Source organism: Thalia democratica, chromosome 4 (genome assembly GCF_965202585.1).
Source record: "Thalia democratica chromosome 4, ktThaDemo2.hap1.1, whole genome shotgun sequence".
Taxonomy (NCBI): Eukaryota; Metazoa; Chordata; class Thaliacea; order Salpida; family Salpidae; genus Thalia; species Thalia democratica.
In genome coordinates, this window is record NC_139168.1 from 43,863,939 (window position 1) to 43,936,027 (window position 72,089).

General features: G+C 25.1%; 3 protein-coding genes across 8 annotated transcripts in view; 1 reads left to right on the forward strand and 2 right to left on the reverse strand.

Annotated features, from left to right (window-relative positions):
- Positions 1 to 4,857: 4,857 nt before the first annotated feature.
- On the reverse strand, positions 4,858 to 23,898 carry LOC145835091 (glutathione reductase, mitochondrial-like). 2 transcript variants are annotated; one of them, XM_082942635.1, is made up of 12 exons: positions 23,777 to 23,898; positions 22,727 to 22,862; positions 20,183 to 20,301; positions 19,803 to 19,872; positions 13,271 to 13,385; positions 11,973 to 12,060; positions 11,105 to 11,291; positions 10,557 to 10,718; positions 9,534 to 9,645; positions 9,198 to 9,329; positions 8,629 to 8,762; positions 4,858 to 5,148 (listed from the first exon to the last, which is right to left on the reverse strand). In XM_082942635.1, exons 1-12 carry the CDS (start codon positions 23,830 to 23,832, stop codon positions 4,999 to 5,001), a joined length of 1,461 nt encoding a protein of 486 aa, XP_082798761.1. In that variant the 5' UTR covers positions 23,833 to 23,898; the 3' UTR covers positions 4,858 to 4,998. The 2 variants fall into 2 exon arrangements, with proteins under 2 accessions (XP_082798761.1, XP_082798762.1); XM_082942636.1 differs by lacking the exon at positions 23,777 to 23,898 and adding an exon at positions 23,356 to 23,476.
- A 3,319-nt stretch (positions 23,899 to 27,217) lies between these two features.
- Positions 27,218 to 32,170, reverse strand: LOC145834898 (alpha-amylase-like). Its single transcript, XM_082942426.1, has 14 exons — positions 31,864 to 32,170; positions 31,466 to 31,575; positions 31,232 to 31,317; positions 30,734 to 30,870; positions 30,481 to 30,541; positions 30,058 to 30,228; positions 29,845 to 29,939; positions 29,499 to 29,628; positions 29,359 to 29,434; positions 29,171 to 29,301; positions 28,810 to 28,992; positions 28,462 to 28,641; positions 27,713 to 27,912; positions 27,218 to 27,578 (listed from the first exon to the last, which is right to left on the reverse strand). Exons 1-14 carry the CDS (start codon positions 32,038 to 32,040, stop codon positions 27,459 to 27,461), a joined length of 1,857 nt encoding a protein of 618 aa, XP_082798552.1. The 5' UTR covers positions 32,041 to 32,170; the 3' UTR covers positions 27,218 to 27,458.
- A 17,146-nt stretch (positions 32,171 to 49,316) lies between these two features.
- LOC145833859 (uncharacterized) overlaps positions 49,317 to 72,089 on the forward strand; it is a 30,461-nt gene continuing 7,688 nt past the window's right edge. For 3 of the 5 annotated variants that reach the window (XM_082941085.1, XM_082941088.1, XM_082941087.1), the window contains exons 1-16: positions 53,678 to 54,829; positions 55,598 to 55,715; positions 57,796 to 57,846; positions 59,836 to 60,070; positions 61,718 to 61,872; positions 64,631 to 64,719; positions 65,431 to 65,481; positions 65,603 to 65,767; positions 66,246 to 66,329; positions 66,531 to 66,725; positions 66,939 to 67,144; positions 67,273 to 67,409; positions 68,147 to 68,409; positions 70,458 to 70,515; positions 71,318 to 71,505; positions 71,691 to 71,751. In XM_082941085.1, the coding sequence (XP_082797211.1) occupies positions 53,699 to 54,829; positions 55,598 to 55,715; positions 57,796 to 57,846; positions 59,836 to 60,070; positions 61,718 to 61,872; positions 64,631 to 64,719; positions 65,431 to 65,481; positions 65,603 to 65,767; positions 66,246 to 66,329; positions 66,531 to 66,725; positions 66,939 to 67,144; positions 67,273 to 67,409; positions 68,147 to 68,409; positions 70,458 to 70,515; positions 71,318 to 71,505; positions 71,691 to 71,751 (3,187 nt within the window). In that variant the 5' untranslated portion in view covers positions 53,678 to 53,698. Of the gene's footprint in view, positions 49,454 to 52,185; positions 52,226 to 53,677; positions 54,830 to 55,597; positions 55,716 to 57,795; positions 57,847 to 59,835; positions 60,071 to 61,717; positions 61,873 to 64,630; positions 64,720 to 65,430; positions 65,482 to 65,602; positions 65,768 to 66,245; positions 66,330 to 66,530; positions 66,726 to 66,938; positions 67,145 to 67,272; positions 67,410 to 68,146; positions 68,410 to 70,457; positions 70,516 to 71,317; positions 71,506 to 71,690; positions 71,752 to 72,089 lie in introns of those variants that run through there. The other 2 variants (XM_082941089.1, XM_082941086.1) reach the window with 2 other exon arrangements.

Sequence of the window (72,089 nt, forward strand, 5' to 3'; positions counted from 1 at the left end):
CAGACAATAACCTAACGTTTATGACACATTTAAAAAATAAGTTCAAAATGTGATGTAGTAATAAAACTTTTAAATAATTATGCTACTGAGAGTAAAGTGATCTATCAAATCTGAGGATTTTTTTGCTAACATTCGATCCCATCAAGATCCTGATTTAAAAAATAAAAGACCTGGATCCAGTTCCTAAATATCCAAAACCATTTTTTTAAGTTTTTATTTTTGTATAAACAAAACACTATTTTTGAAAAAGAGTAATCAAACTAAATTTATCCACAGCATTAGTAACTTTTACGAGTGTTTACAAATACTTTCCCGTTGCAATAAGAATTACAAAAATGACTAATGAAGCCCCTGAAAGTTAATTATTAACTTGCATTTATTGGCGTGTTTCCTTTATTAGAGCATTATATAAAATTTAGTCACAAACCTGATCCTACCAATAGGCCGTACATTGTCTACCCTCTTTTATAAAAAATCTATTGAGTTGAAAATAGCAAACAATAAATTACTTATCCAGTTTCATTTACTTATTACTTAGAGTATATTTCTAATTAACGAATAAGAATTCAAAGTGTAATGTATAGTTTATTGAACAAAATCAAAAAGCGCTCAAAATATTTGGTCCTAGGACCTTGTGCACGAAGAACCTTTTGGTTATCGTATATAACATTAAAAGTTTTCAAATTCTTAAAATACCTAGATCCGGTCCTGGATTTTAATTTGAAAAAATAGGTCTGGATTAAGTAGATAACTACTTCAGAGTGATTTGTATTAATTGTAGCAATACTTTACAAGTATTGAATAAATAAATAACTTGAAGTTATATAAAATGTAATTTGTACTATTAGTGTTGTTTATTTTAAGCAAAATTTTTCTCTACGCTTTTCAATTGCTTGAATTTTAGCTTGTCTTTAAATTGAGTTATATGAACTATAACTATGAGTTACTGATTAAAACTAACTAAAATTCCAAACACCGTTTATATATTTGTTTTAGCAAACCATATCTAGCCAAAGTGTAATATTACTAATTATTTTATTCACAACAAATATAAGCGTCACTAAACTTGTTTTAACTTTTTTTTTGATAAAAATGCTTAAAGAAAATATGAAAAACTTATTGTAATTATTTTTAAACTTTTTAAATACAATAAATTTTGACAAACTTAGTTACTTTAATATTGCTCTAAAATCTTTGATAGTAAATCTAGCTAAACCATTAATAATAATAACAAATCCAACCGCTTATTTGCATTTCTAAATTATAAAAGGTTTCAGGAATAATAAACTACACAAAAATAAATGCAACAGTTACAGCTAAAGTATTGCTTATTTTGTAATACTTTGTTAAGCTTTATTCATGCATGTTATATCGTAAACTGTTATTATTAACATGAGTTGAATTAGTTTTTCCACTTATATTTTAATAGCAAGTTAAATCTGATATTTTAGGTCAAAAGCTGATACATTTAAAGTCATACCGTTGATCGAATCAAACTATTAAAAGGGCATTAGTCTTTCTCTTCTATTATATAGGTTTTTAATGATAAAAAATATTTTCTCGTTGCTAAAAAAGTTACAAAAATATTTAACAAAATTTTTTTTTTTCTAAACTTTATTGGCACATGTTTACCTTGATTCAATCAATTTTGATTGATTGATTCATAAAAAATCGCTCTTTCTTTCCATGGCACACCAATGTTTTTCATTCAAAGTAAATTAAAAAATACATTTATAATAAATTTTTCATATAATTCTTATAAAGTTGATATAATAAACGCCATCTTACTTTTACATCAACTTGGTTTCCAAAAGTTGTTCTTACTAATTTTTCAAACACATTTATTGTTTTTAAAATTCTTAACGTTACCTCTGAAGAGCTATGTTATATCGATTGAACAGTTTAAATATTTTGTCAGTGTTCCGAATAAAATACAGCTTTACTTTATAATAAAAAAGTTAGTTTTGAGATTTTTTACAGTCGCTATTGGCTTGTCATAGTTTAAACTTGTTCCAATTTGTTTCGTAATATATTTTCATAATGTATTTCATAATATTATAATGTAAGGTGTTGATGTAGTATCAAAATTGTTTTCAATGAAACAAAAAGAATAATGCATTACAAATATATGGTATTGAATAAAAGTTATAACTTAACTCAATTTTTTAATTGTTTCAATGTTTATGTTTATCGTAATGATTAAAAATTAAACACATTTCAAAACATATTGTTTAATATTTTTTATCAAATTTAAAAAATATTTGTTTTTCAATTTTTTACATTTGGTTATCATTTTAAATTCGTCTTTTTATTAGGAAATTTATTACAAAAAGCATGAATTACTCTTGAATGTTTTATAGACAAGTAACTGCATTAATAGCTAAATTTAATACAAATGTACAGTATAATAGTTTAGCAAGTTGAACCACAATGCATTACTGGTTGAAGATTGTCTTGAAAATTATTGGTGATAGTCGTGTGGTTTCGCACTTGTAGAACAATGGTGAAAGCATTTCATGTAGGACGCCGAGATATTACTGCTAGTTATAAGAAGAAAAAATATTTACATCTGTTAAGTCATTTAGAAATGGTTAAATTATTTTTACTATATTCTTCTAGAGAGCGGATCACTTTAAACTACATCATTTTAAACGTTTGTTTTTTTAACTTGATCAATTTAAATTAAACCATATGAAACTTGATCAATTTAAATTAAACCATATAAAACTTGATCATTTTAAACACCATCATTTTAAACTTTATAACTTTTTATCTTCGTATAAGAAGCTGTACATATATTGACTGATATGCTTGTGCTTTTTTCCTAAATTTTAAAAGTTTGAATATTTAAATAACAGAATGTGAACAAGTAGCTTTGATTGTTTTAGATATACAGTTTTTGAAAACTGTGCTTTTCTTGACTAGATCCCTGACTAATTACTCAACCACGACATTACTACATTGACACTTTCTTTTGATTTGTTACTAAATTACAAGTTTTTATTGCCTTTTTATTTATAATACTTTAGTTCTACCAGTGCTAAAATAACTTACTTTTACTATTCAGTTTAAAACCTGTAAAAACTTGTTGTAATTTAGCACTAATTAAAAAATATTTCCTTATATTAACTTTTGATACTAAAGTTTTATGGTAAAATTATTATTTGTATTTAATGACTTTTCAATTTTTATAAATTAAAACTTTTATAATAAATTATCACATTAAGAAATAAATTAAAATTCTAAGTTTAAAGAAACTTTTTAAAGGATACTACAATAATATCTAAAAATTGTTAGTGGCTAACATTTAATTTATAAACAATTGTCAAAGTTATAGTTATGGTCTATAAAATATATGGTAAGTATTTTACAGAGTAAGCTAGTTACCATAATGTCTGTATCAGTTGAGTAAGTTAAAACCATTTTCGTTTCAAACCTCCTTTATAAAAAAATTTAAAAAGATGAGACACTTCAAATGTTATAACATTAATGTTATAAAAATATACTTTTATTTAGATTATAATTTACAATTTCTATTACATACTCATAGTTACTAACTACATTTTCTAAAGAGTTTTATTTAAAGCTAACTTTAAAAAACAGCTTTGTTAATGAACAGAAAAATAGTGCCTATACTCGCCATTGCTTTGTTTTTTTTTTATGATTTTATAGTTTAATTCAAGACAACATTGTATTATCGTGATACGTGACCAATTATTTTTTTAACTTGTTTAAATAACTTCTAACTCGTTGTAGGAAACTTATAAAACATTTAATTAATAATAAGCAACAAGTCATATTTTGTATGCACTTTTGTTCTTTGTAAAAACACTAGAAAAAGCTAAAAGTTAATAAACTAAAATATATTTTTATTGTGGACAAATTAATTGATAAACCTTACTAGGTAAATAACTTATAGCCCTAAAGGTAATAATCTGAATTATTTTTTGTTTAGCTTTTTTTCCTTAAAATCTGTTTCTAAAAGCGTTTACAGTAATTTTTATGAATTGTTTTACTTCTATCATGATGATCAAAATAAAATTATAAAAATATTTTTTGTTTAAATTTTGTAGTTATTTACACGGACAATTTATGACGAGAAATAAAAATAGTTAAGCCATCAATAACTAACTAATACAAAATGTTGTGACTACTGTCATTTAATGACGAAAAACTATTATGCTTAAAAAGCCGAAGTGTAATATTTTTAGAATTTTGAGCTTTACTAATTAAGTTCTTATACGTAAAATAATAAAAATTAAATTATCGCGTTTAAAATGATCCAGTTTATTATGATAGAGCTCAATAAATTGTTACAAGATATCTTTGACTTCTAAACTTAAAAAGTATTTACTAAAGACAACTCTGCTTTGTAAACAAATTTAATTATTGCTACAAAGTTGTTGCTAAATGACATCATATATGGTGTATAAAACAATAAAAAGTTTGTATCTTATTCAAAAGTATCAGCAAGCGATTAAAAAATTAAAACTTAACCCAAAGTTGAAATCTGAGATCCTTCTATATAAAACTTATACTGACTTTATTTAACTAATACCAACGAATATTGATTAAAACACTATCAAATATAATTTGATATAGATATTATTTGTACCAGCAACGAATTAAAAACAAAATTTTCAGCATTTTAGAGTTTTTAAAATGCATAACTTATTAATGATATGTCAAGTTTTAATTTTTGTATATCAATTGAAATCATAGAAAGAGCTGTTTATACTAGAGCAATTATTTTAATTTTATGTTTGTTAAATATAGTATATTAAAAAACTAGTAATATTTTTAAGAACTAATCTGAAGCAATTATAGTGGTATAATACTAAAAAAATAATCATTGCACAGTTTTATGATCTTTAATGTCAAGTACTGCATTTTAAAGTTATTTTAGTAGTATAAGTTTAGTTTTAAAAAAAAATTTATAAACATTCTACAATTTTCTATTCCAATATGAAATAATTGTATTAAACAAATTGGAATTTTTCACCGCATTGTCACCAGTTCTTCGGAGCTAGTGGGATGTATTGCAACACAATTATCAAAATCCTGCTTTGTAGCTCCCATCTTGATAGCAACACCGAATCCTTGCAGCATTTCGTCACAACCCATACCTTGCATGTGAAGTCCGACGACCTAATAACAAAAATGGTGTTTAACTGTAACTATAGTATTATTTAGTAAAGTAAATCAAAAATATAAAAACGCATAAAATTTAGCTAATTGTTTGTATGAATGTAATCGTACCAAAGCTAAATGTAATACATAATATGAATAATTTTTGAAAGAAAACTAAAAAACTATAGATTATAACGGGGAGTTAGCTCTTGGTTCAATATCATGTACTTATAAGATTGTCCAAATAACTAATAATTATATTCCTCGCTGAAGAGACTAGCTTTTTCACTAGTTTGATGCACTAAACTTTTTGTATAAGTCTTTTTAAATTTAGTTGCAAAAATCATCCTATATATTTGTAAACAATTAAAAATGCAAACAAATAACAATATTTAAACGAAGAAAGTTTTTTTCTTTATGCTCAACATAACAAACTAAGAATACTGACAAAGTAAAAACAAAAAAAAAACTGTGAATGAATACAAAACCATCATCATGTTATATAATACCTAAAACTTTTTTGTTTCCGAATCTTCTAAAAACTTAAATCTGGCAATTTATTTTAATTTTCATAAATATACAAAGAATAATATAAAGTAAAAACAAAATTCATTTAAAATATATAACTTATTGTACTTTTAAAAGTTACAAAAAACTAAAATCAATTGACCAAAAATATACCGAATTGTAATTGTTTTACTTACTCAACTGATAGACTATAAATAAACTTGACCTTATAAAAATATCAACTTGGTCATAAAGCGATTTATATTCAAGGTTACCAAAGGTTTTTTGTAAATTTCTTCCATGTTTTCAGAATTTCTTCAAAGTTTTTAAAAAACAAGATTTTTGGTCAATTTTAAGTATAAAAGTGAAACATGGACGTTGTCTAGCGTGCAAGATAAGAAAATTAATACCTTTCACCTATCGTCGCATTATTAGAATTGCATGACAACAAAAGATCACCAACGAGGAATTATTGAGACGTAATAGTCTTACCACCATGTACTTTACCCTCAGTCAGCGCAGGCTTCGATGGCTCGGTCATGTCCTGAGGATTGGTGCTGAGCGAATCCCAAAGTCTTTGTTGTGTGGTGAGTTGGTCGCTGGCAAACGCAACCGAAGTCGTTCAAAATTACGTTTTAAGGACGTATGCAAGCGCGACCTAAAAAGCTTGAATATAAGAACTGATGAGTGGGAGTTGCTTGCAAATGACCACGCCAAATGGAGATCTACTGTAAACAAAAAGACTGAAAGAAAATAAAAAGAATACTTTAAGAAACCGAAGAAGATGAAGAAATGAGAAGCAGAATGAATTTCATTTATTTTTTTGCTTTTTATTAATATCTGTTTATTTTATTTACTGCATCACTGTGCTTTTTAATTTATAATTATCATTTATTTTTATTCTCCATGCACAATTACGCATAGCCGATCTCGGCTGATAGCGGGCCTTTTATCATCTTAAATAGTATAATAACAATGAAAACATACTGTAAAGCTAATTCAAATGTGTTTTTTGATTAATAAAAAATTTGATAAAACATTTTTTTTCTTATAATTTTTTTTTAATATTTAATTGAAATTTTGTCACGTCATATGTAAAAATTGTTTAAAATTCCAGGTTTTTCAATGTTTTTTAGTGATTTTTGTTCGAGATTCTGTTTTGTTTTTCTAAAACTCCAGGTTTTTACAGGTTTTTTTGCAACCCTGTATATTGCTAATCATCATACAAAGGACTATTTTATTTTGCGAACAGTAAAACTATAAAATAATTAAATAATGTATGATATTTTATTTTTACAGTAAATTACAAAACAATGTTTCGCTAAAAAGGGCCTGTCAGTTACAAAATAATTTTCAAAAATTATTTTCAAATAAATGATTAAAATATAAACTATGAATTATAAACTAAAAATCATATTAAGAAGTACAACAAAACATGGCTAAATATTATTAAGTTTAGTTAGCATGTTACATACAGTCACCTCTCGCAAATCTACGCACTTGTTTGGTTACACACTTTCATTTAGTTACGCATTTTAGAATTCTCAAAAAATAATAGTTTGAATTTAAAAACAGTTTTTTGGTAACAATAAGGAAAGGAACATTTAATGAAAATTTAACGTAAATATTTTGAAAAAGATAGGAATAATACGTTTTTAATAAAAATTATATTTTGCATTTTTTATTTGTGTCTTCCATAAGAAACTTATTGAACTAAATGGCTTTAATTTTTATACTTTAGATGTGTTAGCCTACTTTTATATAAAAAATAGTACAATGTTCGATTAATTCCTAACACTATTTATGAAATAAAGTTTTATTTCAATTCGATAAATCTTTTATCTGTAACTAATTTGTTTCTTTCAATTTAAGACTAAATTTGTCTTGCATAGTACTAGAGAAAGATTTTTTTCTAATACCATGCAAAACAAGTTAAATTTTAGGTGGGCAAGGAACAAAGTAGAAAAAAATACTTTATATATATGAAAAAAAAAATTATTGGAAAACTTTTTAGATATATGTACAAGTTAAATGAAAACTACTTTTGTGAACAAAAAAAGTGAAAAAGTACGAAAACAGTCTTTAATCAAATGCATAAGAAAACATCCAATGTTTGAAACTTCTCGCTTAGTCACGTTCTCTCGTTTAGCTACGCACTTTTGCTGTGGACACAATGTGTGTAGATTCGCGAGAGGTGACTGTATCTTTACTTATTCATGTTTTGTTTTACTTTGTCTGACTTTTTAAAACTAATAAGTTTTGGTATTGTAGAACTGCTCTACTTTATATCTTTGGTCATAAACTGAAATCTAAAGTTGGCAAAAATAAAAAACTTTTAATTTCGATACTCAATCAATTATACATTGCAATATACCCCTATGTCCCTAGTATATATCAAAGAAAGAATTTTATTCTTTTGCTTATACATTAATTTATATAGATTTAATGTATAACTAAATTTTGATGCAGTTTTGACTAATTATTATTTTAAACTTTTATATTATTTTATTAGGTTATATTATTTTATATATTAAGTTATATTATTTTAAACTTATACTTTACATTTTAATATACTATTATATGTTCGATTTAAAAATTATTTACAAATAACAGACTATATAAAGCTTTTGAAGTACTTAAAGAATTAGTTGTTTACAAAAAACTAATAAAAAAGTAATGATAAAAGTAAAACAATAAACCTTTTTTGATCTAAAAGTACATGAAAAATACATTTTTAAAACATGGTAAGTGTTCAATCATAGAAATTTAGATTTCAGCATTAAATCGTAGTTACTTTTTATACTTATGAATTTAATCAAATCAATAAATATATTTCATAAATAAAGTTAAGTTGTACAAGTATTGAACTCATTTATTAAAATTTAAAAGACTTACTATTATTTGTGAAAGGAGCCCTTTTATAACCTACAACCAAACTAATCAATCAATTTGAAATATGTTCTATAAACTTTACAAAACATGAGCACATACTTTTTCATCAGCACCAGCACAAACCAGTTTCATCACACAAGTTTCTTTTCTACTCGTCATGGCGAAATACATGGGAGTGAACTTGGACTTGTATATCCTTATTTGGTCATCACCATACTTTTTACGGGCTTCAGCTAAAAGTATGAATATAATAAATGTAATAAGCACCTTCTAGTTTACTTTTTTGCTTGTTGGTTATTTAACGAGAACATTAGTGCTTTTCTATGCCGTGAAGTTTACAAAACTTAAATAAAAAAAGTTTATAAAGAATCAATATTTTTAATTCTATTTTCAGCAATAATTTATTTACACTTAAATTGTAAATTATAGAAATTACTTTGCAAAATAAATTTAAAAAATTAAATTCTTATTTTTTAAGTAAATAAAGTGAAAAAGCAATATCTTTATTTATTTAAATTTATTATTCACAAAAAAAAGCTAATGCCAAGCTTAACAAAATGATAAAAATAAAATCTTGCTTTTTCTGATAAACACATTATAGTACAGTTATACTACTAGATAATTAAATCATAAGGCACAGTTCTAGAAAGCTTTTACTTTTCAATTACCTTCTGTAAGACCGATAGTACCCACAGGAGGGTGACTGAACACAACGGTAGGGATGTTGTCGTAATCAAGCTTCCAATCTGACTTTCCATCAAAAAGTCGATGAGCAAGTTTTCTCCCCGCCGCTATTGCAGCTAAGTTTATTTTTATTATTTAAGTTTTTTTTTTCAAAACTTGACTAAAGTACAAACTTATAAACGAGATTAAATAAATAAATTTTTATTACAAACCAATGGAGCACAAACTGATTGTTTGTTCAGTTCTTTAATATTTTTTAGTAATGTTATATTTTTATAACTTCGCTTTACAATTGCTTTTTAACTAAAGAAGCAAAAAACCTGGAGTGAGGAATGCTTTTCCCTGAACATCGCCAACTGCATACACTCCTGAAACTGACGTGTTCTGGAACTCATCAACTTTTATATACCCTTTATTATCTATTTCCACTCCCTAAAATGTTGCTAAAATGTTAAAAAGGTATAACAACTTAAACTCATAGTCTTCCAGTACATATGATTTAAATTTATAGCTTTATAAAAAATTATCAAGTCTTCTAAAAATATATTTACTAATATAAAACTATTAACTTTCTTTGAACTTAATGCACAATAAAAAAATGGTAAAAAAAAGAATAAATTAAGAAATTTTTTAAAACAAAGTACAAGTAGTATACTTATTTTGTAAAAGTATTGTAAAAAATGACTAAGATAACAATTTATTGAAATTGATTATGTTCTTGTTATGAAACTCTTGACTACTTGATAAGTTACTCATGAACTTGTAGTAATAAAAAACTGTTGTTGTAAAACTAAACAAGAACTAAAACAATTAAGCACGGGATTAAATAGAAAACTATTATTTCTAATTCAAAATCGATTAACTAACTTTAAAAAGTAACATGTTCTTATGATAACATAGTACTGATTGTGTAATAAATTATTCTTAGTTGCAAAAATCTCACAGTCTTAACTTCTTTAAATAACAATTAATCAATAGATAATTATTGAACTATAACCTAATGTAAACTTTATATTTTATTTACTGACCACTATTTGAATAAAATATTTAAACCGGACCAGCGGATCATTCTATTTTTTCCCTATCAACATGTAATGTTTTTTTGATTATTTTAGTAAATAAATTTAAATTAAATAACAGTTTATTTAACGTATACGCAAAAGTTACAGAAATAAATTAGTTTTCTCTGTAAGACTAAATTCAGATTTTTTAGTATTTAAAAATTTAATTAACAAAATAAAATTTTCAGTTTTAGAACATAAACTACACAAATAAAATTAACAACATATAAACTATAAAATAAAACTTTCAACTTTAATTATTATCTTTTTAGTTTAACTAACTATTTTTTCAAGGCCAATATTATTAGTAGCGGAATTCCGTCCGATAGCCCATAACAAACAGTTGACGTTTTGTATAACTTCTTTTTTAGGGTCATTACCAGGCTCAGTTGTTTCAACTTCTATATCAAGAGTTGAGTCAGCATTTTTTATTACTTTTTTTACCTGTAGTAAGAAGTTGTTAGTACTAAATAGATATCTTGTAAAAGCAAATAGACTTGTTCAGACAGTTAATCAATTATCTAATTTAATAAATGAAGTAAGAACATAGTTTTTAAGTAGACAATAAAGCACATAATTAATAGTTCATCTTTATGGCATCTGTAAAACTTTAAATATATAAAAACTGTAAAAAACGGCTAACAATAAAAAACTTTTTATGAACAATAGTAAATATTAGAAAAAGTTACTTACGTTTTTAAGTAAAAATTGCTAAAGATGTAAATAAATGTAAAAGAACACTTGATCTGTTTACTTTTAGATGCGACAAGGTTTTAAATTATTAACAATGTAATAAAATTACTATCTCAAATTCAAGTACTGAAACTTGCATTAGTATATTTTCCTAGCTTAATACCATCGGATGCTAGTTTTTCAGTTACGTTTTCGCTAATCATTTCATCAAAGCTACGTAAAACTTTGTCATTTCTAATCAGCATATTTGTTTCGGATCCAAGCGCATTCAAAATACCAGCCATTTCAACTGCTATGTACCCGGCTCCAACTATTACACTTTTCCTTAGAAATTTAAGTAGTTTTAAATAAGCTTTTTAATATTGTACAACATTATTACACAGCAATTTGTTACTTAATTTGTATACTTTATTTACGAAAGTCAAATTACTAATATTGGAAAAAAAACTTCGTAAAACATTTAGCTTAACTTCAAAAACAAAAAAATTCTAGTGTAATATATTTAATTGCATGAGATTTTTTTTTATTTGTGATGATTATAAAGTGCAAATTAAAGCAATCTGCAGTTAATGGACCTCTTAAAAGAAAAAAGCTAGCCTAAGTTACAAAAAAATAGCCTGAGCAAACCTGACTTTGTCAAAAAATAAAGTATTAAAAGTCAAAAACTGAATAAAAATAACTTTAAACAAATTTGAATACCCAAAAATAAACAAAATAAAAACAATAGGGCTTAATAACTAGAACAAAAAAGTAAATAAATAAATAAAAAATAAGTCAGAAAATCAAACATCAAATTAGCTTTAGTCTTAAAAAATATTCAAAGAAGATTGTTTAACTTGAGTGGCCTTAGTAAGTTGCACTCCTAAATCCAGCTAGGTAAGTAAAGCTATCAAATTTTTCCAAAAACTAAACACTGTTCAAAAGCTAAAAAGACTATAAAAATAGTAGTGGGAACTTTAAGTACATACTTAATTGAAAGGACTAAAAAAATCAAATGCAAATAACTTGGGAAGATCTTCAAGTTCAAAAAAACCGTCACTGGTAATTCCATGTTCTGCACCTTCAATGTTATATGGTACTGACGGGTATCCTCCTAAAACATATCAATGTTGAAAAATATAAGAAAATGTATAGAACCAACAACGATTTCATAAATATATAAAGATATTGATCAGACATATCAGATTAATACATAAGTTAAAAAAAACAATTTACAGCTTGAACATAAAGTCCTTGTGCTTATTAAAATTTACAGCTAAAAATTAATAAAATAATTTTAGATCGTTCAATTTAAAAATTTAATTTGTTCTTTTCATAACTTTATAAACGTTCTTTTACTAGTAAAACAGAGACAATAATTAAGCTTCTTTGTGCAGGAAGACAAATTATGAGATTAATAAGCTGTTGAAGGTGGAAAAATCCGCAGCATATTATGTTTTAATAAGATTCGAGGAGCTTGGTACACTTATAGACCTAGCTTGGAATAAAAGACTACCCAATTTTTAATCAAAAAAAGTTTAAAGCTGTCAACGAAAGGTTAAGAAAAAATATAAGAGATCCGCGAAACAAATGGGTGTTTATTCTTTTTATTCTACTTATGGCCCACCTTGTAGTTGTTAACTTGAACTTCATTAACATTTATTAAAATAACAATCAATAAGATATCAATCTTTAAAAACAATGTTAAAAATTTTTAATATTTCAAAACTTCAAGGTTGTTGTTAAACTAAAAATACAATAAAAAATTACCTCAATTACAATATTAATTTTTATACTCAACTTGAAAAGATAAGTATTTAGCCCTACAAAAAACTGGTTGTTAATAAAACAAAAACTTGATTTCAAATCAATTTAAGGTATGTTATATCATAAACTTAAAAGTTAAAACTTCGAAAAAAATACAACAAAATTTAAGGACTTTGCATTTTATTTTCATATTCACTTTTTTTGATAACATCTTTTAAGTAGTGAGTTACATACAAATATATTGTTTTTACTTTAATTAAAGCTTTGACGCTTATTAACCATTAGTATAAAAGTTTTTGAAATAATAAAGCAACTCATTGTTAAATATAATAATAAAAAGAAGTTAATGTAAAATTACATAATTAAAAAATCAAAAATGTAGTTTAATATACGCTTTAATAAATAAAATTAAAAAGATATTGTTGAATTAAAGTAAGCAAATTTTACACTATTTAATACTATGAAAAACGATATAAAAAAAATCAAGATCATCGTTCTCAGCAAGTCATAAAGTAAACAACTTCAAAAACTGAATAAAAAACAAACAAACCACGCACCAACGGCAATTAATATGTGAGGCGCGGTAAATTTCTTTCCATCAACCTCCACCACTGGGTGAGGAGATTTTTCTCCATTGAAAACAGCATGACCAAACACTTTCTCAACGTTTGACTACACACAAAGTACTTTTATTAGAAAAAATATTCAATAAGAAAACAACAAGTCTTAATTTCTACAAAAACATGTTAAAAATAATTAAAAATTGTTTTTTTTATTGGAAAGCACTTATTTTATATTATTCACGTAAACAGTGTTATAGTATACCAACACTTTTTATTAGTATCGAAGATTTCAATTGCCATAAATATTTTTGGTTTGTTATAAGATATATACTACCAAAACTTATTTTAAACATTCATATAAAATGTTAAAAATCTTATTCGTATTGAAATTCTGTTTTTTTAGTTTGTTTAAAAGAATATATACAATTATAACTATCTGAAACTACAAATTAATTTAATTATTCAAAAAATTTACAAAAAATTATATTTTACAACAAAAGCTTAGGCTAGACTTTGTGTTAACTTTTTTTTGAAATATTTATAGCTGTGATTCAAAAATAGTATAAAATTGTATTTTTTCTTATAAAATACTTTAGTTATATCTAACAAATTAGTGTTTATATATAATAATGGTTGAAAACAACATAAAACCTATTGATAAAACTATAACTTCAAATGCATATTTACAACAACAAAAGAAACTAAAAAATATAAAAATAACAAGTTTGGACAAAAGTGAATCTTAATATAAGTAAATTATTAAGCAAACAAAACTAGTAATGTTAATACCATTTGAGGTGAATTGAATTTTTCTTATTCAATGGTTTTTAAAGCTTATCTTAATTTTCAGCAAGAACTCACGAAAATTTATTTAGTTTTTTTTCATATATTACAATTCTATACTTTAAGGGTTTGAATATATTTCTCTACATCAGAGGTCGGCAGGCAGTTGGTGCTCGCGGGCCAAATTTCAAGTTTCCAAAATCTTCGCGGGCCGCAGTTTTAGTGATAGTAACAAAAAAAAATTATTCAGTTTTTTATTTTTTAAGACTTTTAGCTACATATAGAATACCTATTTAAATTATACATAATTAATGGAATACAATTTTCATAAACTAATATACTCAAGGCTTGATAACTATGTACTATCATTAAAAGTTAATAAGGTTAACTTAATATATTTTTTATTTTACTTACAACCTAACTATCTATAAAAACCAAGCTTTAAAACCATCTATAAGTCACTTTTATATATTTTTTATATTGTCAACCACTTTTTTATATTTTTAAAATTTCAACTGTTGAAAATATTTTTTGTGTTTTAAATAATTTGCATTTTAAAAAAATTCAGTAACTAGTTAACTAAATAAATTTAATACTTATATGTTATGTAGAAAAATATAAGAATTTTTTAACATAACTAGTGCTTGAACACTTTAATAAAAAACCTTATTAACAATTAATTAGTCGTTTACATGGTTCCCACTTTTAAAGCAAAAATGTCTGAATTACATAAAACCAGCCTGAGTTTATTAAAAGTTAAATAAGCCAAAAACTTGATTTGAAAAAACAAAAGCTTAAATACTTAACTAAAGTATAATCATAAAAAAGTACAAAATATTTAAAACGAAAAGTAAAAATTATAATTAGTAAACTTCACTAAAGCCATAAAAACTATTCTGAGAATTCAAAGATTTATTTAAAGTGTTTGAAATAAAAATTTCACACGTACACCTAAGTTTTCTAAAATGTCTTAAATAGGTTTAACCAAGTGTAAGTTTTTCTACTAGTTTGTTTCTTTGGCAGCCCTGTTTTAAATAAAACTCACGAAATATAGAAGATAATTGTAGCAATTATTTATTGCTTTATCTGCAATAAAAACATTGCTTGTAAAAAAGAGTATATTAGAAAAATAAGACAATTTATAAAAATCACAAAACGTTAATTAGGAGTTGTTGCGAGAAACGAAAAAAAAAAGTAAATTGCTCAAGTTACTTTTAACAAAGCATACTATAATCTTCAGTAACTACAAACTTATTAGAAAAATTTGTCAAGGTAAGTTATAAAGAAGCAAAAGTAAATACTCCAAAGGAGACACCATTTAGATTTAAAAATTTTTTTAAAGAACTTGTGTTGGTGATAGTAAAAGTTTTGTGTTATTTTTTTCAGTGACAACAAAAAGTCGCTCTTAGACAATTTCTGATATTTCAAAGTCAAATAAATCAAATTAGGACTTTAATCGATCTATTAAGATGAAAGCAACAACAAACGCTGCTCATCTGAAAATATTTATTTGAGATATTTTTACCAACTTATTTTTTTTAAGTATTATTAAAAAATGTGCTTTAAAAATGAGCATCTCTGTACATTGATGTGCGTAGAAATAAATTAAAAACACACAGAAAACTTATAAAAAGGTTATGTCAAACAAAAATAATTGTGCTATTTTTAACTCTTAGAAAGAATGTAAACAGTTTCAGGGCCGCATAAGGTTTTTAAGAAACTTTTTCCAGCTTTTCTAAATATAATCCATGTTTTTAAAAGTGCAAGTTTTTTAGTCTATTTTTAGTATAAAACTAAGTTTGAAGTAAAAAAACTTTCTAAAATAGTATAGCAAGTTAAAAAGATACTGTTAGGCGACTTTAAATGTGTTTTTTAGTAAATAAAATTGTTGAGAACAAAAAACGTATTATATGATAGATCTTTTGTGTATGGTCAAAATTTCATTAATTTACATGTAAAATTTGTTTAAATCTTATAGTTTTTTTCAAAAATTCTCAAGTTCCAGATTTTTTAGCCTAAATTGTCAAATTTCAAGTTTTTTCAAAATTCAAAGTTTTTTGGCAACAATGATTGTTCACATTTATATGTAAACAATAATAAAAATTATATTTCCAATTATAGCAGCTGCAAGACTTAAAACTTAACATATATCATGATTAAAACCAAAGCTGTGAAATGAACGAAACATACATCATAAGTTTACTTTGTTACTCTTCAAAGCAAAAATTCCTGCCTGGCTGATCGAAAAACTATCGTTACATTTTAGAATAAAAAAAAAAGTTTAATTCATAAACTGAAAAACGGCTATACTTGCATGATATTCGAGAGGTTTATAAACTAGCCTGACTTAGTCTGAGTGTGTAACAATGTTAAGTTGTTTATTTGCTTAAATTTAAACAATTTTAATTATTAATACACAGACTAAACAAATTTATCATCCCTAAATCTAGTTTGTATTAAATAGGTATTTCCAAAAAAGATCACCTGTGTATATAAGTGTGCAATGAAATGCAAAGAAATTAACTTAAGTTGTCAAAAGTTTTGTTTGTAAAACTAAAATTTATACTGAACAAAAACTAAAATATTTATGTCATATTTATTGATTTAAATGTGTCTGTACATTCTTAGATATTGTATGTAAAAACAATTATGATCAAAAATTATGCTTAGATTGAACTTAATCTAACTTAAATAATGTTTCAAAATTGTTCTAAGAATGACCATTTCTGTACATTGGTGTGCATAGGAATTAAAATAAAGTGCACATAAAACTTATACAACATTTTAAATATGTTAAAACCTAAATAAAACAAACCATTTTACTTTTTTTTAATGATTTTGTGTACTTTTAAATATAGTGATAAAATATCTTGGTGTAAGTTACATACTAAGGAAAATATATAAACTGTAAAGAAATGACATTTTTGTTAACTATTGTCCATTACTTTTGTACACAAGGGAAAACATTTGCATTTTATTCATTTACTTAATAGGTGTTATATAAATAACATTTTAGTACTTTTAAAACTGTTTTTTTCAGACTATAACTTGTTATTGTAAGAAGAAAGTTATTATAAAACTGAGAAAAAAAACAACTCAAATGCTAATCTGTCTTTTTTACATTTTTAACACAAAGCAGTTAAGCCTTTTAATAGTATCAAAATGTTATACAAGAACTTCGAACGAAACTAATAAAATTCTAATAAACTACGACATTTTTACCATAAAATATTGAACTTAGAATACATTTTTGCTCAGCCGGCCACATTTACATGCTCACGGGCCGCAGAAATTTCTTTCGCGGCCGCATTCCATTCAAAAAAAAATCGTGCTCGCGGCCCGCAGATTGACCCTTCAAGGGCCGCAAATGGCCCGCGGGCCGCAGTTTGCCGACCCCTGCTCTACATGTACCAAATTTTACTTTTATCTTTTAAAATTGCACTTAGCAGACATGATGGTTAAAAAACAGTTATAAACTTTTTAAAGTAATAATATTTATTTTTTTTCCAATCGGTCTTGCTTATCTAAATCTAAAGGATTTAAGTAGTTGTTACAAACAATACTAAGTTACAGTATTTATTTTTATTTGTAGTGTTAAATTTGTTTAACTTAAATATTAAATATTTCATTTGTTTCACAATAAAACCCTGACAACCTAGGATTTTTATCTAATAAGGGCAAAAACTTTAGAAAATAACTTAAGAAAGTTAAGAATTTTATGAAAAATAATAGTTATAAGCCAAACTAAGTTATTTTTAAAAGAAACTATATATTTTTTGTATTTTTGAAATTGATTTTTTTTTAACATGTGAAGACTAAGCAGTCATATGGGGTGCGGAACAACATCAACTACAATGTATACAGTTATCTCTCATACTTAAATATTTCATCTAATCGTAATATTTTTAACATACCTGCATTCTATATAAAATACAATAACATTCAAGATAGTTTTAAATTGGTCTTTACCCCCTACATGGTTGCCACAGATCAAGCTGAGAAAAATTTCCTGTCTTTTTCCTGACTTTTTACCAAAATTTTCCTGACTTTTCTAAATGAAACTCCTAATTTAAACTTGTTCTAAAATACATAATCTAACACTTGAAACTATATGTAGCTTTTAATCTTATTTTAATATAGGTTAAAACAACATTTTTTTGTTGCATTCAATCATCAAACTTCCATTACATCACTTAACCCATCTGTGTATGGTTGATGTACTTGCAATAAACAGCTCTATCAGCAAAATACTTATATTATTTTACCTTATAAACACAGCTTGTCCAGTTTGTCCATTCCAGCAAGATGTTTTCGAAATGTGGTCCAAGGCCAAAATTTATCATGTATGATAATTTTGTTGGGGCCATCTGACATGACTGTGCTATTGTACTGTCAAGAAACATTTTTTTGTTCAGCTCCGCCAGTTTGTTACACGAACTGGCTGGGTAATTGTGCTTGACAGTGTGTAAGCCCATCAAATTTTATTGGTTGTGGTTTGTGACTTACTTTCCAAACCTATTGATGGGCTTACACCGCTGCTCTACAACTTACTACTCTGCCGCTGCTCTCACCACTTAACCCATTGGAGCTTGATCCAGCACTATAGAAAAATTAATGGATTTGGTGAACTCCTGGCCTTTTATTTCTATGTCCAGCTTCATTCATATGTACAGTGAGTGCTTTTTTTCTCATATTTGACAGTTACAGAGTTACATGAACACTACTTGCATTTAAACTTTTGTGTATATATCACAGTTTCACTATGGAAGTGTCCTTGCTACAGATCATCAATACTAAAAAGCTTAATGCTTGTTCAAGTAGGGTACTTGTTCAATATGTTAATAGAAAAATTGTGCAGTTTTATTAAGGATATTTTATTAATTTATACCAGTTGAAGGCATTGGAAACTAAATAATTTTGTAAATTTCTAGGTATTTTCTATAACTTTAAAGAATTTTTAATTAATTTTTACCGTTTCAAGGCTTTGGAAAATAAGGAAATTTGTAAATTTAAACTGACAAATCTGACATTTTTTTTTAATTTTATCAAATTTCCTGACTTTTGTTTTTTTATTTAATTTTTCCTGACTTTTCCTGAATTCCTGACTTTTCCTGACCATGTGGCAACCCTGCTCCTATGACGTTGTCATGCTATGACTTATATGATGTTATATTTTGGATTAATATAAGTAGCAGGATTGCCACTCGTTTTTTCAAAAAATTTTCCAGGTTTTTAAAAGTACACATTTTTGGGTTTATTTTTAGTTTAAAGTTAAGTTTAAGGTAAGAAACAGTGTTAAACAGTATAAAAAGATTGAAAAGATACTGTAAAGCTACTTAAAATGTGTTTTTGAATAAAAAAATGTTTGGTGTTGACAAAAAATTTTTATCTATATGATAAATTTTTTGAGTCAAACCAAAATTTTACTACTGAACATGTTAAAATTCTTAAAAATTCCAGATTTTTCCAGGTTTTTTTCAAAATTTCTTAAATTCTAGGTTTTTCCAGGTTATTTTTGCCTAAATTGTCAAATTCCAGGTTTTTCCAGTATTACAGGTAAAGTAGCAACCCTGAAGTAGGCATATTTTGGAAAATTTTAAACTATTTTATGTTTAAATTCAGACAACAAATAGATAACAAAGAACAACTATTATCATGATGCTTCAATATACAAACAAAGTTTTAACGTTGAATACTGTATAAATATTTTCTTTAATTAGAAAAATAAAACAGTTAAACTCACATTATTAAGATTTCTATCATAGATACCGTTCAATCTTGCAATGTATTGATCTCTCTTTTTTTTGACTACACTATATAAATTCAAGCTTAATTGTAATGACGATAAAAATAATTATAAACTGCAAAGTCATTAAAGTTATACCTAAGTTCTTGCTTGTTACTATAATTTTAAGAATAAAAGATTAAACAAGCTTAAAATGCTTAAAACATTAGCAAAAAAAATCAAAAAATAATAGCATACACATTTTTATTTATTTTCTAAATAGTTCAGAATTTTTGTAGAAAGTTTCTAAAAAAAATAAACCTAGAAATTGAAAGACTTGGAAGAGTTTTATAACTACTTATAATCTATGTATGAACACCTTAAAATTTTATACTTACCTCCAGTCAAAATTAGTATTTCGACTTGTTTTGAATCCATAATCTTCATGATTATGTGAAATTTCCGCATGCATAGCTGTGTAAAACATCACTTTTTTTGGAACACAGCCAACATTTACCTAAGAACACATAAAAAGGGTTATTATTTTTAATTAAGATAAAAATTTGTAAGTTTTAATTCTGACTAAAAAAAGTCGAATCCAAACTTATACTCATAAACATTTAGATAACTGTTTATAATTTCAGTTACAAAAACTCATAAATAAAAGAACATAAGTTATAATTTTTGTTTAAGAGTACAATTAAATTTTAAAACAATACACTTTTCAATATTTAAACTATTACCTTGTCAAAACAGTCAAACAAAACCTATATAAAAGGAGTAAATTAGCTAAATATTAAAAAATTAGTAATTTGTTAGATTTAAACAAATACAGTGACATTAATTTTTTTTAATGCAGTATTCTTATCAACATAATCTTCAACTACACAGTGTAAGTAGTAAAAAAAATATATATAAAAAGCTGACAAAAGTTTACTTTAAAGTATTCTTAAACTAAACTATTTATCTCATTATAGTTTTGCGTCACACCATTTGCTAAGAACTCAGTTCTTCAGGATGATAATAAGGAATATTAAGTATTTTTTATTTACATGCTGAAGAATTGTTTTTTACAATTAAACAGAATTGTCGGATAAACATGTAAATTTTTGTAATGAGTAAAAATGAAACAATTGGCTTGAAACTTTTATTATAACTAAAAAAAACTATCTTAGGTTATTTTATTCTTATTTAATTTATCTAAAAAAACATATATTAAACAATATATTTGAAGTTAGCACTAAAATAATCTGCTTAAAACAAACTAACTTCAACTAAACATGCTTTTCCACTATTTCAATCTACAATGCATTTTCTGCTTAAATTTGTTTAAATTTTTTTATAAAATTATAGTAATTAAACATAATAAAAACAACACTACAATTTTTTTGTAAAAACTAATTTATAAATTGGAAACTAAATCACAAAAAAATGAGTAGATGTTATATAATGTTTAAATTAAACCAAAAAAAAACTAAATATTATATGTTTATTATATATAATTTAAAAAAAATTTTATTAGAAAAATATTTTAATTGGTTTCTAAAATATTATTATTATTACTATTGCAAGTTTATTGTCCATATGATGGACCTAGACATCAAAACCTAGGCCACTTAAACAGAAAGACACATATTGAAAAAAATCGAAAATAAAAATAACACAAAAAGCTCATTTTTTTATAACAAAGATAAAAACATATTTCAATATAATATACATAAAATTTATAGATTAACATAAAAAGCAAAATTTTTAATTACAAATTTATACTTATTTACGCTTTGATGGGAAACGATCAACATGAAGTAATTAAATGCATTGACTAAAAACATATAACATACTAATTATAACTTTTATGTTTCTATAAATAATACCATTATCAAAAATATACAGTATAATTTAGTAAATTTTTTTAATTACCAATTTTATAACATCTTATCTAAGCAAACTTTTTTTTCTTATAATATCTTTAATTCTTACAAATTCAACAAAGTAGTATGACGATTAATAAACTTACAAGTTTACTAAAAGATTTACTGAGCTAATAGTTTTTTTTAGGTCATTTTTTAAATAAAAAAAAGTTTTGAAAATTTTTATTAACGAATTTAAAAAAACATTTTGAAAACAATTTTAACTGAAAACATAAAACTTTTCAGACTATTTAGGATTCTTTAATTACTTAAGGAGAATAATTTTAACTTCAAATAAATAAATAAACTTTCATTTGCTAATTACTTATGAAACCTGACAATACATAGTAAACAGTATTTTCCAAACTAACTAATAAAAACAAAAACTAAACATTATGTATTTCTAAAACAAAAACTATTTTTGTTGTCTAAGTATTAAAATCTTTAACTAGCATCTTGTAATAACTACATCAAAAAAAAGATTTAATTTGTTAAAAATCTACATACCCTACTTTACTATAGCTCAATTTTTTAATACAGCTAAGTTAGTTTATATAACATTTTTAAACTCTTCTTTTAAAATATGTTTGACTTAGATAAACTTATAAGTTAAAAAAAAAAAGCTTGCAAGTTTATACAATTGGATTAAAAATTATAATATGATACTTTTTACTTAATGAAAACAACTTAAAGTTACACAGTTAACAATAGTCTAATATCTGAAAAAATTACTTGAGCAACTCCTTTATTAATATTAAAAGCTATACTTCTACACTTTCGGGTTTTTAAAGTTAATCTCATGATTGTTTTTAAATATTTTTGTTAAACTTTTTGATGCATGATAACACTATTTTAAAATAAAAACAAATATTGCTTTTTGTAAATTTCAAGTTTAATGTATAAACATAAAAAGTTATCTTTAAAAATAGATGTACATTAGTTACAAAAAACAAATTTATATATATATTAAAATTATTTTGATATTTTTGTTTTTAAAAATTAATAATATATAAACATGCTATTCAAACTAACACAAGTACCACCAAGACGACCATGCTCAATAAGAAGTGCTTTTGTGCCAAACTCAGCAGATCTTCTGGCACTAGAAATTCCACCAGACCCTCCTCCAATGACTAAATAGTCTACTTGCTTTACTTCAGCCATTTTCCTGACAATCAGTTATGTTTATTAATTCTTGACATTAATAGTTGTAAACCTAAAGTTGGTTATTAAATGTTATAGTATTTTTATGACTATTATTTTTAAGATTATAAGCATAATAAAATATTTACATTCTTCAAAACTATTATGTTTATGCTAGATATTGTCAATTTTATAATTAATTATAAAAAATCAATTCAAAAAATAACAGTGTATGTTTTGAATTTGAACACAAAATAATACATTTATTTATAAACAGGATATTCAACTAAAACTTAAACTTATCAATTAAGTTTTTTAGTATGTAATACTTTGAAAATTATGTTCAAACTTATCAATTTTGAAAAGATTTAAATCAAAAATGTTAACATTATTTGGAGAATATTCAAGTAAATTTTGTCTACAATGACCATTAGTAACTTTAATATTAATAAGAAGCTTAACTTTTGTAAATTTAGATATGTATTTATAAGTACATTTATGGAATTAAAACTTACAACCTTTTTAACAAGGAATAAGATAAGTAGATTTTCTAAAGTTTTCAGGGAGTAGTATTCTTTTTTATATCTATAAGGTAGCCTTTTTAAAATCTTTTTAATTAATAAATGATGTTTATCTGCTATTTTTAAAAGCTTTTTTTTTAATTGTAAATATATTTAATGGATACAATTAGATTAAATATACTTAGTTAATCAAAACAAGTTAAATAAAAAAGCTAAGTTAGTTATTGTTTTTAAATTAAACTTATATTTAGTTAAGTTAATATAACTAGAAAAAAATTAAAACATTGTTTATTAAAGAAGACAATAAAACTAAAATGTAACAACTTATCTAAGAGACTGTCTCTACTGTAGTTTTGGTTTAAAAATAAACTTGAAAAGCATTTAAAGTGAACTATATACAAGCATAACTGCGTTTAACCTTATACTTGTACTTAAGTGTCTTCTAAGAATGTGTAAGGCTTGAATCGAATTCATTGTATTGTGCTTTGTTATATCAAAATTTTTGATATAGTGCTTTACTAACAATAGCTGTGCATGACATCATACCATGATAGTTTTTTATGTTAGGGTATTATCTTAGTAGTTAATACATTAATTGTTGAAACAACACCATACGGGAACGGGTCACTTTTGCACAGCTTCACTTTTGCACAAAGAACGCATTTAAAGAGGTAATCACCCGCGTAAAGTATGCACCTGCGTTAAGTACGCACCCGCGTTTAGTACGTGTAAAGTACGCACTAAATCTCGACATAAACAAATTAGAAAAATTTTATGATGCATTTTACGCGGCTGCGTACTTAAGGTGGGTCCGTGCTTTACGCAGGTGTGTAATTTACGTAGGTGCGTCTTTTGCGCGGGTGCGTACTTTACGCAGGTGTGTACCTCTTTAAGTGCGTACTTTGTGTAAAAGTGACGCCGTGCACAAGTAACCCTTCGTGCAAAATAGGCGCCGTGCAAAATTGTCCACTCATGCAATAGAGTCCCCTTGTGCAAAAGTAACACTCACCCACACTAAACATTTATGTTTTTAAACTTAAAACACGCAGCAACAGATAAACTTTCAATTGACTTTATTTTATATTAGAAAATTACTTTCTACAAAAAACTATGCTTTAAAAAATAAAACAGCAAATAATTAAGTATAATTGAGATTGTATACAGTAAATTATTCAAATTAATACAAGTCCTTTGTTTTGTTAATGGTATAAATCTAAAATAAAATTTCTGTAGGTGGGTTTATTCAAAACCGAAAAAAAATATTCCGCTTAATACTTTTTAACTACATACTTTACGACTAAAATAAGACGAATATTTTACATACTAGTTAAATATTATATGTCATAGTTTTTAATTGATTTAAGAGAAATAATGAAGTAAACAAAAAATAATTAAATTATAGTTAAGACTGATTATTGGTTTCAAACAGGGGCGTAGCGTGGAGAGGGACACTGACGCATGCGTGCCACCCAATAAAATAAAAGAAGTAAAAATAAAGAATTGATATCTTTATCCTTTATTGTTTATTTTTTCTGCCTAATTTGACTTTTTTCAACTATTTTTAATGGTTATCTAGTATTCCAAAAGTTAAAACTCAACAAGGAAAAATTTCATAATTTCATAAGAATTTAGACTCAAAAAGAACGCAACTAATTAGTGCACCGCGGTAGTATAACCCTATGACAGAATTTTTTACAAAAAGTTTACAAAAATACGTCACGCTTAAAGAAAAATTAAACAATTTTACAAGTTTTTTTGTATGCTACAATAAATGTTAAGACTACTGCTAGTTTTCTGATCTTTATTTTTGCAAAGATACAAGAAAAAACGTGTCGGCCTATGAGAAATAAACTTTTTTTGTGATTTTTATCTTTAACAAATACAATCAAATAAGTTAAACTTTAAAAGTATACTTTTAACTATTTTGAAAAGTTGTAATAAACTATAATAACAGTTATAAAGTTGGTCTATTTTAACTTCTGTGTAACTTTATTTAAATTATGTGCAATGAGGTGTTGTTATCACTGTTGTATTGTATATTAAAGAGATTGATATTTTTTCTTAAATAAAACAGATACTTTGGTTTTATTGAATATATTCATTTTTAAAGATATAAAGTTTACTGTAAGTAGTAAAAACGATTTTTATTTAGTAAGTTTACATTTGTGCAAGTATAAGTAATTCTGATGAAAATTATACTTTTTTTAAATTGTTTAATTTTGTAATGTATAAGTATTTTTTAAACACTTTTTCGAACTTATTTTACTTAATGAATTTATTTCAATTATATAACTTATAAAAAGATCTTTTTATATCTAATTACAAGATTTATAAATAATTCGCAAATCGGTCCAGGACACAAGTCAATTGTTTTTACTAGTGATTTTTCCCCTTCATCAGTTTTTTTTTTAAATTCACTGATGAAGGGCTGTTGTCCGAAATTAATTTGAACAAAATGTTGCAATAACCTGGTAGATTTTTAAACCATCGTTTATTTATTTTTTATAGCTAGTTACAAAATTTTTAATTTAGGGGATTTTTTGAGAAAAAAAATTGTGCTTCCCACAATCTAATAATTTTGGGTAAATTTAACGGTTAATTGTGAAGAAATACTTTTCTATGATTTAAAAAATCATTGGATCAAATTTTGACATAGTTTAAATTTCTTATTTGGTTCAAAACTTATTGGGCTTAGTTAGTCCTACACGAAGTAGATCATCAAATAGTAATAAAAAAAACATTTCGTTTATTATAAAGATTTAAATTGTTTATTCAACGACAAAAACTCGCTCTAAAAGTTTTGTCTGATACGAAAAAACCTTTTAGCTATCGAGTCATACTCTCCCGATACAGTTTACTTCTTGTCCAGGATAAGATAAGAGTTTATAACTACGTTTGCTAGCAAGATAATTATATATTTATTTATTTATTTTTTTTTAAGTTTGTTGTAATGAAACTTTTTTAAATTTCCTTATTAATATATATCTTAATTTTTTTGTTCTAGTCATAAAGTTTTTTTTTTAATTTTTATTTGTTCGAATAATATTTTTAAATTATATTCAAAAACAACTATAGAACTTATGACTATATTCAAATGCTCACATTAAAGCTCGTTAAATAAAATTTTGTCAAACATATATATTTAAATTTAAATATCAATACTTTATAGTTTATCAAATGCAGCTATTTCGTGTATTCATACTTTTAGTATTTCTTTTTGTTTAATCATACTTTTTTGCTAGTAATAAAATAAACTTAGTAAATTTAGTTTTAATATTTGTTTGTAAAAAACAGTATTTTTTTCCATATTCTTGTTAATGATCCAGATGTTCATTTCATAAAAAGACTATTTAAAATTATAACGAATACATGTGACTACAACCAGGTGTGTTTACCAGTCAATTTTATGTAAATTGTTTTTGTAATGCTTGAAACATAAAAAGGTCGAAAGAACGTAACAATTAAAATTGTTTAATAACTAGATCAACAACTTAATTATTCAAAATTTACTGTCATTCAAATTAAAATAAGATACTAAACCTAGATACTAAAACGATTATAACTTGTGTTCGTAATTTTATCTTTTAGTTTTTATTCTAGTCCTTAGACTTCTAACTAATTTAACAAGATTAAATATTAGATAGTCATTTGATATACAAAATTTTACTTTTTAGTTTCATAGCTTTCAAAATAAAGTAAACTTTTAGTATTTGACGTTTTAATGAGTATAATGAAGTGCACTGAAACTAGTTTAACAAGTAATATTTTTGAAATTCAGTGTTTAAAAAATGCATACAAACGAAAAATAATAAATTATAATCTTACTACAACTTAAAAAACAAAATACAGTATCTTTTTGATTTATTGTTTGATATTACAGTCTTTTTTCATTATAAGAATGTATTACAGTACGGAAACATTATTATATATTTTTTGAATTTCCAAATTTAATTCGCAATTATGATCAGGACCGAACTAAAAATAAAGTAGTCTTATAAAAATAGATTTAATTTTAAAAATAAGTTTATCTAAATTAAACACAATTGCTAAAAACGAATGTTAGCAGAAAGGAAAAAAAAAGTTGTAAAGACATATTTCTTTTAAGCTTTGTTAAAACACCATGGAACACCGCTTTGTGAGGATTCAGCCCAACAACACCCTGTCGTTTCGCACTCTGATTGACCAATTCCTAAATATCCACAATCAGTTTTTGAGCTATCCTGTAATAATTTAAAATAAAGTATTCATTTAAAATAGAGAACAAATGTATGTAAAAAATCATTTTCTTATTTTATCAAAACGCTTTTTTATATTAGTATACATACAACTAACATTTTTTATGTAAAAAACTAACAGAAACGGAGCATGAAGACGAAGATCCTCCACTAGATGTGGATCCGTCGGTTGATGAGCCACTTTTATGGATACACCATGGCTCTCCACTTACACTGCTTGGACACCACATACAGCCAGAAGCTTCACATCCACTCTGGTCGATTCCCATAAATCCACAATCTGTTTTTGAGCCACAGTCTGAACAGGAAGAACATTGACCTAAAAGAATATTGCTAGTTTGGTTATTGTTAATTTATTTCAGTATTGATGTTCATTTTACAATAATAAATTTATTTTTAAATATCTAAATATTTGATAAATCGATTTAAAACGAAGATTATTATATTTAAAAACAATTATTAAAAAATTCAGGCAGTTACTAAGTTTCACCGCTGAGCGGATTGTTAAACCGCGATAATTCAAATAGAAGATTTCATATGTCCTGGACAAGACATTAAACTGTATCTGTGGCGTATGACTCGATAAGCAATAGGTTTTTTCTTACACAATGTCCTTGTACAATTTTTTTTAGCGTTTTTTTTTTTGTCGTTCAATAAAAAGATGTGTATCCAACTTAAAGTACTTAAGTACTTAAAGTTAAATTGAACCATAGTTATAAATAAAAATATGCTTCGTTCCGTTAGTGCATTATGCAAGTAATATAAAAAATATTTTATTTAGATTGATGTATTACGTTTTTCATGACACTACCTTTGAACCCTTTACTAAGTTATAATAGCATTAAAGTAGTGTTTTTTTATAAATTACCTCCAGTACTTCCACCTGAGCTTCCTCCAGAGCTTCCACCTGAGTTTCCTCCGGTTGAACCTCCGCTATTACCACCATTACCTGAACACTTAGCATTCACGTGAATAGCGACTACTGGATTGCTATCGTCTTTGATGTAGATGTTTGCGAAACCACTGCCATCAACATTGATACATGTTCCTATATGCATTAAATTATTGAAACTTCTCTAAAGTGTTTTTATTGACTATTTAGTGAAAGCAGTAAAGATAAAACTATAAAATTATGCATGTAAAATTGTACTTATTTGAAATTTTTTCATATTCTATGTGTTCTTATTTTATAAAACGAATATCTTTAATTTTTTACCGGTACAGCCATCGCTAGTGACATCGCCGCTAATAACGTTGCAGTAAGATCCCCCGGGAAGTCCCGTTTGCAAATTTTCATTCATATCGTACCCTGCCTTGTTGATGGCAAGGAAAGCTTTGTTGCCACGAGAAAATGCTATTTGGTTGTTGGAATTTGTCCACCAGTTTGCAACTTTTTGTCCTAAAGAAAATTAACTAGCTAAAAATTTAAAAATGTTTTGTTCAACAGTTTCAAACTAAATACTAAAAAGTTTATAAACAAGTATTTCTAATTGTCTTAGCAAAATAATTGTTCAATTTATCATGAAATTGATATTGAGTTAGTTTTATCAAATTTTCCCTAATCTTTTTATATTTACCTTGAGCAGCACCAGCAAAAGCAGCCATATTTTTAATTTGAGTCCATCTGTGTTCGCATACCCAGCCATTACCACAACTACCGTCGGCATTAATTGACCTCTGTTGTCCTGGTGGACCTTGATCGGAGTTGCTAAATGCACACTCAAGTTAGTAAACAAAAAACAAATATTTAATCAAAATAGCTTACTCGAAGTAGTAGCTTGACATTACTCTCTTTACACCATAAGGCCAGGCCATCATGAAAGCGTTCATAATTTTTAAATCTAAACGAACAATCAAAATAAAATTAAGCCTCTGATATTTAAACAAAGCAATGTTTAAACTTACTGTAAGAATCTTCGAAAGTAATAAGACTTCCACCGCCCCCATGGCCTCTTTGGTTGTCGTGGTTATTAAGAAAAACAAGAGCACTTCCATCAGGCATCATTCCCCATGACTCACCAAAGTTTTCCAAGTACTATTTAGAGTTGGTAAACAGAGTTAAAACTTTGAAGTTTCTAATAAAATATAGTATACTTATATTTATCTATTTTACAAAAAAAATATTTGATAACCATCTTTTCAAGGTATTTAAAACAGTTATCCTTTTCTTAGCTTTATTTTTTGATAATATTTGTTTTAATTTTTTGAGATATAGGTTTAACATTTTTTTTCAATATTTAAATCCACAAACATGAATAGAATTTTTGTTGTTTCCGATGTTGATTCCGTACTTAAACTCTGTTACACGGCCGGCTCCAAAGTATTGAGATGCCGTAATTGGCTCACCTTATATTAATAAATGTTCAAAAAATAATAGTAAAAATTGCTCATGCATATTAAGATTACCAATTCAAATTATAAAGGTTTTTACAAAATTTTAATTTTCTTTTTAAAGTAAAAAAACCTCCTTGATCAATGACTTCTTGAAAGATCATAGCTCTTCCTCCGCTTGGAAGGTCTTTAAGTGAACCAAACATTGCTTCAAGATCACCTGGCCACATGTGCTTGCAAGCATCAACACGAAAACCTTTGACTCCGATGTCAATTAAGTCGTTCATAAATTCAATAATCTTACCTAAAATGTACACACTTAAATAAATCATATTTTCTCGACTATATAAAGTGTTGCTAGAGCTGTGTTGTGTTATGACTCCTGCTCACGAAAACACGTGTTTCTGTTAGCTTCTAGTTTAAAACTAATACTTTTTAAGGTTTTTATTAACAAATAATAACTATTGTACAATTAAGTTTTGAAATTTTTTATATAGTCTAATTTGCTTGTTTCAGAAACCAGTCAAGCTGTGTTTAAACAAATGAATTTATTTACTTCTTACGTAGTCTTTTCCTTGGTTCAAGTCAATTAGACCAACTAGTTTACAGTTTCTGACCTGTTTAAAGTACAAATATAGTTTTTTATATATGAAAAATGAATTTTTAGTCTTTGGAAACAAGCTACAGTTTTTTAAAAACATATAAAAGTTTATTGTTTTGAAGGAATTAAAGTTCTACTATTTTTGTAGCAGTTTGTTATTTTGCAATGAGTTATATTGAAACCTAAAACAAATCAAAAAAGTATTAACTTGGTCAGCATCTCCATAGTTTTCAATAGATCCGGATGATGTGTAACAGTTTCCGTCATTAAAGTCGAGTCCACTGTATGGAACAGCAGGGAAGTCATATGAATTAGCATCGTAGTATGATCCAGAAGTACCGGTACCTGTTTATTGATATAATTTTACAAAATTCTCAATTAAAAGTATTACTATTACTATCATACTTTTGACAATTAAACTATAAATACTTTATTTTATCTTTCAACGCTGACTTGCTATCTAAATAAAAACATACTCAATTATAATTTTTTAACAAAAACCTATATTTTGATTTAATGAAGCACAAATTTTACCAGCTAGTTCATTTAAAAGTCAATTTTTTTCATTACAAGTTCTTTGTTTTATCTTGGTAAATGATTTTACAGTAAAGTTTTTTTTATTAGACAATACTTAAGTTATCAAAGTTTATCTTTATCTAAACTTTATCTTTATATAAATTTTATATATTTCAAATCTAAATCTAACCACTTCCCCCAACACCACACATATGGTTGATGACGATATCAGCATAAATCCCGACACCGGCAGCCTCACAACGTTTTATCATGTTGCTATAAATTCAATTTGGTTGTTTTAGTTATCTAGTTTTTTATCTAAAACTTTGTAAAAAATATGAAAATAAAAACAATACACAGAAGTTTTTTGCTAAAGCTCTAAAAAATTATGGTTTAAAAACTAGTTTTTTTAAGACATGAAAACCTTAGAGCAGCACGATCGCCAGATCTTGTGTTTAAAATGTATGAAATCGGTTGGTATCTCTCCCACCAAGGTCTTCCATCGACAACTCTGTTTTCACTAGGAGGGGAAATCTGTTTTAAAATTATTTTTTTAAATTTAGCTAATTAATTTTAATTATCATCTACATGTGATGCATAAAAGCTTGTAAATCTTATAAAATATATCTATTGCATTATTTTTTTTTAATATTATACTCTTAATACTTAGAAACAATTATGATAAGTTTTATTGAACTAACATTCAAAAGCTAAGTATGAAAATTTTGAAATCTTTTTTTAAAGATCGAGTTGTGTTTTTTACAACTATTTTAAGTAATTGAAAATTATTAACTTATCAGTACAAATGAAACGACTTGTTACCTGGACTCCACCAAAACCGGCAGGACCAAGAAGGTTCTCACATTCGTCAGCGATCGTGTCCCAATGCCACTCAAAAAGGTGGACAATACCAGCCCTTCCTGGTTGAAAATTTGTATCCCATTGGCTATGAGCTGCTCCAATTAAAACAAACAGCAGTACTGCGCTTAATCTTCTCATAATAGTATGTCTAAAGTATTTACAAATTTCAGTATACTTCTAATAAAATTTAAGATGGCTGCTATTAACGAACGCTCATTAATCTTAATTCATTTTCAAAGAAATTTTAGCTTTACTTGAAATGCCAGTTTTTTTGTAGCGTATTTATCAATATCAAATTTTAAAAAACTTACAATTACTATTGATAATAGTAAGCTTACTAATTCGTTTCCTTATTACAACATAAGTTGAGAACTTTCTATTGTTTAGTTTAAGAAAATTACAATATTATAGTTAGCTTAATACATTTTGTTGCTAAAACAAATACTTCTCTTTTTCAATTTAACTTAAGTTTGATTTATAATTAGTTTAGTTTAAAATTTAAATATAATAAACTTAAAATTATTTATGTATGTAACTTGAAAAGTTGAAACTAACTCATGTTTTAGTTTTTCATACGAACCAGTATTTATGCATCTGTGTGGGAATTAGCGCATATGACTTTTTGGATATTCCTATTTTAGTAGCATCTTGTTTAGCTTAAACACTGTTCAAGGACGAAAACATTTTAACTGATAAACATAGGCAAATACTTACATAATCAAAAGTTTTTATTTAAATTATTTTTTTAACATAGTTAACTTGTTATGATAAATTTAAAATAAAAAAACTTTTTTTGGATTTTATAATAAAAAGCACAAATATTTTATAATAAAAAGTTTAAGAATAAAACTTAAATTTAAAGACTTTTTTTTAATTTGCAAAACTTAGATAGAATAATAAACAAAAGTTGACATATAACTAAAGTCACTATTATATAATTTTATCTATAAGTTCTTTCTTTAATATCCAACTATGATATATTACTACTTTTTGACAGGTTTTATTTTCACTGATTTTTATTATATCAAAACTAAAAACTTTTAAAGCATTTTAAGATATTTTAAGTTAAAATTTAATTATATAGGATTAGTAACATAACAAGTAACGGTTTTTTCGTACACCAGGTCCTTGGACAAAACTTTTTGAGCCTTTTTTTTCGTTCAATAAACAATACTAGGAGCTTAAAGAATTATACTTTAAAGTACTTTTTCTATAAATCTAACTTAAACACTGTAGTACTTAATAGATCAAAAAACTGTTTTTATCCAAGAAGCATTGTACTTTAATAGTAAAACTACTTACAAACTTATTATAAAAAAATATTTACACAATTGAATTAAATGGTTTGGTACTAAGTACAATGCTTTAAAAATGTAACAAAAATTAACTAAATTTCGCAATCGAATTTCAGTATCATTTGTAAGGTAGTATTTAAAAATATATATTTATCCTTTTTCTTGCTATATCCGTTTAGATTATGTACCACTAACCTTAGTTGTAGTCTGTTATTAAAAAAACCAAAGTATTATTTAATAATTGATAACAAGTTTAGTAAAAAAAAAACGAATTTATTTTAGTTTTCTAAACAATATTTGTTGTTATTTAAAAGGATATACATTTTTTTAATTTTAATTAGTTGATGTTTTGAAACTAAAAACTAAACTTATTTTGTTTAGTTTTTTTTTTGCTTTAATTGATCGTTATAATTTTTTCTAAAAGGTAGCTTTCAAAATCAAGTTGCATAAGTATAAAATAAAAAAGGTCGCTCTTTAAAAGAGGCATCATCATTATCTATATTAATACTTATAAAAGCAAAGTGTATTGTTAAATACAAGCTTTATAAATAAAAATAGTGTAATGGAAAAGCTGTTATCGTCATAATTTTACTTTATTTATATAAGTTTAGTAGCTCACTTTTTAATTCTTTAATAATTATTTATCAGATTACCAGAACTTTTGTGAAATGTTTGCTTGAAAGAACGAAGCTACCGTTCGGTACCATCGGAAGTTACTTTTTACTCGCCTGTTTCATAGTCCGTAGTTTTGTTACGTAACTTAGGAGTAGGTAGTAGACTTTTGAAACTTGAGGGACAATTTTGATAGAAAAACTTGCTTGCTGGCCGAAGTTGTATAAACAAGTTGTAGTAATCAGCATAAAGATGTTATTTTCAACTTAAATTATCATAAAACAACCAACAATAGAACAATTCAACACTATTTTTATCCTGGTGTACAAGCAATCAGCAATTTAATTAAGTATTTAATTTTAAGTAAAACATAAAAAAAAATTATGTTTAAAAAAAAAATTGTTTTAGCTATAAATTAACTCTCAGGAAAAAAAGTTTTGCTTTAATGGCCGTAGTTTGCAAACCTCTTAATAAACTTAATAAAATAAAAATTATTTGTTAAGTACAATTGCTTTCAAAATATCGGACTCGTGAAACTAAGTACTTGAAGATTATAAAAAGAAGAAGTTTAATCTGCATTAAGTAGTTAATTTTTCAAGTTTATACTTTTGTTGGCTAATATTTCACAAGTGGTTTTCAAAATACAATAAAACTACAGTTATTAATATAAATTTTATAAATTACAGTAGACTACCGCTAAAGTACGCAAATTGAACCCGACCAAAAAGTGCGTACTTAGCACGAGTAGTGCGTACTTTTTGACAACATAGTATAATATGAAATTTAGTTTTTTGTTTTCTTTCTTACAACTAGCCACCAAATAATTAAGCCAAATAAACAAGTCTTTTTATTTTAAATAACATTTGATACATATTTCTAATCTGCAAAATTTTTTAATAGATTTTAAAATTATTTATTTTTTCTATAAAAAGGTTTTAAATAATGCTAGTCAAGCTAAGTTTAGTTAATACATTTATTATAATTTTCCATTAGCTAAAAAGTGTATAATTTTTTTTATTTGAAAGAAAAACGTTTCAGGGCTGTTTTTGTAAGAAAGTTTATATCAGTAGAAACATTTATAGTATAAGTGCACAATGATAAGATGCTCATTATTTTTTACTCAACTTTATTTTTTTGTTGTTGTTGCTTCTTTTTATATGTTTATTTTGACTTTGAATTGTAACTAGTTTTTGTGGTTAACTAGTTTTGTTTTATGTTACATTAAAACTAGCCTTTCTTTTGCAGATATTCTGAAAGTTTTTGAATAAAAATGTTTAGAAATTTTATAAAACTTTAGAGAAATTTAGAACCATGGATGGAAAGCGTCAGAAAATGACTCTAAGGAACAAGTCTTTAGAAAAAATCTAAGTCTAAGAAAATTTAGATTTTTTTTGTCTTTCTAGGTAAGTGCGTACTTAAGACGAGGTGCGTACCAAAAAAAGTGCGTACTTAAGCGGTAGTCTACTGTACTTACTAAGGAAGAAAATAAAACTTGTTTTTTCTTCAAGAACTGAAAAACCAGTTCAAGTTTTTCAAAAAACTCAATTTTATTTACTCACTAGGCATGCATGTGTCAGTACTTTTTCAAAAAAACTAAACAAAATACAGAGATACAAAGTAGTGGTAGATATAATTGCTTAAAAACTCTCCATTTTAGTATTCTTAAACTAGATTATATAAAAATACAGCTAAAAAATGTTACAAAGTAGCTTATTTATCTTTTATTAAGTCATTCCGGTAAAATAATTTTAAAAATTAATCTATATTTAGGCAATATTAACAAAGCACTTAGTCAGCTATGATGCATACTACTGTAATGATAAAATAGTATTTGTGAGAAACAACTGTATTAAATTAAAATCAGTTTAACATTTGGTACTTAGAATTGTGTTTTTATTAAGTATGTTTCAACATTAAGCATATTTTACGCTAAACATTGTAAAACTATTCAAAATAAGTTTAATGTTGAAATGATTTGTTTTTACTTAAGTTTAAAATTTTTTGAATAGATCAGCTCCATGTCCAAATTAAAGGTGTCACAAGTACAGCTTTATACGTGTACTAAACACTGATTTTTTTAATATGATTGTTTAATATATTTTTTTTAACAATTTTGAAACTATTCTTAAATTAAAGATTAAGTTTTTAAAAGTTGTTACACTTTCAACAAGTTTACAATGTAAAATAGAATTTTATTTATTAAGCTTTATAAAGTTATCTGATTTTAGAATTGACTTTAACATTCTTTTAGTTTTAGGTAAGTTCTCATATAAAAACAATTTTTATAAACTTAAAAAAAATAACTTACATGATTAAGGAATAAGTTTTATTTCAAGTTTATAACAAATTATAAAGTTTTAAATATATACTATTTATTTTAATGAAACTAAAAACTTTATTAAGACTTTGTTCAATTATTTTAAGAAGTTATACTAACTATTTTTTCTAACTATTAATTAATTTATGTTTGATTTTTGACTTGTTATTTAATTGGTGTGTTGGTAAAACATGCTCTGATTTTCTAAAAGCTAAAGAACGTAGGTGATTATTAAAATATTCAACTTACTAATTTAATATCTTAATATTTATATTCACCCTTTTTATTAAGTTAGTGTTATAACTATTATGATGAAAATGGTCGTAATAAAAAACTCAAAATATTAAAAAATATATGTCCTGTTATGTAAATTATAGTATATTTATGACTTCCTAAAACAATAAAAACTTTAATGCTACACGATTTACCTTATAATACCTTTAAATATAGCTTTCTTAGTCTAAACTTTATTTAACATCTTTGATCAATAGTATTTACGTGTTTTCTTACTTTTTTTTTTACATTTTAAACTTAGTTTTTAATTATTGAATAATTATTAGAAATAATCAAGGCAGTATTAAATAAACGATAGTTCAACAAAAAACTACTTGCTTGTTTATAACTGTATTTTGAATTTACACGATTATAGTTTTAAAATATGATTTGAGTTACAAAAAATTATTAGGCCTTAAATATATACTTCAGTAAACAAAATATTTGATCGGTATATAAAAAATTATTAAAACTACTACATAAACACTACATGTTTTGACGTTATTTTACAGCTTTAAGTAAAAAATTTTAACTGTATTTAAAACTCAGAAGACATCAAAAAAAAAACCAAAAAGAGCTTAAACTTTAAATAGTTTTCGTAGAGAAATAAGAATATACATATTTTTGTAAATAGAATAAACTTGTACTTAAACAGACATTGAGTTCTTTTTTATAGAATACCGTATCAATAAATAATTAATCGATAAGTAGTTATCAATAAATTATTTCCAATAAAAAGAAGCATTAAAAAAAAAAATCAATTGAAACTTTAATCTTAGGCCACTCAAAGCAAAAAAAGTTACGTATCAGTTTAATAATTAATTTGAATTTTTTCTTATTTGTAAAACTTAAGAACAATAACAAGTATTAGCTTAAATTGAATTAGTGATGCTAAAAAACTATGAAGAAAAATATTTTCTTACATATGTGTACTGTACAACGATGACTTTTACACCTTTAAGAACAATTTTAATTGAACTCAGATGAAGTCAAATAATATAGTAAAGCACATACAACGACGTGAATCCGCTGAAAGAGCGTCAATGATTGAACGTGAAAGTTTTATTTCCTCTAACTATTTCAATTCTAATATGTTAAGTAGGATGAAAATAACCAGAAGTATTGAGTTGGACTTCAACACTGTTGATGATATGATAAACTGCATCACTTGGAGTCCGAACGGACAAGCTATTGCGTGCAGTCGAATTGGGAAAGGCGCACAAGTCTTCAGCCCGTTTAATGAAAACTACAAACGTGGAGGTGAACTGAAAAACAGTGATAATCATATTGTAGTAGACTGTAAATTTGTTCCTTATAATAGCAACGTGCTTGCTGTTGCAACCCAGAGAAGAGAAATATACAACTGGGGAGTACAGACAAATTCGATTTGCGATGATTATGTAAAGCTGTATGACGTAGAAGCAAAAAATCAAGCTTCAATTCAAAGCTATAAGTTCACTGGGGCATGTCGACATGTTTTGACAACTCCTGCTCTTCCTAACAGTATTTGGTTCAATATTGATTTGGAAGGACGAACTTTTGCAGAAGCTGACACTAGAGAAAAGGATTCCTTTCGTTTTTTTCGTGTTAAAATGAAACGTGAGGATGAAACTGTAAACTTTGAACGCAGTATGGACATAAGTACGAAGGAAACCACATTTGTGATTAGTAGTAAAAATGAAGTGTCACTTTTCGACAGAAGGATGATAAGCGAGATGAAATGTCTTCCTTTTAAAACAATAAATATTGTTAACAATAAGGTACCTCAAAACTCAAGGAATCAACTAGTTGTTAATCAGGTTAAATTTCATCCGTCTGGAAAGCAAATTCTTACTATTTGTACTGGGCTGTTTCACTTTACACATAACTATCTTTCACTTTACGATTGTAGTTCATCTGTTAAGAGTCTTAATTTTCGAGAGTCTGACCGTAATCTACCTAGACTACTGCTTCGAAATCCAAACTTTTTAGGTCCTTCAGGGGACCACGTTTTGCTAGACGTTTTTTTTCAAAACTTTTCTGTAGTTGTTGACTGCAGCACCTGTGAATACATAGGAGAAATTGAGTTCTTAGGCCACAAGTCTAGCTGTTTCACTCAGGCACATCCTCACTTTTGTATTATTGCTGCTTCAAACCAAAGCCAAATAAATTTGTTTTCGCCTACTGGTTAAGATGATGATAGAGGTAAAAAACGGTGAACTACTGATAAAAATTTAGTCATTTGTTTATAATAAGCTTTAGATTTTAAAGCAAAACAATTAGACTGTTTAAATTAATTATAAATAAGAAACTAAATTGTATGATATAATTTTTTTCACAACTTTTTATAACTGTGGTCGGCAAACTATAGCCGGTTAGGTAAATGCGGTCAGCAAGGAATAAATCTTTGGCCCGTGATGTACTTTAAAAAAAAAACATACCTTTTTAGAAGAATAACACGTTAAGTTTATGTAGTAATTTCTTACAACTAATTTCTTAAATTTACAAATATTAATTACCTGTTAGTTTTTATTGCTTTTTTTTACACATTTTTGGTTTTTAACACGATTTTTGTATATATTTCTTGATTTATTTAAAATAGTTACGGCCCGTGAAAAATTTTTTCAGTGAGTTTGGCCCGCGAGCAACTTTTTCTAAGAAAATTAACCCGCTTCATATAAAATACTGCTGACCCCTGTCTTATATTAAAAAACTTTACTAAAAGTTTACAAACTATTAAACTACAGAATTTTTAAAAAACAAACAATTAAAATTTAATTCAATTAGATTAAACCTGGTAATTAAATTTTGTACTTGGAAATACATTTAAATATAAAATCTATTTTAAATTTTGTTTTTATGGAATTTAACATGATCCTTTTTAAGCTTTAATTTTTATTCACGTGTGATATTATACATTAAAAATAAATCATGAACACAAATTAAAGCTTAAAAAGGTTTATTGTCAAATTAAAGCTTTATAAATACAGCTAATCAACACTAACCGAAAAAATATACAAAAAGTCAAATATTAAAACAATTAGAGGAAGGTTGTCGAAAAGAATAAAATAATTAGTAGTGGTTCAGCAATACAGCAAAACTTAATAGTTTTGATTCTTTAAATCACTATAACATTTTTAAAATAGTTTTAAAGGTATGAAATGTTTTCATCTTAAATTATATAAGTGTTTAACATTCTAATCTTAAACCAGAGCTTTGTAGACAAAAAAATGTTTTGTATTTGGCCATTTTTGTTCTTCGTTGAACTTAAATAGATTATTTGTACATATTATTTTCTTATTTATAACTTTTTTTCACATTGTTTACTTTTATTAAGTTTGACTTTATTGTTTTAAACATTATACGTATTTTTTCCTTAATATAAACACTACCTAAACGTTTAATTAGGCTAGTATACTACTGAGTCAGCAAACAGAGCTTTTTCCATGTTATTTTTAATTTTAATTAGTAAAACTTTATTTTCTAATTAAATTTTAATTTGTTTGGGTAAAGTAGGTTAGAAATAAGGGTATTAATAAATTTTTAAAAAATGCTAACTCAGCAAGTATGCAAATCAGAATGACTTTTAAATATATTTTCCATTTTAATACAGAATTAACAAAGATAAGCGTGGCCAAATTTTTTTTTTGTTTTTGTTTAATTAAAACACCTTCATGAACTATTTTTGTAAACATTAAAAGTTTTAATACATAAACTAATATGTTTTTTATTTAATGATCTGAACTATGTGACTTTTTAATATAAGTTTTATAAACAATAATACGTTTCAAAGTTTAGTATAAAAACCTAACATTGAATAAAACTTTTAAGCATAAAAAATTTTGAGTAGTTTCTTTAATAAGCTTCAGTAAAAGCTAAATTCAGTTTTACCTAAAATCATTTATAAACTTTTAGTCAGATTAAACTACTCTATTACAATGTTTCGTCGTTTACGCATTTTTCAAGTGTACATAGCTTGTAACAAAATAGAATTATAATTTTGAAGAGCTATATATACTTAGTGTATCGTTAAGTATGAAACACTGATTATAAAACTAAAGTTATTTCGGTTGGTTTATGAAGACTTTCACAGTTATACTGATTTAGTTTTACTTTTGAGTGTAAAATAAAAACTTTAAGATTTTTATTAATTAAACGCTTTGAAAATTACCGGTGAAAATTTATTATTTAGAAATTTATACTTTTTAAACTCAGTTCAAACCGTAACTCAGTTTAAAAATTAAACCCGAACAATTTTTATGCTAATATACTGAAAATATGTATACAACCAACATCTTAGACATTTAAAATTTTGTTTTCAAAACTTTGAAATGATTTGAATAAAATAGATAAGATTAATGTTGTATTTAAATTACAAATTAAGTAAATAAAAAAAAACTAACTTTTTTTCTGTCTTTAAAAAATTAAAAGTTTGTTAGGAGTTTTAAGACGTTCGTACTATTAAAGCCTTATTTATCTTTAATCAAAATATAATCTATTTTCTAAATCAGGGTTTCTTAAAATAGGCAATACCACCCATTTAGGGCAGGGGGCGTTAGTTGGTAAGACGGCGAAAAGGTAAATGAGTAATATTCTAGTTAAGGGTTGTATCACATAAATAGGGAAGATTATTTGTTGTATTTCTTCCAAAAGGGTGTTTACGAGAAAGAGTTTGGGAAATCCCGTTCTATACAATAAAACAAAGTCATCTATACCTTATATCTAATTAACTACAACTTTTTGTCTAATTAAGAACCTTATATTTTTCGATATGTATTTCAGGAATACTCGTAATATATTATTTCATCACCTTTTTGATATGCATAAATTAAAGACATTTGATAAAATAAACAATTTCTTAATTATTTTATTGATTATTTTCAAAGAAGTTTAAAGCGTTCTGCTACTTTATATATTTGAGGGATTGAAACAAGAATTTAGTAGTATATTTGCAACGCTTTTAGACTAAGTTATGAGGATTGTTTTGATGGTACCAGTGTTAAAGAAGCGAAACTTTAAACTAATAAAGAATGTAGTAAAGATCAAAAAATAAATGTTAATTAATTAAAAACTCCATGTTCTATAAAAGACATCAACCAACTAGAATTTATTCAAAGAAAATTTACGAGATCAATCTTTAATCGGTGCAACATTTCATATACGTCTTACATAGACAGACTAACAAAGCTTAATATAAAAACTTTATAGTACAGAGGACTTGAATTTGATCTTATTACTTTTTTTAAACTGATTAACAATAAAACTACTATTGATTCTCAAACTTTCTTTAAACCTTATAAAAATAATTACTCACTCAGAGGTAATGTTAGAAAATATACATGCAAATATCATTTCAACAATGTTAATTGGCAAAAATCTTTTTTCTATCGTTCGGTAAAAATGTGGAACGAACTTCCAAATGAACTAGTATCGTGCATAATTCTTTAACATTTTCGATTAAACTTTAAAAAATTTGATTTAAATAAAATATTTACCAGTAAAATTTATAAGTAATTAGTTTTGTTCATCTCTTTAACCATTGATTTGGTGTGTGGTATGAAGTTTATTGGTAGTTTGATTTTTAAGCAACACCTTCCCCTTATAGATCTTAAGTACTTTTTGATTTTGATTTTGTGGCCGGTTTATTGTTAATGTGCTAGGGGCTTTAGATTCTAAAATTGTTGGATGCTCAGTTGATTCGTAAGCTAGATTTATGAATTGTTGCTGCCACATGTTTGAAGTTATTTTTGACTGTATCTGCCGTGGTGAAACTTTGAAAAAAAGATGAATGGCGAATAGTTGTTGAGATAAATGTTCTACAAGATGAAAATTTTTGTCTAAAGTTGAAAATAAATGCCGTTTTAAAAGTTCTTGTTTGATGAAGAGTGGTCTTCAGGATGGTTCCTAGAATTTCGAGCCAGGTTTTGAAGAATTTTGACAAGAGATGCTTGTTTTAAAGATTTGTTGTTTTGGAATGTATAATTGGAAATTGCTGACTTTGGAATCGTTGAATATTTTGGTTGTGAAAGTTTTAGTTTTTTCAGTTTGTGCCTTGTATGGTTTTTATGTTTGTTTTAACACTGTAATTTGTTTTTTATTTTTATGTTAGTGTCTTTCAGTTTAAGTGGCCTAGATTTAATGCCTAGGTCTTTCGTTTGACAATAAGCTTTAATAATAATAATAATAATAAAATGTCTTAAAAAGTTTATTGCAAAGTATTAGGAAATACTTTAAAACTTTAACACATTCAAAACTTAAGAAATTATAAAGTAGTTAGGAGAAAAACCTTTTAAATCCCAAAAAGTTTACTTCAGCAAATAAAAGTATATTTGTTTCTTTGATTAAGATTGGATTAGTTTAGAAATATTTAGTTAGACTTAAAATATCATTGTTCAGTTAAAATATATAACAATTTTAATTTTTAGAAAATGGGCAGTGTTTCTTTAAAAGACTAAATAATTAATTTTTCCTTTATCTGATTTTAAATCAAAAACAGAGTTTTAAAATACTTATGTTTCGTATTCGTATAAAATGTGAATTCGTAATAGTTTAAATATTTTAAAACTCTGTTTTTGATTTAAAATCAGATCATCTTGTCTATGTATACGGTGTTCTACTTACAGCAGAGTTTCAAAAAATTCAAAAGTAAACAGTGTTGAATACTAATTTAATGTTTTTTTGTTTTATCTTTAAACGTCATATTCCATTAGTTGTGTGGTGATTTGCTAATAGAAATCTGGCAACTATGGTTTACAGTGAAAAATGAAAATAAGTTTTAAGATTGTTTGAAGTTCAACTTTTAACAACCATAACATGTTCATCCAGCTTAAATACTGTTTTAAAAAAAGTTGTCATTTTTAAAAACTAAAACTTAAACTATACTTTCTTAATTAAACGACAAGAAACAAGCGTTCAAAATAATTGGTCTTAGGATCTGGAGTACTAAAAAACCGGTTATCAACTTATTTTGTTTCTTCATTTAATTTAAAAGCAATTAAAGTTTATTCTTGCAAAAAAAAAAAAAAATATATAGTTAATATTTAAACCTTTTGATAATCGTATACTTTTTCAACAGTAACTTGCTTATCGATTTTTCTAAAAGTCTGTTCGGAGTAAGATGTTTTCATTAAAACTTAATTTATTTCTACTTGATAAATAATTGATTTATGAGTTTTGAATAGACTTTTTTTTATTAGTATAGTATAATTTTAAAGTTCTTAAGCAAGCAAAAAACTTAGCTTCAACTTAAAAGTATGTTTTTTTGAATCGTTTTTTACTTGAATAAAGCTATAAGTAACAAAAATTTGTACTAAAATCATCTCTAAGTCTTTTAATTAAAAAAAAGTTTATGTTGTAAAGTGTATTTAGAAAATAAACAAAACTATTAATTTTTTATATAGTTCACTAAAATTCTAAAATTTGAAAAGAAACTAATGTTAAAAACTATTTTCACAACTACCTGTGCCATACAAGTAAAACATTTTATCAAAATTTATTTTTTAGCTCTAATTTGGTCTAAAATTTCTTCATACTTTAACAAACCTAATGGATGTTTGGAGAAGGCAATATCTATATATAGAACTATTTAAAAGCATTATAACTTACACTTAAATATTTTTATATACAAAAAAATTGTAATTTACATTGCAAAATCTCTATATTTTTAATTAGTTTTAAAAAGCTTTATGTTGGAATTAGTTTTTTTTTATTGTAAAACATTTATTGTGGTACATAAACTGTTTTAACTTAACTTCTTTTGTTTGAGAAAAAAAAAACTATACCTTTAATTAAAAAGCTCAGATTCAATATTTGAAAAAAATATTTTAAAGTTTTTACAATTTTGAAGTACTTTTTCTGCCAGGAAAAGTTATTGTTTCTTAGCGTGCTAACTTTTTGTTACTTCTATATTGTTTATTGAACAAAAAAACACTCAAAATACTTGGTCCTAAAACCTGGTGCACAAAAAAACCTTTTGGTTATCAAGTCATACACTAGTACATCAGTCAGGATACCTTTTAATGTCTTGTCCAGGACAAATAAACTTAAATGTTAAATATAAAAATGACATCTATAAGTTAATTGAATTCTTATTTAATACATAATTTTATTACTGCAGAGAAAACAGTAATACTGATGACTACATATCATTGATATCTTAGTACTTTTAAAATTTCCCCACCTGTTGGTTTTTTTTTGTTTTTTAAATATGTTTGGACCACTGAATGGGTTTTGATCTTGTTATGCTCAGTGGTTCACACATAAACTGTCAACTGTCAACTGTTCACACATAAAGTGACAAAACTGTATAAGTAGTCAAGTTATTAACAATATTTTAAAATTTGTTTTTCTGTTTATATATTTATGGTTAACTCTAAGTAAATACTCAATAACAAACTACAATGTTTTTCTTAAATTATCAATTTTTAGTTAGTAATAAAACATATTTAGAAAATTTATTGTTGAAAGCAGTATTTAAACTTCTACTAATTTTATATTAGCTGTTCTTTTTTATGAACTGTTTATTTAATCGGTATTTTATAGAAAACTACTGTTTATTTGAACAACAAAAAAGGTTAACTCCCAAAAGTTTAATTTAAGAACCTTATGAACAAAAAACCTTTTTGTTGTCAAGTCACCCACCACCAATGTAGATTAAGGCCATAGGGGTGGGGGGAGTAAACCATGTTTTTTACAAGTTGATCTTATTTTATAAAGTTTTTTCTAAGCTTCAAGATGTTTTTTTTTAGTTTTAAAAAATTCAAATAATTTTTTGAGATATGACCAGTCAAAGTCGGGCCACATAATAGATTCCCTATGGAAAGGGAAAACTAAAACAGCAAAAAAAGACTATTTCATTTAAAATCTATCTTCTCCGTTTTCAAGCAATCTTCTCCTAATTTTCACAGTCTAATCTTTATACAATAACAATAAAACGTTACTTTGGAATTAAAATATTTTTTTGTAAAAAAAAAAATCACTTTTTTAAAAAATTTTTGTGATAAGATTTTTATTTTTTTAAATAATTAATATTCATAAGTAACATTTTTTCCTTTTATTATAAAGAACATTTCCTGAAAATTTAAAGAAGATTGCTTGAAAAATGAAGGAGGAGACAGATTTTTAGTGAATTTAAAAATTTCCAATAAAATTGACCCTGAAAAATTTGCAGTCCATACGTTTATATCGGAAAAATTTTACAAAAAATTAAATATCTCGAAAGTTAAATGATATTTTTGAATTCTATAAAAATTGGCTTGTAGTTTGTACTTGAAGCTTTCATATAAAAGCCAAAGTTATTTTTTGTAAAAAAAAAATGTTGGACCCCCCCCTATGGCCTTAATGTCTTTTCCAAGACAACACATATATCAAGTTACATTTTTTTTCACTTTTTTTTTTTTAACCTGGACCCAGTTTGCCCAAATCGCACTAAAACTAAGAAATATATTTTTGTGCAAAATCAATAGTTTAAATTATCATTTTAAAATATTATTAGCAACTTGAGATAAATAAATAAAAAATCTTAATTACTTTATATATTATATTATCTGAGAATTTTTGATATAAACTTGATGCTATTTTTCAGAAAAAAAAAAAGAATTTGTGTAAAATCTCAATTGTTTACTTTCCAATATTTTAAACATAATTTATACACTCTTAGCTTTGTATGTTATTTTATATTTATTACTATCATTTGAAAAAGAAAACAAATCTATTTTAAAAAGATTTTCAAAAAATAGATAAAAGGAAAGTAAATGCTTTCTGTTTGTTTTAACAAGTTTCAATTGGTATTTAAAAATATCTTTGCACTGTAGTGAATAAGTTGAATATTTGAAAAAAAAATCTAGTGATACACTAGAAAAATAAATTTTTATGAGACTGAATAAAAATTTATTTACAAAAAAAATTGATCAGACTTGAATAAGAAGCTTCCTACACGGTTGCCGGATACTTAGTATACTCAAAATAACTCAAGATAGTTTTTAAAATTATGTAAAATCTAATGCCAGATTTTTCTAGATCTTTAGATATAGATGTTCTGATTAAAAAATTATAACAAGTTTTTTTCTACAGCTTGATTTTATTATTTTTGTAAAGATTAAGGGCATAGGGTTGATAAAACACTTTTTTCAAAATTTGATCTTATTTTACATAGTTTTTACTAAGCTACGAGATGCTTTTTACAGATTTGAAAAATCAAAATAATTTTTGAGATATAGCTGGTCAAAGTTGGAGGCAACAATAGGCTCCTTATGGGAGGAGCAAATTAAAATGGCAAAAATAGACTATTTCATTAAAAATCTATCTCTTCCTACATTTTTTGAGATAACTACCCTAAATTTTAAGGAAATGTTCCTTGCAATATTTAAAAAATTCTGTAGCAAGGAATTTTTAAAAAATATAAAGATAAAATTTCTAGTAAATTAAAAGTAAAAAAAAAGTGGTATATATGTTTGCTCTTTGGGCTGATAACAGGGTTCAAGCGCCCATTGAATATAAAAAAGTATTTTTGGCTGAATAGAAAACCAAATTAAGTATTATAAATATCTAGATAAAACTAGATTTTTTAGTTTCAAAATTGGTTTTGATTCTTTTCTGCTTTTAAATATTTTAGAAACTATGTAAAATTAAATCCAACCAGTTTTTGGTTCTTACAGTGTAAAAACTACTCTAAGTTTTCTATAGTTTTAGTTTTAAGTTTGCTTGCAGAAAGTTACATAAAATACCTGAAATACGTGAATAGAAAAAGTTTTTTTTACCATTTTTCTTAAATTTGGTAACATGTTTATTGAAAAATAAGATAGGTAATTTCAAAAGTTTTTTTAGACTTAATCTTTATTTAAAAAAATTGATGTTTAAAAAAAAAGAAAATAGGTATCAAAATATTGCTTGTATAAATAAATCTTAAAAAAGTTGTAAAATAAAATATTTTGTAAATTTGTATATACTATCCTTCTCATATTTGCTTAAATATAATAAATATAAAATATTTTTCTGCAGTAGGCAATTGAGATATTTATCTTATAAAATTACCTTATATTGTTCTAAATATACTAATGAATTTTTGGACAGATAAGCAGGTTTTTTAATGAAAAATAATATACTTTTATTTTTAAATAATCAAAGAATTTCAATTTTTTAAATTGAAACTTTACTAAATAAAATCTAATTTTTTTTTTTTATAATTCTTAAAGTTATTTTTTAGCAGTTGCTGTAAGCCTTAATTTTGACATAAATTTTAAGTTTTGTTGATTTATTTTTATACTTCAAAACAGCAAAAATTTGCTACATTTAAGATTACATAACTTTTAAGGGCATAGGAGAAGATAGATTTTTTTTGTTAAATAGTCTATTTTTGCCATTTAGTTTGTGCCTCCCATAAGGAACCTATTGTTGCCTCCAACTTTGACCGGCTATATATCAAAAGTTATTTTGAATTTTTAAAATCTGTAAAAAGCATCTTGTAGCTTAGTAAAAACTATGTAAAATAAGATCAAGTTTTGAAAAGAGTGTTTAACCCCCCTGTGCCCTTAATATACTTAGCAGAATAGAACCAAACCCAAATTTTAAAAGAAGCCCAGCTCTAAACAAATAGATTAATCTCTTGGTTAAGTTTTTTAGTCACTCAAATGGTCAATGGCCACTGTGGTTTGTATTGAAAAATTTATACAACAATGACTATACCTAAAAAAACTAGTTTTTGTGTGTTCTATATAAATTTATCTTTAGTTTAATTATACTTAACTTTGTTTAAGCTTTTTTTAAACTTAAACTTCAAAAGTTTTAATTAAGGCCATAAAGGGGTCCAACACATTTTTTTACAAAAAATAACTTTGTCTTCTATATAAACGCTTTTAGTACAAACTACAAGCCAGTTTTTATAGAATTAAAAGATATCATTTAATTTTTGATATATTTAATATTTTGTAAAAAGTTTCAGATACAAATGTATGGACCACAAATTTTCTTGGAAATTTAAAAAATCATTAAAAGTCTATCTTCTCCTACATTTTTAAACCAATCTTCTTCAAATTTTTAGGAAATGTTCCTTATATTAAAAGAAAAAATGTTACTTATGAATTTTAATAATTTAATAAAATGAAAGTTTTATGACAAAAAAAATTACTTAAATTTTTTTAAAGTCCGAAGTAATGTTTTTTTTTGTAATTGTATAAAGGTTAGACTGTAAAATTAAAAAAAAGATTGCTTGAAAAATGTAGGAGGAGATAGATTTTAAATAAAATAGTCTTTTTTTGCTGTTTTATTTTTCTCTTCTCATAAGGAACATGTTATTCAGCCCAACTTTAACAGGTCATATCTCATAAAATAATTATGATTTTTCAAAACGGTAAAAAGCAACTCCAAGCTTATTAAAAACACTATAATTAAACACTATATTAAAACATGGCTAACCCCCCTATGGCCTTAATATAAAGCCAATGTTAATTTTTGTTAAAAATGCCCTTATCCTCTTATGTCCTTGAATACTTTTAATTTTGTTAGAAACATATGAAGTTGACTAAAGAATAACAAGTAAAGATTGTAAAGTATTGTTCTTATATAAACTAATTGATTATTACAGAAGAATGTATCATTTTGTTTCACAAACAATAAAAATGTGATTCATTTGTGTCATATTTTCACATAAAAATTTTTACTGATAATATTATTTTTTTTCATGGATATAAAGTATAACTAAATTTTAACAAACTTATTTAACTTTTATTAAATACTCATATTATTAATCTAAATACTTATGTGCTAATTTATAATTAATTATGGATTATCAATAAATTTTTTTTTTTTCAAAAAATAACTTTCTTATATAACATGCATCATAGTTTTTTTAAAATTTTTGTTATGATTTAAAAAAAAGTAGCAGTTACAATGATCACCAAAGTACTCATTTCAAGCTTTTTACATTAAGTTTATAGTTGATGTATAATTAGTCTATATTAATAATGTTTTTTTTTTAGCTTTTAAAAGCATTTGTTTTATAAATAATCAATATTCTAAGTTGAATATTTATAGACGAAAGCTGGACTCAAAAAAACTTGATCATCTCTTCATACTATCTGTAAGTGTTTTTATTTTAATTTGCACATGGTTGCCACTCCCTCAGGCCAGTTTAAGAATGTTGAAAACTTTAATAACTATTATGAAATTTAAATATGGATCAGGTTGATTAAAAGGGTTTTGTTAAACTCAGGTTAGAATTTGCATTTAGATAAAACTGGATTATGTTTTTACATTTATTTAGCTATTCTGTGTTTTTTTCTTACTAATAAACTTAAACATTTTATATCTGAATTATAATTGATAGGTTAAGTCCATACGGGGTCCAATTTTTTTAACATAAGTTATCATTGGCTTTTATTGAAAGCTTATAGAATATAATATAACAGGGTTGACACACACTCAGGATAACTCAAGATAGTTTGAAATTTTTGAAAATATATAGATGTATCAGATAAACTCAAACTAACTTAAGCTAGTTTAAAATTTGAAAAATAAGATGACTCTGGACAGTTTAAGTCTTTCAAAATAGTTTTTTTCAAAGAGTGACAGCCCTGTTGTAAGATAATTTTTTTTTGCATAACAGGAAAGCTTTTGAGCTTTAACAAGTTCTTTAAAAGTAAAATTTTGTTCAATAATTATTTATGACTGGTTTTTTGGAATTTCAAAAGTTTACTGAAAATCTATCTCCTCAATTATTTGAAAAACAGTTTATTCAAACTCAGAAGGTTTTTTTATTTATAAATATTACAACCAACTTATAGGAATAGCATGTTTTAGAAATAAACTAAAAATTGTTTCCAACAAGTTATTATTCATTAAAGATTAGACTGAGAAAGTCATAAAACAATTGCTGAAAAACTCAAAGAGAAGATAGATTTATAGTTAATAGTCTTATTTTTACATTTTTAATTTGTGCCTCCCATTAAAGACTTAAATCTTTAATCGCTTATATCTTTGAATAGTATTCATAAATCTTACAACCTATTAAACTCTAACTCTAATTGCTTGTATCTCAAAAAGTAACTTTGAGTTTCAAAATATAGTTATAACTACTTGTAGCCTAGTTTTTAATGTAAAAAATAAGACTAACTTTTAATAAAAATGTTTTACCCTCAATCACCCTATTTTTAGGTATATTTTGTGCTACTTACATGTTAAGTTTTTAACAAGTAATTTTTATAATAAAGTTTTGAATTTTAGTTACATGATATAATAAAAATAAAATTTTATCTATAAGCATTTTTACTTTTTCATTTTAATAAACAAAACTTTATTAGAGTATTAGTATATTGAATTTTTATTTTTTACTAATGTATTTAAGCAATAATAAATCTTGAAACAGTATAGCAATGTATTGTGAAGTCTGCCATTAATTAAATTAATAGCTTGAAATTATAGTTAAAAACTAAAATAAGCGTTAAAATATCCATCCAAAAAATTTAAATAATTTTAACAAAAAAGTTGATTCTGCATAAAATTAATATTGAAAATATAGTAAATGAACATTATTCAAAAGTATCTTGCATTAGCAGTTGTTTAAAATCACTGATTTTTATATTTCAATATATATTTTAAAATTTTTGTTTAACTGCTTTCAAAATTTTGAGTGAAAATTGCTGAGTGTAACTAATTTTAGATAATACACCTAGAATTTTCATTCTAAGTATTGACACATAGTTACCGTTTATTTTTCTTCAATCTTAATTTATAAAATTTTCACCTAATAAAACTAGATGGTTATTTTTCTGTTTCAGAGAATGAAAACCTTGCTTTGTTTTAGAAAATATGATTTAATGTTACTATAATGTAAAGTTACATTTTAAATTATAGTCAAGTTAATTTTAGTTTTAAATTCCATAAAATAAATATTATCAACCGAAATTTGTTACCAAATGCAATGTATTGAAATATTTTACAAAACAATATCTTTAGTCTTTCAGCTCTGGTTTTTTATATTGTATGAAAAAAGGTACAACAGTTCATTTTCTTTTGTACTTATTCTATTTTTGCTTAGTGTATATTTAATGTTGTTAATAAAATTAGTCATTTGCTGTAACAATATAATATTTAAAAGTCTTCAACTAGATTTACATAGATATAATTTTGTTTGATTAAGCTGTTTTCACTTGAAAATGCTTTTGTAAATAAAACAATTGAACTCATGAGAAAAAAAAAGCATATTTTTGTACCTAATATTAAAGACAGTGAAATTAAACTGTTGTATATTTACAGTTTGTTTTTTACGTATATCTCTAAATAAAATTAAAATATTATAAAATAGTTTACTGAGTCTTATCAATTTTAAATAAAATTTTAAATGGTTTATTTTTTAAATAATATCTGAACGAAATAACCATATTATAACTTAATTGAAACTTATAGTTAATGTTATAATTAAATTTTCTTAATTTTAAACAAGAATAAAATATTCCTTATATTTTTAAGAAATATCTGCTTGAGTAGCATATTGATCAAACGAAATATGAGAAAAGTTAACAAATAAGTTTCATAAAACCTCAATATACAAGTTGTAAAAATAAAATAACAATTTAAGCTGTAGAGATTTCATTTAAATATTAAGTAATTCTTTAAACATCATCTCAAACAAAGTAAATATATAAATTATGAATTTTTGATAAGTAAAAAAAAGTAGATGTTGAAAAAGTTCGTAAAAAGTTCAAAATTAAGTTTAACTATAAAATTACTGTTAAAAATGTAATTAAATTTAATAGCATATGTTTTAAGATGTTTATGAATTTTAAAAATTTTGATTTAAAATTATTTTTGCAGGACAGTTTGAATAAACAACACAGTCTTAAAGTTTAAACAAGTGAGTTAAGTTTTTTTACTTTTTCAATAATAAGTATATTTATTTCATGATTTTATTTTTATTGTATTGATCTTTTTTAAATTGATTAATTTAAACTTCTAAATATCATTTTTAGCGTTTCTTCATTTTAATTTAAATATTACACTACTCTATCTCCATTACATTTTTTATTATTACTCTGTACATTCTTTTAGTTATCAAGTAGTTTTTATTTTATGGAAAAGCTTTTCTTTCCAGTTGCATGTTATTTTCGTTATTCCTTGAACATTTACAATTAAAATATTAATAAGCATTATTACAAATTTTAGTTTAAAGTTTTCACTACATTTATACAAAAAAATTATTTTGATGCTTTATTCAAAATATAATATTTTGTAAAATTTTTGTCAGTAAATTATTTACTTTATGTTTTTATATAAACACAAAGTAAAAGATCGAAACAACACATAAATATTGAAGACAAACTACAATGATTTAGGGAACTATATGATTTAGGGAATATAATTATTTAATCACAAAAATAAAAGAAAAAAATAAAAATGCTTAAAAGCATTTTTAATCAAAATATATTAGCAAGACTTTAATTAATAAAATGAGGTTTTTTTAATTTATCCAAATCATATAACTTAAATATGTATCAAATTCTGTATGCTGTAATACTGTAACTCTGTAAACTAAGTTAACGGTAAGTATTAATATTTCTGTTTGTAGAGTTTCTGTTGTTAATCATTAGTATGATGGCGCTATTGTGTGTGTTTGCACGTGTGCTCTCTCAAATATCCGCTCCTGTACAACACAAGCAGTGCTAAGGTCATTCTGTTGATACGTCTTGTTAAGATGTTTAATTTTAGTTCGATTAAATTGATATAAAATAAAGTGTTATTTTATTAATTTGTAACATTTTGTTATAGAAAGTATTAATGTGATTATTGACCAGCTAGAAAAAGTTTGCATTTGGAAAAATTATTTGTTTCTGTAAGCTTTTTTTAAGGTTTTTAAACAAATTAAATTAAAATGTAAACCTATGCGATTATAGTTGTTTTTAGCAATATTAATAGTAGCTGTATTAGTTTTTTATTTATTTTACTTAAATATTTTTATGAAAGTTTAGATGTCAGATTTTTTACTCTATTTTAACTTAAATTATTCATTAAACTTTTATTCTTTTTATGTTATAAACAGTTTTAATAGACTTAAGTATATATTTTAAATGAAACTGAAAAACAAATATTTAGAAGTTAGAAAAACCTTAAAGTAAAGTAAAACTATAAGCATAGTTATCATAATTACTTTTTAAGTATATAACTTCAATATAGTCTATAAGTCTTCAAACTCTACCAAATATAAGCAATTCCACAATTGTTACTTTTTTGAACTGCATTTAATTAGGGTTTTATAAGCTTTGTTGTAATTTTTGTGATTGAATCAAAGTAAAATAAAACTTTAGATTTTCGTTTAGCTATTAGCAGTACTATGAATGATTCAGCTAATGTTATTTCACAACATGTAGAAACTGATCAAAATAAGACTGCAATAGTTTATGATCATGCTTTTGGCGGTGCTACAAGACAACTGATTTTTTCAACTAATGTTTCTTCGGTAGTTCATACATTAAATGAAAAAGTTGGCCGTTACTCTTTAAGCAGCACTGATAAACCATATTGTACAAGTTGCTCCCCTGGGTACCTTATGAGTGGATTAGAGACTAATGAAAGTAGTAACTGTGATTCAAAAGAAAAACCATCAATCCAAAATAATAAAACTTCTATTCCATCTTTAACAATGGCTGACATATCAATTATTGTCCCACCAAATACACCATCCGCTATAATGTCTGGTAATTTGGATGATTTTACAAATAAAATTTTAGAAGAAATCCCTTTTCATATTGAAGATTATATTCCGTCAGATTTTCTTCCTAAAGAAAAGGTTATCGAAAAAACTACAGTAGTAAAAAGACAAGAAACACAATGTCATAAAAATACTAACACTATTAGTTCTGAACAAATAAATCAAAAATTAATTGAAGAAAAAACAGTAATAAGAGAAGAAAACAGTTCTACGAAATTATCAAATGAGTTAAACCGTGTTTATGAAGGCTTATCTGTCAAAGAAATCGAAGCTACGAATCACAATAAAAACAATGATCAAGAGTGGTGTTTTGTAAATAGGTCTAAAAAGAAAAAGAAATGTAACCAAAAATATACTAAGACAGAAAGATTAAATACGACTGATGCTCTTACAAGCTCTGAGTTTTCATCAAGTTCACAAACTAACAATACTATAAGATCCTTTTCTTACGGTGGGGTACATTTTAAAGACGAAAAAAAGTCTAAACAAGGATCTAAAAGTTTTACAAACAAAAATAAATCGAGTATTAATGTTCCTACAATAAGAGTACAAGAACAGTTAAAGCAAAAAGATTTAAGCAAAGAGAAAATAAGTGCAAAAAAAAGAACACTATCATCTTTGAAAACAAATTCTAACCCATGGAAAATATTTCCTAAAAAAGCACAAAGTATGAATATAGGTGATAATTTTTTTGGAAATTTCAAGAAAAGTACTGTTTTAGCTGGAAATTCTAATGATTGTAGTGGTAAAAAGGTAAATTAGGTTTCAATATTTTATTCTAATCAAAACTTGACTAATTAAATATATTATAAATTATAATATAATAAATTGTATAAATAAGTAAAAAAAAACTTGAAAAGTTTATTTGTATTACAATTATAAAGTTAGTTTTAAATTATTTTATTGTGAAAAGTGGTTATATCATATAAATTAAGAACTTAAATTTTAAAGGGAGTTTAATTATTCTTTGATATTTTTTAACTTTAATCGTAAGTACACTAAAATTCAACATGAAATATTTTCAGTTATTTAAGAAAAAATGTACAATAGTATTTAGAACTAGATAATGCTTTACAAACTGAAAAATATTTTACTTATAAAATTCAAAATAAAAAAATAAAAAAATATGGAAACAAACTAAAAAGTTTATTTAACTTTAAATACAATTAGTAAATTTATAATCGTAATTTTTTTTTGAAATTTCAATATACTTATGCGCCTTTTTCTGATGCAATGCAATTTCATCATTTAAACAAAATTTTAGTTTACTTTTCACTTGTCTCTACTTTGAGCTATGCGTTTTTTTCCCCTATCTCTTTACTCTTTAATATAGAGTGGCAGTAATGCGGTGCGGTTAAGCGCCGAAAGAAAAGCTGTAAGTAAACTCTTGTTTTGCTAGCTTTAGAATGTTCGTTTGTATTTGTAGGTAGGCAGTCATTTTGTCTGTTACTGCGCGCCGATTTCGTTTACAGTTATAGAGTTGTTTGGCAAAATGAAGCCTGGATTTTTTTAATTTTAAAGGATCTTGCCCTTGCTACTGCTGCTGTTGTACAGGAAAAAGTTCATTTGACCGCTACCTCAACGCACTCAAATTTAACTGAGCATCAAAAAAATTCAATCAAAGCTAAAACTAATCCTGGTATGAGCAATGCTTAACTTGATATATATTTGTTTATGTAAACCTTTTAGTTAAAAAGTATAAATTAGAAACATTTGTTATTTTCGTAAACAACGTTTTTGTTTTATTCATAAGTTATATAAATCATTCTACTAATTTTATCATTCTTTTTTTTTATTTTTCTACAACCATCAATTTAGTTAGACATTCATATTTTTTGTATGATAATGTGTTGTATTCGTCATAAAATTTTATCATCAGCTTTATCGCACATGTTAATCTTTATATAAAACAAAAGTTTATGTGTACCAGAAAAAATTAAATATACAGTAACCTACTATCTGAGTTTACAAATGCTTGGTTCGTACCTGTTAGGACAGTTAACAATTTTAGGCTTGACTTAACTGAGCTACATTAATTATTGTTACAATTTTACAAAGCTAACAATTTATTATGCCTTTTAAATTAATTTATATAGAGATCATCTTTTAATTTAAATAATTTTGAAATATTATGATAAGTTTTATTAAATTATCCAAAATTGGTCAATGGCACATTATAATGACTTTTTTTCTAAATTTTACATCCTAATAGGTAATCATAAGATTGTTTTTATGGAAAACTAACAAGTTGAAGTTTTAGTTTGACTAAAAGTAATTTTTTCTAATGTACTCACAAGCTAATATTAAGCAAAAAAATATTTCCTACTGTCTTTGAAAACAATCTTATGGTTAATGACTTGTTTAAATATTTGAAAATAATAAGCTATCAAAACGCATTAATATTCAAATAACTAATTCAACTAAATGAGCAAAAAAAAAGTTGAGTACTCTGTTACATTTTTGTATTTAATAGCTAGATTTTTGAGCGTAAGTCAATCTTATTTTCTTAATCAGCTTGTTTTAAACATGAATTAAAATATTGCCATAGGGGTGTTAAAGCACATTTTTACAACTTGAACTTAGTTTGTGGAGTTTTAACTAAGGTACAAATTGCGTTTCACAGCTTTTTAATGTTCCAACAAGTTTTTGAGATATAGCTGGTCAAAGTCGCAGAGCAGAGTTGCCAAAATGCTATACCAAATGTTTGTTTGTTTTAATTTGTGTTGCTTTCAACCAATTAGAATCTTGCAACTATGCCAAATACAACATGTTCCTTAGTAGAAGAAAGACTATAACCGTGCCTTAATAAAAATCACTAAAAGTTTGTCTCCTAAATTTTTGAAGATAAATACCTCAAATTTCTTGCAAATGTTCCTTGTAATATTTAGAAGAAAACTATCCCAATAAATTTTTAACTAAAAATATGATTTTTTATTTTTTCTTTGTCTTTTATTTATGAAACTTTTGTTACTACAGTTTTTTCTAAATTTTGCAAGGAAAAATTCCTAAAATCTTGAGGTATTTATCTCAAAAAACTAAAGAAGATATCAATTTTTATTAGTCTTTACTTATTTACTGTTTTAGTTTTCTCCTTCATAGAACCTATTGTACTCTCCAACTTTAACAGACTATATCTCATAAATTAGTTTGAATAATAAAAAGTTGTAAAATTAAATTATAGCTTAGCTAAAACTCTAAAAATTAAGATCAAGTTGTAAAAATAGTGAATAACTCCTCTGGCCTTAATAATTTATTAAACACAGTTTTTTTTCAATGTAAATGCACAAAAAGTTATTAAAATACTTTATAAGTTTACCTTAATACATAATTGGTTTTTATCGACTAAATATTTTTATTAGTATCAACAGTATATTTTTTACTACGTTTTAATTTATAATACCTTAAGCAAAAAATTTAAGTTTTTTTTAATCTTATTTATATGTTTTGATTCAAAAAAAAAAATTCATGACGTATGTTTATGAATTTGAGAGACTTTATCTTGTATTTTCTATGATTAGATAAGAACTTAATTTAGCAGGGCTTGCAGCTTTATCCCTGCTGCAAAGTTTAAACTTAGACGGCAGGTTACTGAATATGTTGTTGATAAAACTTGAATATTACCTTAGTTCATGATAAAGTCCTTTCAAAAGTTTTTGATATATTAAAGATTTAATGTTTAAAAAATGTTCAAGACTAATGATAAATTTATATGATAACAGAAATGGAACCTAAAACACCAGATGGTCCTCATAGTAGTGAACCTGAAGAAGGTGAGTTATTTATCTTGACTATGTTTAGATTTGATTGTTTTCACGTAAAATTTTTTATAATATTTTAAAATAAATGTTTCTAGTTTTATTTTACATCTCTTACTATAATTAAGATTATAACTAAAATAATAAAAAAAATAGTTATTTATATTTTATACAACAATAGGTCATATTGCTTATTAAAATATATAAACTTTTAACTACTATCTCTTTTGCAAATAACTTATTTACAGTTTTTTTAAAACTTGACTTTTTTGAAGTTACAGGTTCAAAAAAATTCTTCAGATAAGTATGTAATTAGAAACTTTTTTATAGACTTTAATTTCAAAAATGTGTTAGCTAGGTACAACATTTTTAATTTTACAAAAAAAACTTACACCTCTTTTAAAAATAGTTCAATTGTTTTAATTTAAAAGTCGAAGTTATAACTCGCGAGTATAAGCCTAAAATGATTCATTTAAATTTTCAGTGTTAATTAAAATAAACTGTTGCATTAATTTAAATTTCTTTATTAATTGTTATTTTTGATTGTTTACAACAAAAATTTGAAATGTACTGAATTTAATAAAACTAACTACGTTTTTCTATGCTATAAACAACACAGTTCTAAGGAGTTCTCAGGGCTGCCACAAGGTCAGGAAAATCAGGAAAAGTGAGGAAAAGTCAGGAAAAATGGGGTTTATTGAAAAAAAGTCAAGAAAAGTCAGGAAATTTGACAAACTTTAAAAAAAATGTCAGATTTTGACAGTTTAAATTTACAAAATTCCTTATTTTCATGCCTTCAAATGGCTAAAAAATAATTAAAATCCTTCAAAGTTAGACTAAAATTGCAAAATTTTTCTAGAAATTTACAAAATTACTCAATTTCCAATGCTTTCATCTGATAAAAATTAATAAAATACTTTTTATAAAACTGCAAAATTTTGCTATAAACATATTTAACAACTACCCTAATTGACATGCAGTTTTTGTATGCTTTTTAGTATTGATGATCTGTGGCAAGGACATAGTAATACTGTTATATACACAAAAGTTTATCTTGCAGAATTTTAGAATCAAAGTGATTTTTGTTAAAATAAATGATTAAGTTCTTTAAAATTAAGCACTAAGTTTAGTATTTTATGTAACAAGTTTATGTGTATACTTTACCTCTTTATAATTTTGCAAAGTTGTTTAAATTTGAAAAATAAGTAAAAACCAGATTATGTTATTAACTTGTTATAAATGTAATGGAAGTAAGATGATTGATTTCAGCAAAAAAAAAGTTGTTTAAACCTGTAGAAAATGAGATTAAAAGCTTTATATAGTTTCAAGTGTTTGATTATATGTTTTAGAATAAGTTTAAATTAAGAGTCTGATTTAGAAAAGTCAAGAAAGTTTAAGTAAAAATTCCTTAAAGAGTCAGGAAATTTTTCTCAGCTTGATTTGTGGCAACCCTGAGTTCTGTAAAAATTAGGTACTTCAAAGAACAAAAGGTAAAAATTAAAACATAAATATAAATTTTCTATTGATACAAGTTATTGTAAAAAAAAAACACAACGGTTAAATATGTTTCACACCTAAAGTATAGGGCTTAAGGTGATCTTCAGAACTGTGTTTTTTATTCTGTGTATACAAAGTGTTAAGAACTGTATACCAAGTTTAAATAAAACAGCGAAAAATCTAACTAGAAAAATGTATATGAGATAGTTTATAAGATAAGTGTTTAAGAATGCGAAATTTAAAACTAGTAATGTAATGGAAATTTTTTTTTTCCTACGTTATCAACTTCTTAATTTTTTTAATAAAATTTCAATATTAATAGTTTTAAATATATTCTATTTATAGTTCTCAACAGTATAATCTAAATTTAACTTTGAACAATGAGTACATGTTAAATGTTTCTGTGTTAATTGTTTCTTTAGAATACTTATAGTCACACAACATACAAAATAAATTGAACAGCAAAATGTAATTAGCTTATATCAAATAAAATAATTTTTTTATCAGATCTTGTAGCTGTAGTTAATCCATCTGCAGCAGCTCCTATCGAAGTTACTGCTGCTGCTGTTGAATTGGAGGTTGAAAGTAATGTGAATGTTAACAAAAAGCAAGTTGAATCTCCTGCAGATCAAATTTCAGTGAAACAACCTGCAAGTGAAGCTTCACCGTTACCATCACATGTAGTCGATCATAAAGACTTAATAAGCAGTCTTCAGACTCAGATTGAGTACTACTTTTCTGAGTTAGTTGTAATGTTATCATGAGTATGTTGATTGCTTTATAATTTACGAAAGCAACATAAATACTAAACTTAATTTTTATGTTTTATAGTTAAGATATAATGAGTATTAATCTTCAAAGAATTTTGTATAGTTTAAGGCCATAGGAATCCAGTTTTTTTTTACAAAAGTTAACATAGACTCAATTTTGATAACTTAAGAGTATATAATATAAGGTACTTTTTATAGAACAAAAAAAATAAATAAAAAAAAAGATATAACCAGTTTAAAAAAAATTTAGAGAAAGCTAGTTTTTAAAAGTAAAAATCTAAAAAAAAAAACAATTTTAAAAACAATTTGTTTTAATATTAATAAAAAAAAACTGTTTTCTACAAGTTGTTCAAAGTTTATTAAATATAAGACTGAGAAATTTTTTAAACAATTACTCAAAAATTGAAGGAGAAAATAGACTTTAAGTGAAATAGTCTACTTTCGTCTTTTTAGTTTGCACCTCTCTAGTTTTGGTTGCTTATATGATAAAATATAATTTCAATATTTTGAACTTGAAAAACAACTGGTAGCTTGGTGTTTTATGTAAAAATAAGACTAAATAAAAAAAAAAAGCTAAACACCCTTCTATGGCTTTAATGTTTAAAAATCAACAATTTAAGGCTAGTATACTTAAAGGTCAGTCTGATTTGCATATTTGCTGAGCCAGCAAAAAATTAATCCTTTTTTCATGTTTTTTTATTGAAATTATCGAAATTTTTTTGATTAATTTTTAATATGATTGGGTAAGGTGAGTATAAGGGTATTAATAAAAAAACAGAAAAAAGCTTTGAAAAAATTGTTGACTCAGCTGACCTTAAAGTAAACTTTTCAACATTGCAATAAGATAAAAAAAAGTTTTATTGATTACTGAAGCATAGTTTATTTTTTGAAAATAGCATCTGAACAAGTTAAAATTTTGTTTGATCGACAATGACCTTAACAGGGTTGCCAAAAAACCTGGAATTTTTAACAATTTTAACATGTTAAGAAGTAAAATTTCGATTTGACACAAAAAATCTATTATAAAGATAAATTTATTTGTCATCATCAACATTTTTTTAAATTAAAAAACACATTTAAAGTAGCTTTACAGTATCTTTTCAATGTTTTTAAACTATTTAGCGCATTTGTTACCTTAAACTTAACTTTAAACTAAAAATAGACTCAAAAATGTTTACTATAAAAAAACTGGAGAAAATTTGTCATAAACATTTGGCAACCCTGCTTTAAGCATAACTTAACGAGCAGAAGTGTATTGAAATTAATTGTATCTAACTATATAATATTTCACGTAATATATTAGCTGCTGAAAGTAACCTGGCTTATATGTTTTTTTTTAATGTATATAGTACTAAAAATGAATTCATTTGTTCTAAATACAACGTTTCTATTTTTTTCTATGTGTAAAATACTAACACATTTTTCTTATAAATACACAAATTATGAAAAAAAAAACACTGTCGTTTTAACATTAGAAACAATTGCAATAATCCACATTAGAAGTTATTACAATTTTTATGGTATCTATAAAATAGCTTTATTATAAAGTTTTACAAAATAAAACATTTAGTAATAATCATAAAAAAAAAGTTAATAACTGTTTTTGATTTATAAAACAGAGAGAATTTACGTAAAGACGACTATCTGAAGTCACAACAAGATGAAAATAAATGGGTTAAGTCTGCGTTAATCAGAAATTTTCCTAGAATAATTCAGAAGATGTTGTATTTTAGCGCTTCATTAAAAGAAGAGTTGTTCAAAGCTGCTGTAGCTGGTAAATCTCAATTTAAGTTTTTTTAGAAAACAATTTGTATTAAATGTTATATTTTACAGTTTTAATAAAAGATACTAAGTATATTAATCAATTAAGAAAAACCAAGGAAATAGTATTATGAAATAAATTAAAATAAAGAAATAGTTATTAATCAACTTGTATTTAAACGGTTATTGTTATTGCAATTTAGAACCACTAACAATAGCTTGACTTGTCTTGGACATGACGTTAAACTGTTCTGGTGTATAACTCGATAACCGAAAGGTTTTTTCGTCTACCAGGTCCTTGAACCAAGCTTTTTGAGCGTTTTTTGTCGTTTAATAAACAATATATGATAATTTAAAGATATGTAGAATTTAACTACTAACGATGTTTAAGTTTTCAGGTGTAACTAAAGGAATCTATAGAATCAGTTATAGATTATTTATTCGTTTTAGTAAATAATTTTTTTTTTAATATAAAACTTTCTTGTTTAATAGTTCAAAAGTAAATTTCTGATAAACTTAATGTTTTCACTTTTAAACCTTTTTTTTTTTGTGTCTAAAACTTGTAAGGCGGTATATCCAAATTATTTTTTATTAGTAATTAATTGTTACATAAGTAGCAATGAGCTATATTCAGGGATATTTATCAACTATTGAATTGAAAATTTACTTTATTAATGCACCTACCATTGTAACGATAAAAGTGTTATTACTCTTAACGTCAGTAATTTTTATTGTACAATTTTTTCTGGTAATAATAGTTCAGACTAACAAAAATAAATTTGTTGTTCTAAGCATAGTAATGTTATTAGTTCAACGTGTATAATTTTAGATTTTTGTTTTTTTATAAAATCAGTTTTATTTAAGTCTAAAACTTTATTATGTGAAAAATCATAAGTTTGAAATACGTAGTTTGTCGAAAAAAATAATATAGAGACGTGCAGGAGTTACTTATTTAAGTAATTCATATATATATATATATGTATATGAATATTTATTATATAATCTAATAAATATTTAGCTCTAATTTAACTTGTCGAGCGCTATTGACCAGAACTTTAAAATAAACTATTAATGTATATATAGAAAATAATGTGGTTAAATAAACTCAAACACTTTTTACTGAGCCCACTCGAAAGGGTTTTAGATAATTTTAAAAATCATAATGATGACAACTGACTACCTGGATGTGAAGCTCAACTCGAATGATCTTTCTTATATACCTTATAAAAAAAGCAAAACACAAAAATTATGCATATTAATAAATGTTCTTGCCACCCAAAAAATATTATAAAACAAATATAGTTAATCAACGTTTGATTAAAAGGTCAAGTAACGAAGACAACTTTTTAAAGACAAAACAAGATTACGAATCAATAATGAAAAAATGCGATTACAATGATAAACTTTATTTTGAAGCAACGGAGCAAAAAAATAAAACGAATAATAAAAAAAAAAAGAAATATAATTTAGCATAATCCCTTATTCAGCAGTTCAGTGAAAACAAATATCGACAGACAATTTATAAATCTAATAAAAAAACATTTCAACAAAAATAATCCGTCAACAAAAATCTTTAACGAACATAATACGCGAATAAGTTATTCATGGACGGCAAATTTGGATAGATCGATCAAGTTATACAATCAAAAGGTAATAAATAAAAGTTATCTAATCCAGAATCAATGTAGTTGCGCTCGTGGCTACAAATATGATGTAAAAGGGGGCAATTGCCGTTCGGAGAACATTATTTACGAGGCAACAGCTAACTCTGAAGTTCTACATCGGCTTATGCTCAACTCAGTTCAGGTTCCGATATGCCAACCATAAAAAATATTTTAAAGATGGTTTATATGATATGAGACTGAGCTTTTAAAGTATGTTTGTGACCTAAGGCGCAAAAACATAGTTTTAGAATAACCTGGGAGGTGATAAAAAGAGCCAATAGCAGATGGTAATAACCCTGTTTGTAGGCTGTGCTTAAATGGATCAACGGCCGTTGTGTATGCGTTGAAAAAAGAAGGTTGCTTAAATAAGAGGAGTGAATTTATATCGTCTTGTCAACATATGAAATACAAAAAAATTTAAAATATTTTGAAGTCACTTAATTGTAGTTTTGTTAATTTTGTTTATTTTTTTTGGATGGAAGATTAATTTTTGCACTTCGTATTTGTACTGTGCAATATTTAATAATTACGTCATATTGTTTTTTTGTATAACTTTTGTACCATTGTTTAGCTAAGTGCTATTTATTTTAAACCGTACTAACTGATGATTAAAGCATTTAGTTTTATGATACAGATGTTCTGTATTTTTTTAGATCGAATTTTTAAAATAAATTATACGTGTATATATGTATTGTGAAATGTCAAACTTTTTTCAAATGTATAGTTAGAAGATACTATAATAATAAACTAACTGAAGAGCTGTTCTGTCTAACAGAACAGTGAAAAATTTGTATCAGTAAAACGTAGTGTTGTATTAATATACATATATATTTGAAATTAAAAAATAGTTTAAAGTTATTGAAGTAAGTTTTTAGCCTATAGTTTTCAATCGTGTTTTATAAAGAGTTTGCTTGGAGTTTTTTAACATTCCAGATTTATAAACACCTGTTCATCAGTCTTTTCTGCATACTATCAATCTGATTATTTTCTAAATTTTTTTGTTTGCTAAAACCCTGTGACCCAATATTAAATTTTAATAGTAATTTAATAGTTCTTTTATATTTAAAAAAACTATGTTTAAATAACACTTAAATATGTTATTTACAGCATCGCCTTTTATTGAGTATGACGAGGAAAATGATAAAATAAGAGCAATGCCAGAGTTAAGTAAAAAAAATGGTAACAAAGCTTCAAATGTTAGTTTTACCTTTTATATCTATGAAAAAAAATTATACAAAAGTTCAGCTTACAGGCACTTTGAAATTTCTTAAATACTAAACTAAAAAAAGTAAGAAATAATTATTATTTACTTACAACATAATTAAGCTAAAAACTTTATTTTCTACTGATATTTAAATTCATAGCATAAATTATTTAGGTTTTGACACCAGGTGGTCATAACTGTTATTTAAAGCCTGTATATTTTATACAGTTGAAATTTAAAGCATTTAGTGTAGTACAACATAGCTTACTAGTTCATATAGATAGTTATAAGAAATAGTAGGAGTTACATATTGATTAGATTAAATAAAAAAAAAAAAACTTTATTTATATCAAAATACTTTTAAAAAATGTAAAAAAAGTAAAAATAACTATTTTTAAATCAGCAAATAAAAGATTTCTTTTTATGGTTTTAAACACATTCAAGCTAGTTTAAATTATAAAATGAAGACAACTCCCCAGCTAGATTGGTTTTTTAGAAACTCACACTAGTTATTTTTGGAACTTAAATAATGTTGATTTGATTTTGTTTTTAAATTTTGTAAGTGCATGCCATAGGGAAGTGGGTATAACAAGTTTTTAGTAGAAAGGAAATTATGAACAAAAATAAATGATTAATCTAAAACTAAAATAAGTGAAAAATTATTAAATTAGGAACTATATAATAAAGCAAAGTATTGTTACAGCAACGCTATTGTGTAATTCTTCGAGAAGTCTCAGAAACAGCAACAAAACAGGTATAGGTTTTAAAATTTAAGTCTATATTGAGTTTGTCAAAATTTTTTTTAAAGATATGTAATTTATAATTAACAGTTGTTTTTATTAAACATTTCTAAATTTTAAATCTTTACGTAACAGCTGTTAGAAGAGTTTTTGGCTGCCGTTGACTGCTCAAACTGTCAGTCTGTTGCTAAGCTTTCAGCTGAAATGTGGGAATTGGAGTTTTCTACTATAGAAGAAAGTCAAAATGCCCATCACATTTTGATGAGTACTAATCAGAAGTTTTTGAACAAAGAAATCGCGGTAAGCTTGTAATTATGCTCCGGGTAGCCAAAAAACCTCGAATCCTGGAAAAACCTGGAATTTGACAATTTAGGCTAAAAAACCTGAAATTAGAGAAGTTTTGAAAAAAAACTGGAAAATCTGAAATTTTAAACATTTTTTACCTGTTAAATAGAAAAATTTTGATTTTACACAAAAAATCGATCATTTAGATCAAAATTAAAATCGTCATTAAAAAACACATCTAAAGTAGCTTAACAGTATCTTCTCAATGTTTTTATACTATTTAACATAGTTTTTTACCTTAAAATAAACTTTAAACTAAAAATATACCCAAAAATATGTACTTTTAAAAACCTGCAGGAAATTTTAAAAACCTAGAGAAAATTTGCCAAAAACATTTGGCAACCCTGTATGCTAAAAAGTATTTTTAGATTATTTTTCTCTAATTACTAACTTGATTTAAAGACCAAACAATTTATACTTGAAAAACTTGCAGGCTTTTGCTAAAGTGAAATCAAATCACAGTAGTAAGACTCCACACAGCTCAGTAGCAGCTAGGATTGATCATGTTGCAGCTCCGGTAATTATATATGATATTAATTTTAGTAAGAAATTTATTGAGTTTAATTAAAATGTTTAAAACTTATTAAAATGTTCGCGTATAAAATGTATAAAAAAAGAGTACATAAATAAGATTGACGATTTATTACGTAATTGAATTATATTTGGATAACTTTATTTTTCCCTCTAAAATCCGTTCATATTTACAAAAATATTTCAGATACCACAGTTTAGCCGTTATCCGTACTTAGCACCTGCAATATCTGTCACTAACCAACAGCCTCATCCCCAGCTTTCACTTGTTTCTGCACCTGGTGGTCGGTTGTCAGGACAACAAGCTCAAAACGTCAATGTTACCTCACCACACGCGGTTCATAACCCTGCAGCAATTCACCCACAGCAACTTATTTATCTGGTACAACTTATTACTCGTCTTTAAATGAAAAAAATTAATTAATATGAATAGCCAATTCCCACAAAATAATATATGAATAATTTTACACAACATTTAAAACAAAACTTGTAATTAAAATAAATGATTTTTAATATACTTAATATATGTTAAATAGTTAAATTTGTATAATTTTTCATTAGCTATAAAATAGACTTAATAAAAACTTCTAAACAGCCTCCCCAAGCATTGTACCCACCAATGTACAAAGTACCTCCGCCAGCAGTACCTACTCCTCAGCAACCAGCACATCTTGTTACACAAACATCCACTGCTCCGGCAGTTCCCCAGCAACAAGTAGTTGCTCAACAACCATCTTCTAGCGTACAAGCCACCGCTCCTTCTACAAGCTCTAGGCCCTCCACAAGCAACTACAACCCAAGGTTTTACCAGTTTCAATTATCCTTAATCTCCTTAAAACTTAAATCATTAACAAGAATCTAATTAGTACTTAGTAGTTATTTTTAGTGTAGTTTAATTTTTATGTTTTAAAACTATTGAGTTAATTTAGAGTTCAAGACAGTAGAAGAACAATGGTGCAGCCCCCAACTACCGGACATCAAAGAGTCTCCTACGTATATGACAGTTCTACAGTCATGGCACAACAATACATGAGTCCAGAAATATATTATGATCCAAACAATCAAGGTTATAAATTGTATTTTGCGACAAACTACCTTTATTAGCGTTTAATCTACATTCTATAAATGGTAGCCAAATTTAATTTAAATTTTCAAATTACTACTATGAACTGATTTCGAAATATAACATTATAAAAACTTATTATATAAAGTAAGTAGCTTTAAGTAAATATATTAAGTAAATTTTAAATTACGGTTTAAATAAACATGTTACTAAATTAAAAATCAATATATTTAATTCAAGGTTGCCAAAAAACCTGGAATTTGACAATTTAGGCTGGAAAAACCTGGCATTTGAGAAATTTTGAAAAAACCTGGAATTTTGAGCAAAAATTACTCAAAAACCTGTAAAAACCTAGAATTTTAAACAACTTTTAAATGTTTAGTAGAAAAGTTTCGATTTGACACAAAATTTTATCATCATCATCATAATTATTTTTGTACACATTAAAAGAAGATTTAAGATATCTTTTCAATGTCGTTATACTATTTAACACAGTTTTTTACCTTAAACTTAATTTTTCATTAAAAATAGACTTAAAAATATGTAATTTTTAAAACATGGAAGAAATTTTGAAAACCTGGAGAAAATTTGCCAAAAACATTTGGCAACCCTGTTTATTATAAATAAAAAAACTCAATGAACGTAATTCAAAATTTTAAAAGAGTTGTTTAATTCATAATGTTTAGTTTAACTCATTATTCAATATAAGCATGAATAGTTGTTAAAATATTTTTTTTCAGTTACAGCTCTACCACCACAATTTGTACAACCACAATTAATTCAATCGCGTCCCAGCGAAGCACCTTATCCGTTTTTGCAAGCCACTGCTTACATGCCATCCACTGTACCACCTCCAGGACCAACATCTTCACACAACCCTGGTGTTCAAAGCAACCAGCCCCAAGTAGGAAATCAAGGGCAAACCGCTCAAATTCCTAGCAACCAGAGATATTCTAACAATAGAATGAACAACAGTAGACAGTCTAGTTCTAATAATCACCAAGTAGTTTGATTTTTTGACACTAGTTTTAATATCTTAAAACTACATACAGCTTAACAAATAGTTGTTTTAATACAAGAAAATTTCTTAAGGCTTATGTTATAAGTTTAAGTTCTAAGCGTTCAAGTATAAAATGAAAAAATTAAACATTACTCATAATATTGTGAATTTCGATTTTATTTTTGTTTTAGTTACATAAAACTATGCTTGTCTAAAGCATAGTTTCCCAAACTCAATGATTAAATCGCCAGCTTTTTTGAATTTATAAAGTTAATTTACATTATTAACTGCAATATCCGGTATTGAAAACTCATTAAATAATTTTTGTGTTTTATAAGAATATATTCTGTACAAACATGAATTTTCTTTAATATAAACTTAAAATTATGTTGCAAAATGTAATAGAACATTTTATTTCACTGTAAATAGTTGTAAATATAATGTTTATATTTTAACGTTTAATTAAAATTATAAATCTAATACAAAACTACTTCATACTTACGTCTACATGCAAATCAAATTATTGAAGTAAAGTTAATTTGTCATACACAAGTTAACATATTCGATGAAAGTTCGCTTACGTTTGCTCTCTAGCACCAATTCAATAACTGTCAAGTATGAGTTGCTAGGTTTAATTAGCGTTTTTGTACTTCTTAAAGTTTTATATGCTTATACTTAAATTAAATTAAAAAAAGAAAGTCCTCTTTTTTTAAGTTTGTTCGACTTGATTTACTAGTCTTTTATTCTAAATTTTTTATAAAACGTATCGGTAAGTGTAAATATTTACCTTGAAATTTCAATTTAGAGTGTAAATAAACTTATTAAGATCGCAATTATTGTTTACTTAAACTAATAATTATTTTCATTATTGCTAGTTTTAATCATAATATATTTGAATAGTGTCCTAAATATTTAAAAAAAATTAGTTTGTACACTAAAGTTAACTATTATAAATGTTGTAAACTAGTTATTAATTAAATATTAAATTAGTTTTATTACTATAAAGTTCAAAAAAAAAACTGTATAAAGTTTACTTTAAGTTATGATCAGTTTGATTATTATTTATATCGATTTTAAAAGGGATTAATTTAAAAAAAGTTGCTGCTTATTATATTTTACCTCATTAACGAACATATTGTTGAATATAATTAATTTAAAGATATTCGACTAAGTTTCAATTTATGATTATAAAACCATCAAGACGTGATTTGAATTCCATGTATTGGTTTTAGTAGTTGATCAAAATTATTAGTAAGTTATTATTATTAGAATTAAAATGTTTAGAATTAGCATATAAAAATAAAATAGCATTTTTCATCACTTGTCAGCTATATATAATTTACTATATAAAAGTTCTACTATAATATATGATATAAATTATAATGTTGTAAAATAAGGATGTTTCTGAGGAAGGTTTGATGGATAAAACATAAAATTATAACTATCTTTAAAATATTTATTCTTTTATTCTATGTATATGTTGAAATCGTTCGTTTATAAAGTAAGTATCAATCATTTGCTTATACTAATTGTTAACTTAGAGGTTCTTTGAACAAATATATGTTTGTGTTGTCAAAACAACGCTGGTAATTGGAAAAGTATTAATGCAATGAAATTAATTATATACTAGAAAATACTGATAAATAAATATACTTGTAAACTTTTTATTTATTTTTAACTTTTTTTTTTTTAATTTTTTACATTTAGATTTTGTTAATTAAACTAGTATTTACAACTATCTTTAATTTATTTTTTAGTTAGTTTCATCAGCTTATTAAAACTTATTAAACATATGTTTCTAAATTTTGTATTTATTGAGTTTTCAAAGAAGTAGTCTTATAAGATACACAGCAACTTGTGGTCTTACTTAATTTTAAATGGCATTGACGTATTAGTTTGTAAATAAATAATTTAAATGGGTATCGATTTTGCTAAAATAGTTTGATATATAAATAGTTTTTACTTTTAAAGTTAGAAACAGTGTAACTTATTTTTGTTTTGTTGTGTATTGAAATAGTTAAATTTTTACTAAGTAATCATTTATTTTGTAGAATCGTGGGAGAAACCAAAGGAATTATTATAATGGCCAAGGACGTTTTAATGACAAAGGTTTTTTGATATTGAAGTTATATTATATGTGTATAAACTTACACTTAAAAAAAAAACTAAGTGAAATATGACTATCTATTTTTCATGAATTTTTACTTATAATTTTGTTTTTTAACTCTTATTTTAGTCATGAATTTTTTTTTTGCATACTTAACTTAATTATTATGGTCATTTTATGCGTTAAATTGAGAGTAATATTATAGCTATTTAGTTTATAGCAGTGACTCACAAAATTTGTACATTTTAACCTCTAAAAAATTCTGTGCACTCTGTACAACTTAAAATACACGTTTTTTGCTACTAAAACTTAAAATTAATTAGTTAAATTGTTTTTATTTAAGTAATATTTTCAAATCAGTTAAGTATTACCAATAAGAAATTATGCAGCATACTTTTATGAAAATATTTTTACTACCCATATAAGACTCTGTGCACAGAAAAATTACTTCTATGCACACTACTGGTCACATGTGCACTTTTTGAAAGAATAATCTGTAGGAAAGTAACTTCTATAAGAAAATGACTAATTCTGTTTAGGTAGGTAATAATGCAGGAATGTCCATAAAATATTTTTAATATTTAACATAAACTAATCCCATTTTAAGCTGTTCTATTTCTTTTAATTACTGATTTCGTTAGAAATTTACTCTAGGCTCATCATTAATAAAATACTAATATGATTATAATATTTGAACACTTGAATTCTTGTACCAATACTAGCTTAGTTTTATTTTCTTTCTAATTTTTTTTTATATAAAACATTTTAAACTAGAACTTAATATTAAATTTATAAATTAAACAGGTCACTCAAGTCAAATGTACCAACAGCACCCCGCGTACCCAAATCAGATGCATTACAGCTCAGTGCCTTCCTACCCGGCATCTTCGTACCAGCAACTTCCGTTCAACCAGCAATTAGGAGGTTATCCGGCTGTTTCCAGCGGAACTGGGCCAGATGGCGACAACTACAATGATTATCAGAATGACAGGGTTTGTCAATATTGAATGTTTAGGAAAAAAAAATATTTCAAAATATTTCTGTATTACTAAACTACAAAAAAAAAAGTTGCTTACATATCACAATAATATTTACGTTAAGAACACAAAACTAAAAAAGTATATAAATATCAGTATAAAAAATAATTTTATGACATTTATGCTTGATGTTTTAATAGAAAATTCAAATGAATGATGATAAAAGTCAAAAGTACCATCAGTCACGTAGAAACAATAGTCGTAAGTTTAATAAAAATATTTTCGATACGTTTCTTAAATAAGTGCCTCGCAAATATATTAAAGTTTTTAGTATAACTCAATTCACACTAAATATATTTTAATTATGTTTGTTTTTGACTATTAAGCTTAATTGTTAATTTGTCCATTTGGCTACTATTAGTTGTATAATTACATGAGTTACTGTTAAATTACAGGCAGTTATGTTTTAAAAGTTGACTTATGAAGCTGTAAGTTGACAAAAGCACCATACATGTATTTTTTTGAAAGAGTTGTATAATTAAAGATTTATAATAATATTGAGCAGACTAATATACTGCTTTACACAGGTTGTTGAATAC

Coding starts and splice junctions, on each gene's coding strand:
- LOC145835091 (XM_082942635.1), bottom strand. CDS start 23,832: ATGAATTCGATTCAAGCCTTACACATTCTTAGAAGACACTTAAGTACA. Junction 20,302..22,726: donor GTCGTCTTGGTGGTACTTGT/GTTAGTTTGAAT, acceptor ATGTGTTCTTAG/GTAAATGTTGGCTGTGTTCC. Junction 9,330..9,533: donor AAAAGCATTCCTCACTCCAG/GTTTTTTGCTTC, acceptor AAATAAACTTAG/CTGCAATAGCGGCGGGGAGA.
- LOC145834898 (XM_082942426.1), bottom strand. CDS start 32,040: ATGAGAAGATTAAGCGCAGTACTGCTGTTTGTTTTAATTGGAGCAGCT. Junction 31,318..31,465: donor GGCGATCGTGCTGCTCTAAG/GTTTTCATGTCT, acceptor TTGAATTTATAG/CAACATGATAAAACGTTGTG. Junction 27,913..28,461: donor CTCAGGTGGAAGTACTGGAG/GTAATTTATAAA, acceptor ATATTCTTTTAG/GTCAATGTTCTTCCTGTTCA.